This window comes from Miscanthus floridulus, chromosome 8 (assembly GCF_019320115.1).
Source record: "Miscanthus floridulus cultivar M001 chromosome 8, ASM1932011v1, whole genome shotgun sequence".
Lineage (NCBI taxonomy): Eukaryota > Viridiplantae > Streptophyta > Magnoliopsida > Poales > Poaceae > Miscanthus > Miscanthus floridulus.
Window position 1 is genome coordinate 81053430 of NC_089587.1, and position 72089 is coordinate 81125518.

At 44.4% G+C, this 72089-nt stretch overlaps 3 protein-coding genes and 1 long non-coding RNA gene across 7 annotated transcripts; 3 read left to right on the top strand and 1 right to left on the bottom strand.

The window, feature by feature from the left end:
• Positions 1-10471: 10471 nt before the first annotated feature.
• Positions 10472-11001, top strand: LOC136474130 (uncharacterized). The gene is made up of 3 exons (XR_010762848.1): positions 10472-10540; positions 10623-10721; positions 10810-11001. It is a non-coding gene; the product is annotated as an uncharacterized lncRNA (long non-coding RNA).
• Positions 11002-34208: 23207 nt separating this feature from the next.
• On the bottom strand, positions 34209-35050 carry LOC136472744 (protein PHOTOSYSTEM I ASSEMBLY 2, chloroplastic-like). Of its 4 annotated transcripts, none has more exons than XM_066470457.1 (3): positions 34798-35050; positions 34573-34697; positions 34209-34497 (listed from the first exon to the last, which is right to left on the bottom strand). In XM_066470457.1, the coding sequence occupies exons 1-3, from the start codon at positions 34952-34954 to the stop codon at positions 34426-34428; spliced, it is 354 nt and encodes a 117-aa protein (XP_066326554.1). In that variant the 5' UTR covers positions 34955-35050; the 3' UTR covers positions 34209-34425. The 4 variants fall into 4 exon arrangements, with proteins under 4 accessions (XP_066326554.1, XP_066326553.1, XP_066326552.1 ...); XM_066470456.1 differs by having other exon boundaries at positions 34558-34697; XM_066470455.1 differs by having other exon boundaries at positions 34573-34701.
• A 2857-nt stretch (positions 35051-37907) lies between these two features.
• LOC136469478 (glycosyltransferase family protein 64 C3-like) lies at positions 37908-38981 on the top strand. Its single transcript, XM_066467661.1, has one exon. The coding sequence runs from the start codon at positions 37908-37910 to the stop codon at positions 38934-38936; it is 1029 nt and encodes a 342-aa protein (XP_066323758.1). The 3' UTR covers positions 38937-38981.
• Positions 38982-43854: 4873 nt separating this feature from the next.
• Positions 43855-45889, top strand: LOC136472745 (probable transcription factor MYB58). The gene is made up of 3 exons (XM_066470459.1): positions 43855-44171; positions 44385-44643; positions 44994-45889. The coding sequence occupies exons 1-3, from the start codon at positions 43966-43968 to the stop codon at positions 45546-45548; spliced, it is 1020 nt and encodes a 339-aa protein (XP_066326556.1). The 5' UTR covers positions 43855-43965; the 3' UTR covers positions 45549-45889.
• Positions 45890-72089: the final 26200 nt, after the last annotated feature.

Below are 72089 nucleotides of genomic sequence, written 5' to 3' on the forward strand. Positions count from 1 at the left end.
CACTCATCTACCACTAGGCTACTAAGGTGTGTTCGACATTAAGCTGCCTTTATATTACTTGTTTACATGATGAAGATGGCTAATTCACTTCATATGTCAATAAGGACGATAACCATCCGCATCTTCCGTGACAATTTCAGAAAACAAAAAAATTGTCCAGCTTGCTGATATTTGTGCTTATGATAGAAAACAAACATAAGTATAACAGTTTAAAGACCAACTGCAGCTATTCATTATCCTGGACAATGAGATTATTTAAAAAAAATCCAGAAAAAACATCACTATTGTACAAAGGATAAGTATTTAAACAAAGAAATCATCTTCTATGCTTTCTACCGCAACTAGTGCAACAACTCCATCGTCAATGTTGGTGTCATCTTCGGCATCCTCATCCTCATCAAGTAAGACTGCATCATCTGGTTTGAGAATTGCTTCGCCACGCACCTGATTAATAACAGAGGCATCACCAGTTGTGCCTTCCTTGTCTGGTCTTGTCCAATTTGACAAATCCTCATTTAGGCCTAATAGATTCATGTCTTGGATTTCCACATCAAGTAGATTGACTTCCATGTCACCCTCATTTTCTGCTTTTGGCATGGCAAACAAATTTCGTGGTCTAACCGCAACAACACTAGACCATCCTGTGATCCTGGCTTGTTCACGTGGTTGACAAAAAACACTAGTTTGGCCTATGTTGCTAGAATGTAAGGTTCATTTGAATATCTAAACCTAGAAGTATCAATGTCGATAACACCATATTTATCCCTACTATATCTTCTACTTCTGCTGGTACTGACAGCCGGCACATCATACCAATCACACTGAAACAATAGAACTTCTTTTTGTGCAGGGAACTCGAGTGAGATCATTCTTCTAATCACTCCATACTAGGTCATGATGCCAGTAGTACCATCACCCCTCATAAGCACACCACTGTTTTGTGTGACGAGGTTTCTCTCAATGGTAGTCGTTCAAAATAGCCAGTTATTGATGTAGCATCTATTGAACACACAAGCTCGATGGTCCTGTCCTTGAGAAAGGGCATACATAAGTTCACTTGCTTCACCTTTCTCGTATAGTTTGGTGATCTACAAACATAGTTTGAAAACAAATGCCAGTTAATAAGTACATTGTTCTAACCATCACATCGAATAAAAAAATAAAAATAGAACTAACCTTGCCCTCGAACCACCTTACAAAGTGCTCCGCGTGTCGTTTATTAAGATTCCTTAGTTCTTCCATGTGCTCGCTGCATTGAAATAGCCAATTAATTAATTAGTTGATGCCAGAAACAAAAAGTAGATTAATTAATGATGGTATATTGCAACTTACTTGACCCATGGTCTGGCTTCATCGCAGTTACTAATTATGTGGTGCCTCATCTTCTGAACCTCATCCGCACCAAATATCTTGGTAGTCTATCCTCTCCTCTTGTAATCCATTTCTCCAAATACGCTCAGACCAGATGGCGGCTCATTCACTATTGTACTTTCATGATGATCAGCGCGATTCAGCTTGGTGTCGACGTCCAAGAATCTAGAGCAAAATGTAAGGCACTCCTCGGCTATGTATCCCTCGGCTATTGAACCTTCTGGGTGCGCCTTGTTTCTCACATAGCCTTTAACAGTACGTAGATACCTCTCAACTAGATACATCCATCTATAACACACGGGCCCTCCAAGTTTAGCCTCTTCAGCTAGATGAACCAGCAAATGAATCATGATATCAAAAAATGCTGGTGGGAATACCATCTCAAGCCGGCAAAGAGTCTCTTTAATTGAACTGCTAAGTTTGTCAAGATCTTCTTCCACCAGCTCCTTCGAACAAAGTGCACTGAAGAACCTACTAAGCTAAATCAATGGCATGACAACTTGTTCGGGCAAAATCTTTCTGACGACTAAGGGTAACAATTTCTATAGAATAATATGGTAGTCATGTGTTTTCAGTCTAGACACCTTACATGCATTTGCATCAACACATCTCCTTATATTGGAGCTAAACCCATCAGGCATCTTTGCTCCAAGTAGAAATTGGCATAAACTTTTCTTGTTAGCCTTATCTAAAAGTACAAGGCTAGTGGCAAGGTATAATTATCATTGTTAATGACAGCGTGCTGATCTTGCCTTATCCCTAGCTGTTCCATGTCAAGTCGGGTCTTCTCGTTGTCCTTACATTTACCTTCAATTTCAAGCAAAGTACCCAATATGCTCTCGCATATGTTTTTCTCAATGTGCATCACGTCCAAATTATGCCTTATGAGCAAAGAAGACCAGTAAGGGAGCTCAAAAAAATACTCTTCTTCCTCTAATTATGCCATCTTTTATCTTCATCATGCTTCCTCATTTTTGATGTCGCCTTTCTGAATATCACTTGATCAAAAGTTTCATACTGGTCCAATACCTATTGACCAGACAGTGGTACTAGAGCCTCTCTGGTTTCCACCTCATTGTTGAAGCTCATCTTGTTCATGCACCAAGGATGGTCCGACAGCAAAAAACGACGATGTCCCATGTAGCAGTGCTTTTTTCCAAATCTCAACCGCAAATAATCTGTATCCTTGTGGCAGTATGGACATGCAAATTTACCTTTTATGCTCCAACCAGAAAGCATCACATATGCAGGAAAGTCATTAATTGTCCAAAGCAGAATAGCATGTAGTTTAAAATTCTTCTTTACCTTGTCATCCCATGTATCAATTCCCTTTTCCCAAAGATCCTTCAGCTCATCAATGATTGGCCTCAAAAGACATCAATATTCATTCCAGGAGATTTTGGACCAGGAATCAACATCGACATAATCCAATAAGGCTGTTTCTCAAACAACCAAGGAGGTAAATTGTAAGGGATGAGTATAACAGGCCATGTGGTGTATGTAACATTTTGCATGCCAAAGGGGTTGAAGCCATCAGAAGCAAGACCTAGCCTAATATTATGAGCTTCCTTTGCAAACCAACCATACTTGTTATCCACATGCTTCCATGCTTTCGAGTCAGCAGGGTGACGCATTTTGCCATCATCGACCAATTCTTCCTTATGCCATCGCATTTGTGATGATGTGCTCTCTGTCATATATAATCTTCGTAGTCGAGGAGTAAGAGGAAAGTACCATAGAATTTTACATGGGACACGTTTCTTGTTTGTTGTATCAGCATCACCATCTGTAGCATCCTTGTGAGCACTGTCGTCGATCATTTTCCACCTAGACTCGCCACATTTGGGACATGTATCTAGATTTGAGTTTTCCTTCCAAAATAACACACAATCCTTCTCACAGGCGTGTATCTTTACATAGTCCAAGCCTAGATCTTGAACCACCCTTTGCACTTTCTCCATTGTGTTCGAGACACAGTGGCCTTTAGGAAAAAACCTTATGAATAGATTAAGTACCCCCTCCAATGCTCTGTTACTAACACCGTACAAGCACTTAACCTAAAAAAGTTCCACAATAAAAGAGACCTTAGTAGCATCCTCACAACCTAGATATAATTTCTTTTTTGCCTCCTGTAATAATTTGAAGAATATCTTCGCATGTTCATTCGCTTGTTCATTGTCATCAGTATCTCTGATCTCTCCATGTATAGCACCTCTGATTAAGGATCTAACCAAATTAGTGACACCAGAGTCGTCATCACTCGGTGCGCCTTCTTCATTGTCTACTCCAACTTCATGTGGTGCGGATTCGTTGTCTACTTCTACATCAGCTGGTGGTGGTGCATCTTCATTGTGCAATCCCACATCTGAACCTTCCCCTTCCCTGATAAAGCTTTCATCAAACCCTCTATGAAGCAAATGAAGATGAACCAGAGGCCGCGGTCTGTATGCCATGCATACACATCTAGGACATGGACACGCAGTAGTTCCACCTCTTGATGTGCCACCAAATGTGATGTCCAGAAAATTTTGGAGATTCTCCTGCCACTCAATTGAAGAACGAGGCAAGCGCATCCAACTCCTATCATCACCTGACATTATTCTGCAATGACGAGATGCACCAACCGCGATGGACGGGCGGTGGAGTAGTCGAATGGGCGGAGGAGTCGGACGAGCACTGGATCGACGGCGATGCTTGGCACCAAACGTCGTGAGAGGAGGCGGCGTCGATGATGCAAGGGTTTCAACCGAACTAGAACAGGAGAACTCTGTGTCACAGATAAAAAATTGCGTCCATGTGCTACGTTGCTTGTAGGGCCCATGTTGCTCTCATGGATGGCCCCTCTGGCATAGGCACGCTATGTACGAGAAGTTGTGATCCAAAGCCTAATTTTTTGGGTAAATTTTAGTTGGCAACAGGCGTTAAAAAAAAGATCACCTGCCTAGCATCTCACAACCTCTATGAAGGATGGAGCGTCACCCATGCCACTCCTCACCTCCGCCATTGTTAATCTTTCATAATTTAACTCAACGACCAAGGGTTTGTAACGCAAGAGCTAACGCAGACGTGATAAAAACCTGCACCAACACACACATTTGTAGGTTACCTAGGAGCTAACACTTGCATGACACGACGAAATCTCGCCCACTTCCACAAATCCAAAGCAACATCATAGCGCGGCCGGTGCCTTGGGAACTACCGAAGAACAAGCGGAGGAGACGAGGAGACAGGGAGATGTATGTGTACATGCATTCGTAGGCATACATGCACATGCATTCAAAGGGGTAGATGGTGGACATGATAGAACAGTCTAAATTCCCCGCTGCCAGTGCCTTGGGAACTACTGAAGAACAAGCGGAGGAGACGAGGAGACGGGGAGATGTATGTGTAACCACATTGACATATAGGCATACATGTACATGCATTCAAAGGGGTAGATGATGGACATGACAGATCAGCCTTAATTATGAAGATAGCTTTCGCATGCCATATTATGAAGGACAATGAGTTTGATGTTATATTTTAGGAGCCCACTGAGTTGCCTCCTCCTCGCTCATGTGATCACTCTATTCCAATTATTGAAGGTGCCAACCAGTCTTCATAAGGCCGTATCGCTATGCTCCAATATTGAAAACTGAGATTGAGCGATTGAGCGTCAAGTGACAGACATGCTGCAACACAGTATTATCTAGAAGTGCAACAGTCCTGTTGGCCCCTCGATCTCCGGCACATAGCATATCATCCAATATGTAAGCAAATAAAACGAGGTCATGCAATGCAAGTATCAACCCAAGGTGACGATGATCAAACAAAGGATTCGACGACACAGTTTTTTCAGCACCAGTAAATTATTACATCGACCTAAGACATAGATTAATCATGTTTTTTCAACCCTACTGCCAGTGCTCCTCTTCATGCTTCTTCCGCTCAGCCCTACGCCAGCGTCGTTCCGTGTCCATCACGAGATGCCACTCCGTCTCCTCCTCCTAGCAGCGGCGCTCCTCCTCCTCATGATGGCGATCCTCCTCCTAGTGGCGCGCTCCTCCTCCTCCTAGCGGCGGCGCTCCTCCTCCTTCTAGCAGCGGCGCTCCTCCTCCTTGGAGATCTCAACGATGCGCTTCAAGATGTAGTCGTCGGTCTCCTTTTGCGTGATGGCACGGAGGCGCCGGTCCTCCTCCACCTTTCGAGCCATCTCCAATGAGTTTAAGATGACCTCCTCCACTGGAAGAGGCTTCGGTTCCTCCTTTGATGTAGTCTCACGGTCCGGATCGTCCTCGAGGTTCGATTCGAACGATGGCATCAGCAGAGGAGTCGGGGGGCAACATGAGGACGATGGGTTCAGCATCACCCATGTTGTCTTCAAGTGGTGAGGCATTGTGGTGGCGGGTCAAGGGCCGGGGCGAGGTGTGCGTGGGAAGGGTGCTTCGCTTTCTTGATGCGCGGTGGTGCAATGGCGGCCGACTGTGCATGGGGGCCAGGCTTATATAGGCATGATGGTGGGTGGAACTGACGGTGCAATAACTCGCACCCCTCGGAAGACGGAGCACGCCTGCATTGGGAACCGGCGCGAGTAGCCGATGGAGTCCTAGGTAAACACGGTGTCTCTTCATGGGGAACTGAAGGGCCACGACCAGTCCAAGGATCGGGTAAAACAACATCTCTTCATGGAACTGCGCGACCAGCGTGGTCGGGGAGTTGAAGGGCCTATGCGCAAAGCAGGGACATATGATCACTCAAAGGAATAAATTCCTTCAAACTTACCAAAATTAGGTGATAGCTCAATGGTTTGTTCGCTGCTCTGGAACTTGTAGGCTTCGGTTCGATTTAGGGATGCAACACACTTTTTTGCATTTTCTTTCAATTTATATTCCTTCATTTTTAATTTACAAGTTTTTTAGTCCTAATTTTTTGCCAATTTAGGTTTATACAATTCCAATATATATTTTCTTAAGTCCTAACACAATGTGCATGAGGGAGTGGATGCTATCACAAATACAAAGGTAAGTGTATATCACTAACTTGGTTTATCACAAATACAAATACAAAGATAAGTGTATCTTGGTGTCATGAACCCAAACCTAGGTAAAGATGTCACACTACACAAAGATGGTTTGTGCGATAAATCCTGTCCTTAAGGACATCAATTACCAATTTGCACTGAAACATTGTCTTAGCTCCCACATGAAATCACCTCAAGGCAAAGAAGGTGACATTAACATGATACACCTATATGATATGCCATATATATGATACACCTAACACATTTTTTTTGCATTTTCTTTCAATTTATATTCCTTCATTTTTAATTTACAAGTTTTATAGTACTAATTTTTTTGCCAATTTAGGTTTATACAATTCCAATATATATTTTCTTAAGTCCTAACACAATGTGCATGAGGAAGTGGATGCTATCACAAATACAAAGGTAAGTGTGTATCACTAACTTGGTTTATCACAAGTACAAATACAAAGATAAGTGTATCTTGGTGTCACGAACCCAAACCTAGGTAAAGATGTCACGCTGCAAAAAGATGGTTTGTGCGATAAATCCTATCCTTGAGGACATCGATTACCAATTTGCACTGAAACATTGTCTTAGCTCCCACATGAAATCACCTCAAGGCAAAGAAGGTGACATTGAACATGATACACCTATGATATGCCATATATATGATACACCTATATGATACACATTTGATCAAACAAGATTCCAACTTGCCTATTCATAAGCCCCTGGTACCTTGGACACATTAGAAAAGGTCTATTCATTAATATTGTAGAGTACATAAATAGTAAAGCAAATGACAAAATGTTAATACAAGGGGTTGAGTAACACAATGCAAATAAAACCACGTGAAAGGAAAAAGTTTTCCGAGAAATTGGAAAAAAGATTCACCTGATTTGGACAACAAATGCAAAGTCTAAACACGTTTAATATTTTTATAATGAATCAAAATAAAAAAAGATGAACACCATGAACCCGGCGCCGATAAGTGGGTCTCTCATGTCAGTGGCACACCCTTTTCCCACTTATTTTTTTTGTTTTTTTTGCTGAAAATTGGCTTGGCGCCCGCATGCAGCCATTTATCGCCTAATACCCCGCCCATTATGTGAACAAAGTGAATCTTAACCTCCCCACTTCCTCATTATCCTCCCCATCTCCTCCAATTCTTTCCTTTCCCTCCTCCAACTCGGTTCCGATCTACACCCGCCGCCGCCACTTGTCTTTGTTGTCGCGTCGTCATTGGAGGGGCGCCGGTGCAGGACATGCCGCACCCGGAGGCCACCGCAATGTGCCTCCCCACCGCTGATGCTCAAACCTCAAGGACTCCCGGACTTCCTCTTCATCAGAGTTACGGTAACCCTAAAGCCATTGATCTATTCACTTTTCACTTACGAAAGAGTAATGCATGTACCTGTGTGTCTATGTAGTTTACTTGTTCAATGTAGCTGGACTACAGATTGCATCAATGGAGACTCAATCGACATCATCTGCATTCAACACACCAACACCTACTTCACTGTCCAGACCTAGGGTGACGATGTTGCTTTTTCAAACACCTTCGTCTAGGACGGCGACACCTCCTGCCGATGAAGATGGAGGTGATGGCAGCCAATCATAAGAAAACCTCCAGCATTCCACTCAGGACGATGACAGGTAACAGCACAATGTCTATCTTAGAATTTGACAAAATACTTCAATAATAGTGAGATCCTTCAATAAACGGTAGTGAGATGCTTCAATAATATGAAGGACACATTATTGTTTGCCATTCTCAAGTTGTTCCTTCTTTAAATATTGTTTAGGGTGTGCTTATGTTTCTCATTACATTCTGTGACAGCTCAGAACAAACATGGACTGTTTCTTTCACTTGCAAGGGGGCACTGGGGGGACAACAATTTGCTCAGTATACAATAGCCAGGGATGACCTCACGTTTGGTAACTTAATAACAATGAAATCAAATTTGGGGTATGGTACCAGGGACTACTTGTACTACAAGAGGAGAAGTGGTAACTCTGTAGCAACACTAAACGAGATCAAATATGATGTCGATGCAAATGCAATTATATCAAGTAATGCAGAGGAGAGGGAGGTCAGATTAGTATTGTCAAGGGATCAAATAACAGAGTGAACTATGGACATAACACCCATTAAATTGCCAAGAACTGTGGCATCAAATAGTGAACATTCCATAGATGAGTCACTTGATGATTACAAGGTGTGTCTTAAAAATATGCATAGACAAGGCCAAGGCATGGGTAAGTTATGTTGCTGCCCTATTATGAATTGCTATATTATATTATATTGCAATGGCCAGATCACTAATAGCAGCATGGCTTTCATAGATTTTGAAGATATATATAGGGATGACACAGTCAAGACTTACAAAGAATGGTTAAGGGTGCAAGGACAACTAGATCAAATTAGTAATATATACCTTCTTTTCCCAAAATGTCAACCAACTTATTATTAGTCCTTCGCAATACATTTATAGTTTACACTTATGACCTATTGTCTACAGGTGCATATGACAACCATACAAATCAGATAGTTTTACTAAATTCAAGTCAAGATAGCAATCCAACACCACCTCTGAACCAGCCATCACATGCTCGGCGTGAGAAAACACATGGAGATAGTAAGTGATGCTTATTGTGATTTTATTTTGATGTTTAGTTCAGTTTTCCCTATGTAAATGATTTTGTTTAATCTCTTGCAATGTATATTGTTTCGATGGACAAGGCTCCCAAAAGAGGAAGGCATGAGGTACTATGAAAGGATTGGCAGCCAGCCACAAGAGATCCAAGCAGGGCAGTCAGAAGCTTAAAGTCCAATTCTCTACACATGGAGGAGCTATAGGTGAGAACGCACGCACATTTACTGATGAAATAGTAGTGTACACAAGGAAAAAAGCACCACTCATTGGGGTAAGAACATGGAAGGATATCAACTAAGATGTCAAATATTCAATAGTATCTGATATGATGGTAAGTTTTTGATTTGTTTTTTCTAGCATACACAGTTTTGTTACCAAATTAGTTAAGAAGTGACCTAGAATTTATGTTTTATATGTTGAACATCATAAGTGGGACATTGAGAATAACAAAGAAAACATGAAAAAATATGGACTATCACTAATGAGCGTTACAAAGGATGGTGAGCAACATTAAGTGCTACGTACAGGGCATACACCACCTATGAGGAGAGAATGAGACATAAGCCAGAAGAGTTGGACATTGTTGAATGGCACTATCTGGTTTTGTATTTTGGCAAGACACGTTTTCAGGTTTGATGACCTTTACTATATTCTTGCCATTTGCACTTGATGAAATAAAGGCTATGTTTCGGTACATTGTAATATTTTTTTATAATCAATTTCTTGTGTAGAGGGTTAGTTGCAAGAATTCTTGGAATCGGCAGAATGTAAAGGTACACCATCGGGCAGGATCAAAGACTTTTTCTTAGTGTGGCTTTGAGAAGGTAATAGCTTCAGAAGCACATGACCATGCTTCCTTACCTTTTGACATATCGCTAATTTGATACATTCTTGCCTAATTAGAGGGACCCAATAACTGGTGATGAGCCAAATGATTTGGAGCTTTTCATGATCACTCACAGTAAGAATGGGCAATGGACAAGCCAAGAATCTAGGGATGTCTATGTGAGTATATAATAGTTTGTACAAACCTTATTAACTGATGCAAAGTGACCGCCTACAAAATCATTTTCAATTAACTACTTCAACTATCGTCCTTTGTTAGGATAATGCATGCAGCAAAATTTCGGAGAGGGAAACAGATGGAGAAGCACTCATCATCTCAGACGTGGAGCAAAATAAGATTTTCCAGTCAGCCTACCAGGAAACAAGAAACTGCAAATCAACCAAGATCTATGCTAATGGATACTTGACAAAATACCCAACCAAAAGGCAACTACTGTCTAAGGATTACTAGTACCAAGTGTGTTAGGAATCGGCACTAGCCGAAGCATTTTCAAAGCTACAAGAGAGATTAGTATCTCAAGAGGCTAAAAGGGAAGCCAAAAGGGAAGAACATAGGCGTTAGATGGAACAAATGATGAAGGCAAGGGAGGCCGATAGAGAAGCTCTTAGGCAAGAGTTTATGGCAATGATGCAAGCAACACATGTACAAGCATCAATACAACAGGTAATAGTCGGCTACAAACCATGCATCATTTTTGTAGTTTCAAACTCCACTCATGATTTTTCTGACCAAAATTGAAATGCAGGCTAACAAAGATGGGGGACAAAATGCAGAGGTTGCTGCTACAACAAACATGGATGAAGAAAATGTAAATACAGAAAGTGAAGAAATATCACATCAGCATGTAGTTTGAGAACTGAAGAGTGTTTAATGTTGTCATGTGATAGTCCTTAGTATGAGGCATAATTTTCCCTCCATCTATTGATTTGCAGGAAAACCAAGATAGCATCCCACCACAAACACAACTCAAAGCTACAACAGCGGCATGTACAAGTAATGGTCGCACAACTAGAAATAGTGCTACGAATAAGACTCAAACTAGCCAAAACAAAGGAGGGGATACAACAGTTAGTTTTACTACTACTAAAGCACTGAGGGATGCTGCGGCTAAGAAATGAGCATTATCCAAAAGGAATCAACAAGCTGGCAAAGCACAGGTAATTTTTGACTCCACTACCTGTGAATATTTTTGATTTAGATTCAGTTGCCTAGTTCCTGTTACTGTAAAGTGAAATGATACTTAGCTAAATACTAAGTTTCTATTTGCTGAATATACCAATGTTAATGATTGTTTCAGGAGCAAGATAGAGTTTGAGTGGAGCGCACAACTGATGATGGACGGTCAATGTCAAGCCAACCTTTGCTACAGTGCTACACATAGCTTATTACATTTTGAATTGTTCAAAGTAGCTACTGTGCGTCAGATACCTTATGTGTTTCAGTTGTTGTGCGTGTGTTATCAACTAAGTTAGACATTGGATGTGGTTTCATTAATGAGTTGTACGAACAAAGCATATTTTGGTTTAATGGATGTCTAAATGCTTCTTTCATCATATATTGTTCGGCATGCAATTATTGTTTGAAGCAAACAGAGCGTTGCAATATGGACTATCGACAAAATAATTTGGCGTTGCAATATATGATATAGCAACAAACAAACGGTGTTGCAAAAAACATCGTACCAACGAAATAGTGGGCGTTGCAATAGAGTCTCCAAACTGTAGCAACACAATAGTTAGCGTGGCAATAGAGGGTCCAACAATAGCAACCAGTATTGATCGTTGCAATAGAGAGGCAACCTCTAGCAACCAAACATTTACCGTGGCAATAGACGGAGGCACCTATAGCAACCACAATGTTTAGTGTTGCAATAGAGAGGCTACCTCTAGCAACCAAATATTTACTGTGGCAATAGACAGTTCCACCTATAGCAACCAGTATTGATCGTTGCAATAGAGCGGCTACCTCTAGCAACCAAATATTTATTGTGGCAATAGACGGTTCCACCTATAGCAACCACCGAGATAGCAGGGCAATAGAGGGTCCATCTATTGCAATGCTATTGATGCGTGGCAATAAGGTCTATTGCAACACCCAATATCGTTGCTAGTGCACCTATTGCCATGCTTTGGGTACGTGGCAATAGGTATTTCTGGCAACATCGGGTGTGTTGCAATAGTAACTATTGCAACATCCACCATGGTTGCCTATACTATGGGTTGCAACACTATATGGCGTTGCAACAACACTCCTTGGTGTAGCAATAGGGCAAAACCTATTGCAACACCAAAATGAGTTGTTGGGCAAACCTTTTGCCACAGTTACTATGGCAACGCCTGCCAACAAAAAAAAAAGTGTTGCAATTTTGCCTATCGCAACTATTTTTGGTATATTGCAACGCTTTTAGGCCGTTGCATCAGGGGTAAAACCTTGTAGTGTTGGCTACAAGTTTGGTTGCGTTTTCTGACCCTCGAACAACCCAAACTTGCTCTTTTCTTCTCCTTTTATTCTCCAACTTCATCCAAAACAACTCCAACAACTTCTCCTTTGCAAATATGCCAACACCACCGAGTGTTCACCATCTTGTGCATGTGTGTTAGCTTTTTACAAACATTTCCCAAAAGATGAGTCACTCAATTCACCATGCCACTCGATCCTAGTAATGATGAAAAGTTAGATCACTCGAGGCCATCTATCCTAAACCTGGTCATAAACTTCTCTACACACATATGACTGGTGAAATGAAATGCCCTATAGGTTATACCTTTACCTTGCGCATTCCATTCCATCTCCTCCAATGTTGATGCAACACATGCACCAACCTTGATCAACAAATGATATGATCCACTTCATATCATCACGTGACCTTGTTGGCTCATCGATCTTGACCTCATTTGCTTTTCACCGTTGCCTTCGTCCATCGGCGCCAAGTCTTACTCAAGCTTCACTGCCATGCGGTCCATCACTCCAAAGACTCCAACTTGCCCTTCATGCTTGCAACTGCCAAGTCTTGTTTTGATCTTCTCCTCCTTAGTCACATGACTCAATGTCATGTCTCATATGCAATGAGCTCCTTCATCACATGTGTGAGCTTTGCAACATATCCAAGCCATTTCACCTCTATGGCATGAGATTCTCACATAAGTGTACCTGTGGACTAATCACCTATGTATCTCACATTTAAACACATTAGTCCACCTAGGTTGTCACTCAATTAAAAAAACCAAACAAGGACCTTTCAATCTCTCCCTTTTTGGTAATTGATGATAACTCTACAAAGATATGGAAATTAAGCTCAAATAGATTTGAGTTGCTTGCCCAAGCAATTTTACATTGTGTAAATGATTTTGGACAAGTACCACAAACCCGAATTCATAGTATTAGCTTCCCCTATATATGTGCTAGAGTGTTTGGTTTGAAGCTTGCACATATGCATAGATTGGAATTTTGGGAGAGTAATTACTACCAAATGATACTAAGTGTAAAGAATTAACCTTTGAAGTGTGATACCAATTGAAGTTGCACCTTTAAGTTCATCCTCAGCACCATAGTTAGATAGATACCACCTAGAAACAAAAGTACTAGATACCCTATGAGATCAACATTAGAAGCAAGGTACTAGTAATACTTTGAAAACAAACCAAGTGTCTAGCTATAATCCTATGCATGCTAGTTTTTATTTCATCAATTAAATTCTACAACTAGCATATACCACACAAGCATGCATATCAAATTTAGAACTTATGCAATGCAAGCAAGCACATGAATATGCACATATCAAATGCAACCAATCAAGTTCATGAGCTTACTCCCCTACTTGTGTGCTCCCTCTTTATCCATGTCCAACTTCTACTTTTCCCCATGATGCATTTACATATCTTTGTTCCAACTTCTCCCCCTTTGTCATCAATTTTCATAAAAGGTGTGCTTCTTATTGATACAAAGGATTGCATTAGGGTAGATGGCTGATACTTGAATCTTGCATTTTTATGGACACTTCTAAATATTGGAATGACACCACTAGTAGTACCTCATATAGGATCTTTGACCTTGATACCAATTGGTGGGACACCTCCCCCTATGTCATAGCTTGGGTCATCCACTTGATAATCTTGAGCTCCTGTATGTGAGGGAACTTTTCTCTCTTGATGATCACTTAAAGTTGAGGATCACTTATGGAACCACCATTTGATGTGCTAGATACCACTTATATGAATATTATTTGTAACAAAGTGATAACTAGATATACCACGTGTAAGAACAATCATGGAACCACTAGTAGGATTTATCAATTATAACCATTTCTTGAACATTTGTCATCTTCATGAGCTTCTATGTTTGACTTGAACTATATTGATTTGTCTAAGCTTCCAAGCCCAGTTTGAACTCTCTCTAAGCTTCTTCACACATTAAGCGGTTATCTTATCAAGGTTATACTTGTCACTTGTTGGCAATCCAAATTAAATCAAGTACTTGGGGTTCACTAGCTCATGAACAAACTCATACACTACTACTAGATTCAACTAATCATTCAAGCAATAGTGATAGGCTATGAATTTAAAGTTTTTCATTTGCCAGGCATGATCCTAATAGGCATGTACTATATGCACTAACCGCATACTAGTAAGCGATGAAAAATAATCATGTACATTACAATGATACCTTATCTTGGAGTAGATGATAGTCATTAGTTTCCAATAAGTTTCTCTAATAGCAATGTGAAGTCCAATTTATAACTTGGTGAAGACCAATATCAATATTTGAAATCCATTCTTCACTCATATGTAATGAGAACCACTTATGATCAAGTGCACTAACTTTTGTTATGGTTGGCTTGCTTCTTTATTTCTTCATTGCTTGCATGAGAGCGCTCAATGTGAGAAACTACTTAAATTCCAATGATTAGCTCTCTTTTGGGTGTTGCTTGCTTTCTTGATCAATCCTTTTGATTGCTTCAACTAAGCATCTCAAATGTCCCTTAGATTACCACTTTCATGTTAGCCTTCTAAGTACCACACTTGGTTTACCTACAAAAGACGGCAAGCCCCTACACATAGGGAGAAGTAATCTCTCTTCAAAGAATCATTCTTAACACTCACTTGAAAAGACTTTGATTGATTGATCGAAGTGATGGACTTAACTTGATGAATAACTTTGAATCCTTCTTCTTTAAGTCTGTTTCTTTCTACTTGTTTAAGTCATTTTCTTTCTATCAAATGATTTTCCAATTGTCACTAGAATTTAAACCTCATCTTCATCTTGAGTTTGATCTTGATCTTTCCATTTTAGTACTAAATGTGTGCCAAGTACACTCCATGATCAAATAGCCTTGTACTCTTTGCTTGTCATCCTTCTAGATCAATCCAAAACCAAACTTAGGTACCTCAACCATTTATAATCATGTTTCCAACTTGAGGACCTTTCAATCAAAGTGACTCTCGATCAATCCAATAATTCTCACTTTTCTAGCAGATTTTGTACCCTTCAATGAAAAATCTATATCTCCCAATGTTCAAATCCAAATACCACAAAATTTTGGTGGATATGTACTTCACTAAGTGATATATAAGCTGTAAAAATTTAGGCTTTATTTGACTTCTAGATTGCTATCAGATTTCACATCTTCCAACACTGCTACATGCTAAAAACTACTACAGTATAGCTAACAAGATCTACTCCAAAATCAAAGAATTTATTATCCAATTCTTATGAAATTTATACAAAACTTACTACAATAAGCTTAGAGCATTCATACCAAATTTTAAGCCAATCCAAATAGATTTGATCACTCAAACTCAGACTTGATCTCAGCTAGCTCAGATTTTTAACAAATGACATATTTTAATCATTTGATCTATACTTCAATAAATATGAATCAACCTTGAAATAAACTTATTTAAATACTTTCACAAGACATATATCCATTCAATCTACTTACTAAAAGTCATCTCATAAACTTATCCAACTCAAATCACTCAAACTTGATTACTAAGCATTTAATCCATTCAAACATCTCATAGCAAGCAACATATGCATATTTATCTAATTCAATCAACTCATATGCACCCAAATAAATTTGATCAATAAGAAATATACCTTGGTAGTCCATGATCATCCAATAGCAAGCTTCAACTCCAATATTTACAAGCCACCAATTATAGCGAAAAAAGTCTACTTAACCCCCCAACCTTTCATACTTGGTCTACTTCACCTCCAACTATGAAACCGCCTGTTTTACCCCCCTGAACTTTCTAAAACCGTCTATTTTACCCCCTGGGCCGCTGACTTTCTAAAACCGTCTATTTTACCCCCTGGGCGGTTTTCAGCAGCGGTTTGCTACAGTAATGGTGGTTTGAATTTTCTTTTTTTTATTTATTTTCGGTGAATTTTTGAAAAATCATAGAAAAATAATAAAATGAAAAATCTAATTTTATTGGACTCCACATGAGTAGATCTACACAGTGAATATATAATACGGTATGCTTTAGTACAATTTTTTTTTGTACCTTTAGATTAATTGAAAAATCTAATTTTGTCTATAATTAATTGGAATAATTCACAGCTGCAGCTTCTATGGTCCAATTGTGGTGAAATTTTTATGGTACGCTAATTATTGTATGCTTGAACTATAGTAAAAATTTCATACTCATTGGACTATGTATAACTTAGTTATAGATAAATTTCGTACTCGTACTGTAGCAAAACCGCCGCTGAAAACCGCCCAGGGGGTAAAATAGACGGTTTTAGAAAGTTCAGGGGGTAAAACAGACGGTTTCATAGTTGGGGGGTGAAGTAGACCAAGTATGAAAGGTGGGGGGGGTTAAGTAGACTTTTTTCCAATTATAGACAATAAATCATTCATAACTTGACAATATGCACTTGTATGTTGTAGCACTTGGACTTTACTCAATTTAACTTGCCATTGGGATAGGAATAGCGCTAAGCTTCAATACTTGACTCAACATATGATAAACAATAAGAATTTCATTGAATCAAGCCTCTAATGTCGTGGTACCTACACACATTTATCCATTTTTTGATGGTACCCAAACAAGTTTGGGTCCTCCCAAGTTAGGTGCAACATACTTAGGTATAGCCTTAGTATGAGTAGCGGAATGTTTTGCAATAGCAATCATAGAGGTACCATCACCATCCTTCCTAAGCATAGAATCATTATCAATTGAAATGGGCTTAGGAGTGTTACCTAGAGGATATGAATTAGCCATGTGTCCCCTTTTTCGGCATGAATAGCAAACTCTATGATTGACCATTTTCTTTCTTACTCATATGTTGCTTCTCATTGTTTTTTTTCTCTTTATTTGCTTGAGCCTTCTTCTCAAGCTTGTTTGGACAACCCGAAGCTAGGTGGCTCAATTCTTCACATGCATGGCACTTGATGTGAGCTAAATCTCTCTTCTCTTTTTGATTCTTGCTCATCATCTTGGTATCTTCAATAAGCATTGAATGCCTTGCTCTTCCACCCCTTCTTGTCTTCTTCTTCTTTATTCCCGAATCACCACCATCTTTATGGTTGGACTTGTCATGCACTTGGGGCTTCTTTTCTTGCTCAACTAGTGGCTTTGGTTAAGACTTCACGTGTTGCTTCACCAATTGCTTGGTTGGACATATAGAGGTGAGATGACCCTATGTGCGGCACTTGAAGCATTTGGCATGCTTTAGCCTCTCTTCTTCTTTCTTCAACTTGAGCTTTTTTTCATTGGAACAACCATTTACAAGATGTCTCATTTCATGGCATTTGAAGCACATGAAATGAAATAGCTTCTCTTTCTTTTGCTTCTTCATCTTTCTTTCTCTTTTTCTTTCCTCCTTCGTCTTGCTCTTGTTGAATCCAAGGCCACTTTTGTCACCATACTTTCTTTGATTTGTCAATATATGCTCTCTAATTTGTTGCTCAATTTCTTTATTTTTCTTTTGAGCTCATTGTTCTCCTTCAAAAGGTTAGTCTCACAAGACATAGATGTAGAACAAGCATCTGTATGTGAAGAGCATGTCATTTCTAATAAATCATCACAAGAGGTGCATATATGCTTCTTCCCTACATCATAAGAGTTAGTCACATGTTGCAATTCATTATTTGACCCATGTGATGAGCTCTCATTATTTTTAAGTTTCTTTGAAAACACTTTAATGAGGGTAGCATGTTGTTCCAATAATTCTGCATGAGACACAAGAAGTCCCTCGTGAGTTAATTTTATCTCATCATATAAAGCTTTAAGAACATCGAGTAAGTATTTATATTCTTCACATGAATTCTTTAGAAATCTCTACATAGGAATGCTGCTTTCGAAAGACGGGCAGTGGATCGGGCCACGTCGCCCGATAACCGTTGGATCTAACCAGAACGCGAGCTGAACCGTTCGATCTGGGTCAAAGCGGCTCCATACCTGTTAAGCCGCGAACCCAATCAGTCGCGAAACGTCGCGAGCCCGCTCGTCCTCTTGCTCTCCGCTTTCGCTTGCTGTCCACCGCTGTCTACCGCCCCTTCCTTCGTACGCTGGCCTGCCCACGCGCCGCAGCTCTCGGCGCCCTCACGGTCGCCTCCTCGGCCGCGGCGCATGGGCCATGGCAAGCGGCAGCTCGTCATACTCCTCGCATCCCCAGATCGAGATCGCCGCTCCCCACTCCTCGCAGTCGCAGCCGCGGCGGTGTCGCAGTCGCCTTGCAAGTCGCGAGCAACGAGAATGTTCCGGTCTCCAGCTAGTCGTCCCCTCCGCCCTCCGCTTTCTGTGCTGCCAATGTCTCTCTCCGCGCACCTCCCTCGGCCGACGGCCCCTCCTTCTTCCTCAGCCACGGCTTGCGACGTCGGCCCTTACCACACCGCCTACAGACCCCTGCTCATGGAAGAGTTCGCGTCGGAGTGGTGTCTAGCTCCTCAGCGGCCAGAGTGGTGTCCATGGACGATGGCCAACTGCTGCTCGATGAAATTCCTCCAAGGTAATCATTTTTGGAAGGGAGCAGCTTGATGAGCCAGTACCTCCAGCCATGATGCCCTACTAAGAGTATATCAGCAAACTATTAACGATGACTCTTTAGATGTGGGATCCAATAGTGTGATTGTGAGGCGGATTCTTGCACCAAGTGAACAAGCAGCAAGTGTTATTGGCGAGCATGGTGTGATGATTAATTCAATCATGAAAGCTTCTCAAACCGACATCCATGTCCTTGGTAACTTAATTTGAAGTAACCTCTCAGCTCAATTTTTGTCAACTACTATTTCCTTCTGCTCAGTGCTTGTGTGTCTTTAGATTGTTGCACTGACGTAATTGCAATATGAGTAATCTGCCAGGAAGCAACAGATTTTGTGTTTTACTGAAGTATAGTTAGTCCTGTTGCTACACAACTTTGCTCTAGTAAATCTGATGTTTGAAAGCATAAAGTATGTTTTGCTACCATCACAGAGGTGCAACTCACATAATGCATCATCTGTTGATTAGACGGAGCATGATTCTTACCTTATCTGTATCTAATTTGTTACATTGATTGTTTAGATGGTGATCTGCCTCCTGTTGCACTGGAAGAAGATAGGCCATTGAGCCACTGAATAATTAGCGTTTCTGATATTATTTGATCAGCAACCCATGAGCTTAAACATGAATATTCTGTTGTCTTTCTATCATGCAGGATTGCATCGATCGAGATAATAATCACAATGCAGATAAGTGCCAGTATTTACTGAAATAGTCGTATCCCATGTGTACTAACTATACATGTACATATATGGCAATTTAAAATTCATATCACTGGTAGAAGTTCGAAGATGTGCAGTGGCTTACTTCATTTCATCAAACTGGAATGACATGTCTTGTATTTATCGCCTGCTCTGATTAAAAATTTTATAGAATGGCATTTTTCAAATATTAGAGCATGGCATTTCAGTATGTCATCAAATTAGCAAAACCATCCAACTACTACTTCATTCAGGATCCTTACACATCACAGATTAGTTGGGCCCATACCGCCAGAACTTGGAAGATCAAATCAGTTAGAAACGAAATTATTTAAGTGCGACTATTGTTCTTCCGATGTGTGATGACTTGCAGGTATCTACAACAAAATTATTTAAGTGGATACGTCCTTTTTAGAATTTAGTGATTTGGTATGTAAGTTCCTAACAGGAATTGGTAGTTGTTCACAATCAGGTATGCCACTGGAACAAGACAATAGTTGTTTCAGTCTCAATGCGTGTGGTTCTTTTTTTATATGTCAAATTTAGTTCTTTTCCCCGAACTGAGTAGTTATGTATGAATATGAAAGATTAACTAATGGTGTTTAGTAAACTCCTCTTTATTATCTTTAATGATAAATGTGTTTATCAATGATTTTTTTCATAGTAACGACTTGCCACTGATACTAGATTTTGATATTTGAGGAGAGTTATGTCCTTCACTATGTTCCTTTAATAAGTATCTAGTATTAAGATAAATAAAAATTCCAGACTTCGGAGCTACATTTGGCAGATAGATGGGGGAGAAAGCATGTTCTCTTTGTAAAATAGAAATGTGTTGAAGCGAAGGAGCACACACGATCTTACTCTATTTCTCTAATCATTTTGGTTTCTATGGGCAGAGCACAAATATTTTCTCCAATGCATAATTATCCTTCCATCCATGTACATTTAAATAGTATCAATTTGTTTTTGTTTTCCCTCTTTCCAGGCTGCTGCTGCAGCCTATGGATCTCATCATTCATTAAACGTTATACAAGACATTTTTGTGCTGGGTCACTGAAAGAAACTTAGCGATGCATACTTATACATGGCCTCAGCTTTTATGACAATATCTGTGAGATATGCTTAGTTTCAGAAAATATTGTTCTCCTGTAAAACTACAAACTTACAAAACTTCTATATGACCATTAGCACTTAAAAGTATTGATGCATTGCTATATTGAATTGTATCCCATAGATGGAGTTGCTACTGGGAACATTTATATGATAACATTGCTGCATATCAACGTATATATGTGCATGCAAATTTAGGTACAACACACTTGGATCAAGCAAGGCACAGAGTCATATTTTGAGGAAATATCTGAACTCCTAATTGTGCTATTGCTGTAAATATTAACCATGACTCCACTACAACTTAGCTCAACATCAAAATCCTCATATATTACTAATGGGTGATCTCGTAGCTAACCTTTTGCAATAATAATGGTATAAAAAAAACTACGCCGGTAAACTCCAAGGATGGCGCGGCAAAGCCGCGCTGAGTTTTCTAGTGAGTTTTCATTTTTCAATTTTAATGTTTTAGCTTTCTCATTTTCTAAAGACATGGTCATGCTAGCAAGTCTACTAACAAATTCATCATATGAATCAACATGATCAGCCACATTAGCATTGGATACCTTGGTGTCATCTTGTGACATGGAGCAACATGGTGTAGTGGATGGGCTTGTTGTAGCATCACAATCATGGCCCGAGGATGAACCATCATCATCATCACCATCACCAAGTGTGATTGAGGTAGAATCAACATTTGTATCACTTAGGGCATCACCATCCATCTTGTCAAGTGAACTTGTGGTAGATCGATCGTCGTTGTCATCGTCACTTGACCATAAGGTGAAGCAATCTTCCACAATCACCAAATTGTGGTCATGCTCAACACACTCATGTGTCTCCTCCTTGGTATCATCCTCCTTTACTTGGTCATCATTACTTGAGGAGTCACCATAGAGTCGGTTGATTGCTTCCCACAACTCATGTGCGGTTCCTTTGCAATCCACCCTATAAAACACCTTCAAACTCAAAGCATCCATTATAAAGCAATAAGCATGTGCATCGAGTTCAAAGCAAACCATTTGAGGTTTGGTGATATTTTTATGATCTAGCACATGAGAAATGCCATTCATAACCATCCATCAAAATTTAGGTCCCTTTGCATGAAAATGATCAGTCATATGGTTTTTCACCGTGCAAAGTGTGTGCCATCAAAAATGTGTGAGTCACAATTATCTAGCCCACTAGACGCCATCCTCTCAGGTTAGTGAAGACCACAAATGAGACACCTAGCTTTGATACTATGTGTAGGGTCGAGATGGCAGACTAGAGGGGGGTGAATAGCCCTTACTAAAACTTAAACTCACCGGCTAACCGAAACAAATGCAGAATCAAAACTATCGGTCTAGCTAAGACTACACCTCTCTATCTCAGTTCTCAAGCACCTTAAAAAGATCCTAATTAGGCAACAAAGATGTCAGACTAGTTAGAGTTCACCTAACCAATTCTAGAAGCAAGGTCACACAAACCTATGCAACTAGTACTTTAAACAATGGGGGAGCTCTGACACAATTCTAGTAAGCAAAAGCACAAAGCTCCTAAGCTCATTAGCAATGCTCAATAACAAGGCTACACAAGCCAAATTAGAGAGCGCAAAATTACTTAGCTACACAAACTAAGCAAGGCAATTAACAAGGTCACTCAAGCCAAATTAGTTGCGCAAGGGAGCTACTTCTATGCTACACAAGGAAGAAGGTAACTAGCAAGCTACACAAACTAGCTAATTATAAGAGCAACTACACAAGCATAATGTAAATGAAAGTAAATACAAGCTTGTGTAATAAGGATGCAAACCAACAGGAAGACAAGGATGACACGATGATTTTTATCCCGAGATTCACATGCTTGCCAACACGCTAGTCCCCGTTGTGTCGACCGTTCACTTGGTGATTCGGCGGCTAATTGGCACCACTCCAAGCCCACACGTTGGGCACCGCAAGAACCTCACAGACCAAGTGAGGGTAACTCCATGACACGCTCAACTAAAGTTGCTCTTCGTGGCTCCCGCGGGGTGAGCACAATACCCCTCACAATCACTTCTCCAGAGCACCACACAAGCTTCTTGCGTGCTTCGACATAGACCACCACCAAGCCATCTAGGAGGTGGCAACCTGTGGTAGAACCGCATGAAATAACATGCTTTTGGAGGCGCTCGTCTTCCACTAGACACTAAGCACCCCAAAAGTTAGCTACATCGGATAGGAGCACACCCCACGGGAGAACTCGAATCAATCCATGTTTTACCTCCAGAATCCAATAATGAGTACGAGCTTACAATACTTAGTCCATTTCATACAACATAGAGTATTGAAAATAATTTATTACAGTACCAGAGTTCAGAATGTGAAATTAAACAACGGAAAAATGTAATAATCATCTAGTGGAAACGATACAAGGATCCGTTTGTGCCCACCAGAAGAATCCTTCACACAAGAGCTACTCCTTAAGCTGCACCTGTAATAGGGTAAAATAAACCCTGAGTACACAATATACTCGCAAGACTTACCCGACTAGTGGGAATAGTTTTCTGACTTCAAGGGGTATGATATGCAATATGGGTTTGCTGTTTTATTTTTGTTTACGAAAAGCATTACTAGAAGTAAGTCCTTAAGATCAAGTTTAATTAGCAGTCATGATTACTTTATTAGCTAACCATTCTAGGTAAGCACATGTTCTACTTTCAAGCAAGGATTGAGCAATCAGAACCAATTTACCATCTTTCATATTCCAGTTCTTACTACGGTACTAGACCATAGCCAAGTCGTACCGTCTCATGGAAACGACGATTCATGAACCAATGTATCCTAGCTGGGTACTCCAAACACACGCTCAATTTGTACCCTAGGCACAAACAAGACCAACCTATTCCATTCCTGTCACGGGGTCCAGGTCCCTGTCTAAACTTGGACTCCAAGCCTCCACACTTGAGACCCGGTCTCAATATGGTGCTTAGACCTTCAGCTTTCCCCGCCTCTAATCAGTCGGTCTAAAAAGAGCCGGAACCCACGACAAGAGCGTAACGAGCCTTCCCGCTCCCATAAGCAAGTATATGCTTAGGATAATAAGTCTATGACCAGACTACCATCCACAGCAACGAATAGTCTTTAATCGACACGGATAGGGAAAATAGTATACCAAAGCTAAGCCCCATGGCCGTGGGACTCGTTACACCCACCAATACCCATACCATATCCCTGTCTGGTCTTCATTTTTATTTTATAATTTTTATCATGAGAGTAATTATAATAATCATGTATTGTGAGTAACGGCAGGTTACTCACGCTACCAAAACCTAAGCATATGTAACACCCTCAGTGTTACACTGCAACTCATTTGCTAAAACATGTCATGAGCATCATGTTTATATGTTAATGTATGTGTAAATCATTTCCGTGTGTAGATCAATTTTCATAACTTAAAACGACCAACGGAAATGCATAACGTAAGGTTGTTCTTGACTTATGAAATTATCAAGTAAGGATGTTCGCGAATTTTTATTGAACGAAAACACTATAGAACGTATATACGGAACTTTAATAAAGTTAGAAGTATAAACTTTGTAGATGACGATGAAATACCTGCGGTCAAAAAATGAATTCACTAGCTAACTGGTCTAATAGCTTGGAAATCGAATTTGACGCAAATCCGATCAAGACTTGGTCAAATTTATAAGACTGAAAAAAGGTTTGACAAAGCAATGTTTGGCAATTTTTGTAGAGTAATTGGGTTGAGTGGTGTGGTATTAGGGCTTGTTTTAGTAGCCCAACATGCCCTATTAAGTATAGCATAGGTGGTTTGGCGATTGAATCAATGATTTGGATTTTTAGGACACTTTAAAAAGCGTGCATGGCACGTTCCCGGCCGATTTCATCGTGTGGGCGCAGTCACCGTGCCTTGGGCATTCGACGTCGCAGCATTAGCAGTCTAACGCACGCACGCAGACACGTGCACCGCCACGCTCGGTAGGACGCTGGGGGCCATTTGGCCTGGCCGCTCTACCCTGCCGCGTCCCTATCGTTGTCGTCGTGGGCCCAATGCCCTGACCGGTCCACTACCGTCTGGCCACTCTGCTTTGTCGTGTCGCTGCTTTGCGTTGCGTCATGTCGTGTCTATGTTGCGCTGCGCTATTCCTATCTGACCAGGTGGATGCCATCTGCATGGCCTTGCACGCCGTCGTGACACCATTAATGGCGCCGCAACATGCGGGCCACAGCCTGTCGCCGACGCGCTCGCTCGTCCACTACGTTTGGGGTGAGGGACCCTCGGCCACGGCACCTGCACCCCACCAAGATGCGCCCTAGTCAAAGTCTGACGAGTTCCACTGTTGTCCCATCCCCCCGCGTGCCCCTGCTTCCCAACCACCGCCGCCGTGAATGGCGTCGCGCTCGTCCGGCCGAGCCACGCCAAAGCAAATCATAGCGCCTGGCCCAATTTAGAGTAATTGTGTGCACCAGAAGCTAGAAAGGGAGCCTAGCTACGTGCCAAGCTTGCCCACTGCTGCAGCCGTGCTGTGTCGAGCCTCAATTTGAAGTTTCTCGCCGTCGGCCAACGTAAGACCGAACGACGATGCCCACCAAATTAGCCTCGCACCGTCCGCCTCTATCCAATTTCGTGGCACCGTGTCTTCGCCTTGATCCCCTCCACCCCCTGAGCACCCCACTTGAACCACCACTGCTTTCCCGGCGCCGCTGACACGATCGCGCCACCGTAGTCCGTTGTGGAGCTTGTCGTGTGCGCTTGGCCGGATGCACCCGATCCATCCCTGGCCAAACCATCACCACAACAGCAACCTGGGTATGATAGTGGTGCTTTAGAGTTAGCTAGCTCTCCCCGCGGTGGCTTAGGGTGGCCAGCGTGGTCGCACCGCCGTCGCGCATGGCCGCGCACCATGTCCGCCGCTTTCGCGAGCTCCGCTGCCCCTATAACCTTGGCTAGGGTTGTAGGTGTTGTTCGGCTCGTTATCTAGGGCAGGGCGGGTCACAGATGGCTGGTGTGGCGGTCTAGTGCCATCATCGCCGCGTCGGTGCACACGGCGGTGGTCGAAGGACCCACCCGTGGTAAAGAAGTGAATAGGGAGGGGCTTATCTATATAAGCACAGACTGTGAGAATAGTGTTGCGGACCTCAAGGGGAATCACTGGTAGCTCGAGGGCATTTTAGCAAATGATGTCAGCGCACGTGGGCCTCCCCGTCGTGGGCCGTTGCCACGCGTGAGCTGCGCCGACAAGTCGCGTGTGCACGCGCGCTGTGCGGTAGTGGGCCGCATCGCTCGCTCATGGGCCATGCAGGTTAAATTTGCTTTTCAATTTATAGAAGATAGAAATAGCTTTGTATTTTACATCCTAAGTTGAACTTTGGAAATTAATATCAATTCACATAAGTAACCAAAAATTGTGAAATAAATTATGTTGAGTTCCTAAAAATGTGGTCTACATGTAGTATGGTTAGTTTATATATGTCGCTGTTGATGCTAAGATCTATTAAATCATTTGAAAGTGTTAATATTATTTAGATTAATAATTGTAAAAAATTTTGTGGCAAATTGGTAATAGCTTTGACTGTGAAATTTTTGCAGTAGGTTCATTGTATTATTAGGTGCTCACTATAATTTTTGTAGCCTTATAATAGTTTGATAAATAGGGTAGTTAGTACTCCTTGTTTTATCATATATATAGTAAATCGATACTATGAATAAGGATGCCTTTAGTTGCTAAGATAATACATGCAATGTTTCATACCTATTTAGTGGTAATAATAGGTAACTTAGCATCTTGGTCGGTAGAACTAGCTTAGTAGCCTAATAGATGTATTCTTATTTTAAGAGTTGCTGTTGCCGTATTACTAAGTGTTGCATCATCATTTCATGCATGTAGATAAAGAGTTGGTAGAGTTCATGACTGCGGGCGAGCAGGAGTACAAGGAGATCATCGAGGAGTATGAGGAGGAGATCCTCGTCTAGGAGGGTGCCCCGAAGCCATCAGTTGCTGACTTTGCTGACACCCCACTTGCCCAAGGCAAGCCCCGGTACATAACCCTTATTTTGAATGATCACTGGATATATATATGGATGTGATATGTATTTATGTTAGAGGCATTTTATGGAAACTACATGCATAGATATACCTACCTGTGAGTCCAACTAGCATAGGTCAAGTAGCTGCTATGCTTAGGATTTTCGGTACCATGAGTAACATGTCGTTACTCACAATAGGTGATTATTATGATCACTCATGATAAAATGGTGGAAGGAAAATAGAGATCGGGCAGGGATATAGTTTGGGTATCGATGGGTGTAAGAGGTTGTGTCCTGTGGCCAATGGGGCATAGCTTGGTTACACCGTTTCCCTGTCTATGTCGGTTAAGGACCGGCCGTTGCATTAGGTTCTAGGCAAGTCATAGATTTATTATTCCAAATACATACTTGTGTATGGGCACAGGGAAGGCTTGTTGCTCTCTTGTCGTGGGTTCTGGCTCTTTTTGAACCGACTGATTGGAGGTGGGGATGGTGGAGGTCCAAGCACCGCACTGAGTTCGGGACTCAGGAGTGGGGGGCTTGGAGTCCAAGTTTAGATGGAGACCTGGACCCCATGATAGGAGAGTGGTGGGTTGGTCCTATTTGTGTCTAGGGTACAAGCGAGATGTATGTTTCAGGGTACCCAGTTGGGCATATTGATTCACAAATCGTCGGGTGATCCGGTATGGCTTGTCTACAGTCTAGCACCGTAGTAAGAACTGAACAATGAAAGGTGGTGAAATGGAACTATTTGCTCAACTCTTGCTTGAAAGTAGAATAGGTGCTTACATAGAATGGTTAGATAATGAACTAATTATGACTGCTAATAATAAGCATACATAAGGATTCACTATTAGTATTGCTTTCCGCAAAAAGGAAAACCAACAAACCATAAAGCTTATCATATCCCTTGGAGTCGGAAAATTATTCCCACTAGTCGGATAAGTCTTGCGAGTACATTGTGTACTCAGGGTTTATTTACCCCTGTTGTAGGTGCAGCTTGAGGAGTAGCCATTGTGTGAAGGATTTTTCTGGTGAGCATAGACGGATCCTTGTATATTATTGATAGATGTTTATTTTTATTCCGCTGTTTAATTTCCGCACTCTGAACTTGGTATGTAATAATGTCTTTCTAAGAACTCTGGTTGTATGAAATAGATTAAGTAATGTAAACTCATTCTCACTATTGGATCCTTGTGAAAATGTGGATTATTCGAGTTCTCCCTTGGGGTGTGCTCGACGGAATCCGCCCGATGTAGCTCGCTCTCGGGGTGCTTAGTGTCTGGTGGAAGATGAGCGCCTCTGAAGGTGTGTTATTTCAGGTGGTTCTACCACAACATTGCAGCTACTCGAACTTGCACTAGTAAGACTCATAGGACATATATATATATCCATGTGTTTTCCATAAAATTCTTGTAACGTAAATGCACATCACATATATACATATAGTGATTATCAAAAATAAGGGTTATGCATCGAGGCATGCCTTGGGCAGGCGTGGTGCCAGCCAAGTCAGTCGATGGTGGCTTTGGGACCTCCTCCCTCACGAGGACCTCCTCCTCGTATTCCTCGATGATCTCCTCGAACTCACGATCGTCGGTGGTCACTATCTTCACCAACTCGTTCTTTACATGTGTGCGATGATAATGCAACCATTTAGCATTTAGGCAACATCAACTCTTAAAATAAGAATATGCACGCCAAGCTACTAAGCTAGCTCTAATGACTAATATACTAAGCTAATTATCATCTTCATCAAGCAAAGTGTTGGGTTCAACTAACAAACCCTTAGCTCAGCAAATTAAGGATATATCTTTATTTCTACTACTGATTTAATGTGTATTAAAACCAAGAGCATTTAACTACCCTAATGCTTAGTCTATTCTAAGGCTACAAAATTACAGTGACCACATAATAATACAATGAAGCTACGGTAAAAATTTCAGGATTTAAGCTATCACCAATTTACCATAAAAATTCCTACAATAATTATCCTAATAATATTAAACACTTTCAAATGATTTAATAGCCCTTAATATCAACATAGATATGCATCATCTATATATACAACCAGATAGATCATAATTTTAGGAACCTAACAAAATTTATTTCATAATTTTTCAACACCTATATGATTTTATATTAATTACCAAAGATCAGCTCAAAAATTAAATTAAAAAACCATTACTAATTTCCTAGGAAAAAGAAAAATGAATCTCCCACGTGGCCCACCCATGCATAGCGGCCCGCTGAAGCGGCCCACGCGACGTCGGCCCACGCGCGAGACGGCCCACGGCGGGGAATCCCGCACGCGCTGGCGCTTTTACAAAATAGACCTCACACTTCTCTTGAATTACAACTAGGTCCTAACACTATTTCCCCCTCTCTCAAACCTTCTCACTTAACCCCTTGGCTTTCCTAGAATTCTCCCACGTGCACCCTCGGCGATTGAGTGCATGGTGGCACGGTGGGCGGTGACACAGCGTGGTCGCGCCAGCAACCTAGGACCTACGCCGACCCTCCTAATGGGTTGGTCACCATCTCTGACCTGAGTGGCTATGCTAAGTGGCGGTGCAGGGTGACATGACTTGCTGGGGAAAGCTACAGCGGTGCGCGGCCATCCACGACGGCGGTGCCACTGTTTCGATGAGCTGGGGCAGCTGTAGACCTAATTGGTTAGCGCACGAGCATTAGGAGGCTATCGTGGACCAGGACGAGGAGGTGGTTGGAGCAGAGGATGATGGAGAAGGGTTGGCCATGTGCGGCTGAGCCATGCGGCGGCATACCGCAGTGGCACGGTCGCGTCATCGACGACGGGGAGGCGGTAGAGGTTCAGCTATGGCGCGTAGGGCAAAGAGGGGATGGAGGCGAATCTAGTGGTGCACAGGAATTGGCTTGGGGTGAAGTGATGGAGGGTTGTCCTCGGCCATGGCCGAGCGTGGCCTTATTGGCCCGACGGTGGGGAAAGTTCCAAATTGAACCTTGGTCATGCACGGTTCAAGGCTAGGTGGGGTCAGGCAGCGAGAGGACTTGATGATGAAGCCATGGATGCGCTGAATTGAATGGAGGTGATCACTCGATGCTTAATTTGATGGCGCGGCTCAACGGCGGTAGTAGAGAGAGAGAGATGGGACGCGACAAGTGGGCTCATCTCGGGCTTGCCTTGGCGGGACACGATCGGCATGATCATGGAGGCACACGCAGACGCTACGGACAAGCGCGCGCGTCCACGACCGGCATGGCCCGCGTGGTGTAGTGCCATAAATGGCAAGGCGATGGCGAGCTCGGCCATGTGCATGCGGTAGTGGCGGCCTCGAATTGGGCCAGCAGTGGCCTAGAGGTGCAGAGAGAAGCACGGATGTGACGGTGAGGCGACGGCACCGGCAGCGGCTACGTCGCAGCACGGGGCGAGTCGACAGTGTGGCAACACGGCGGGGCCAGAAGCAGTACCGCTTGGTTGCGCAAGCAGCAGCAGTGGCTCCACGCACCAGAGGCCAGTGGTGGCTAGGCCAAAGCAGCCATGACCAGCCACGTGTGGTAGCACGCGACCAATGAGTGACGTCGTGTGGCCAAGCGTGGTGATCGAGCTCACCTAGCGAACCAGCCCAAGAACGTGTCGTGCACAAATTTTAAAGCATCTATAAAAATTAAACGGTTGTTCTAGGAATCAAACCACCTTCACCATACTCAAGAGGGCTTATCAGGCTACAAACTCGAGCTAAAACACGACACCACTTCTTAACTTTATTTCACAAAATAAATTTCCAAACGTGGCATTGTCTTGCTGTCTTAAATTTTGATTCCAAGTTCCATTTCTAGGCTATCAAAAATGTCAGCTAACGATGTTATTTTTTTACAGCAAGGATTTCATTGTCATCTACAAAGTTCATATTCCAAACTTTATTTAAATGCCACATATATATTCTATAGTATTTTTGTTCAATAAAAATTGGTTTAAACCATACTTGATATACATGGGTTATGGAATAGCCGCATTTTTATTGATCATCTTAGGTTCCAAAAATTTTATCCACACATTCCATCACATGCATTATCACATAAACATGATGCTCATGACATGGTTTAGTAATTTATTTAGGGCATAACACCGAGGGTGTTACACAACCTCCAAAAGTAACAAGCACCACTAGCTTGCAACTCGATCACCTAGTGCCACTCGATGCAACCTCACGATGCAATCGCACTAGAATCACACTCACACTCAATCGGATGATCACTATCAAGCGTATGTGAGTTAGAGGGCTCCCAAGCACACCTACACAAGCCACCAAGGTTTAAGGGTGCTCAGCAACTAGCCCAAGGCCGAGCTCCACCTTTATTTATAGCCCCCAAGCCAAATAGAGTCGTTGGAGCCTTGGAACACATTTCTGCGTGGTCACTGGATAGGTCGGTGAGGGCACCGGACAAGGGGAGGCGGTGCCCCAATGGTTGAATTGCAATGGATAATTTGAACTAGCCATTGAAAAGTTGGGCACCGAACATGTAGGGGTGGTGCACCACCCTAGGGGTGGCGGTGCCACCTGCCGGCCAAAAACCCAAACCCTAGGCTGTATAGCTATTTGTTAGCTTTCTAAAAAGTCCAAGATCATCGAAATCGGAGTTCAGAGCTAAGAGTTATGCCCAAAATACAAAAGGGTGGTGCTGCTGAAATGGTTACGTTGCAAGGGGTGGCGGTGCACCACCCTAGGGTGTCCGGTGCACATCGGAAAGGGCGGTGCCACCCCCCAGGTAGGGTTGCGTGTTGGCTACAAGTTTGGTTGTGTTTTCCGACCATCGGACAACCCAAACTTGCTCTTTTCTTCTCCTTTTCTTCTCCAACTTCATCCAAAATAACTCCAACAACTTCTCCTTTGCAAATGTGCCAATACCACCGAGTGTTCACCATCTTGTGCATGTGTGTTAGCTTTTCACAAACATTTCCCAAAGGATTAGTCACTCAATTCACCACGCCACTCGATCCTAGTAATAATGAAAAGTTAGATCACATGAGTGGCACTACATGACCGATATGCAAACAAGTTTGGGTGAAATGAACTTGGTCATCTATCCTAAACCCGGTCATAAACTTCTCTACACACCTATGACTGGTGAAATGAAATGTCCTACAGGCTATACCTTTGCCTTGCGCATTCCATTCCATCTCCTCCAATGTTGATGCAACACATGCACCAACCTTGATCAACAAATGATATGATCCACTTTCATATCATCATGTGACCTTGTTGGCTCATCGATCTTGGCCTTACTTGCTTTTTACCGTTGCCTTCGTCCATAGGTGCCAAGTCTTGCTCAAGCTTCACCGTCACGCGGTCCATCGCTCCAAAGCCTCCAACTTGCCCTTCACGCTTGCAACCACCAAGTCTTGTCTTGATCTTCTCCTCCTTAGTCACATGACTCAATGTCATGTCTCATATGCCATGAGCTCCTTCATCACATGTGTGAGCTTTGCAAAATATCCAAGCCATTTCACCTCTATGGCATGAGTTGCTCACACAAGTGTACCTATGGACTAATCACCTATGTATCTCACATTTAAACATATTAGTCCACCTAGGTTGTCACTCAATTATCAAAACCAAAGAAGGACCTTTCATGGAGGCACCATGGCCATGCGGATTAGGGGCGGCCACCACCGTCGTGGTCTCCAGATGGGCCACTGCCGTGGGCTCCTACACCCTGCTTGGGCCCACTGGTTGAAGAGGAAGGGAGAGGGAATGAGGGATGCTCCATGCGCAAACGCACACTAGAGCAATCAACAGATGGGTCTGGGCCGGCAGCTTCTAGGCACCTGGCGGCTTGAGCAAGGAGAAGGATGGGGGCGATTGAGTCGAGTTTGAGGAGTGGAAGGATCAAATATATACCTATACCGACAACTAGTGGGTTGGGCTACAATGTTTCTACTGGGCCTTTGCATGTTCTTCGGCTTCCTCGGTTATTTCGGTTAACCGAGCCCAGGAACCGAATTAACCTTCCAAATTTTGGTTCCTGGAAACTGGGAACCGAACAGGGAACCAAAGTTTTTGGTTTTGGTTATTTCGGTTTCGATTTTGGTTATTTCGGTTCGGTTTTTGGTTCTCGGTTATTTTTGCCCAAGGTTAATTAGGACCAAGGCGACACAGTCATAGGACGGCGTCAAGACCCTGGGAAAAATGCCTTAGGCCAGGCTGGTTATCGAGCTCCACGATCGGGCCCGGGCAACCTAGACCTCTGCAACAATGGTCATCACCAACCAAGGGAAGCCAGGAGCCATGCGGTCGCGCTCGATCTGTCGTCCCGACCAACCTTCCACCCGAGGCGACACAAGAAATCCCCTGGTAGGCCATGACAAAAGATCTGAAGCCTGACATGCCAACAGAGTCATAGTGCCTTGTGGTCCTATCGGGGCCCAGTTTCCTCTCGCCCACGAGGCTGTGTTGGCCACGTCCCGTCTAGGGTCATGCCTGGAGCATGACACAATGTGACAAGGGAACGTGTGCCACCTCTGCATCAAGAAGGAGATGAGAGCAAGCCCCCTAGCTAGCCACTCTTGAGAGCGGCCTCTCCCTCGATGGCGTAAAGTGGACTCCATGGGGAGGATCGACCTAGGTGAGGCACAATGGCATCTCCATGCTCTGGCGGCAGTGTTAGGGCTGGCTCGGCGTTGTCGAACACAATCACGAACGAGATGACACCAAACGCCTCGAGTCTCGAAGATTAGGATGTGAAACCCTAGAGCTCCCTTGTTTGCCAAGGGATCCACGGACAACCGAGCTGCTTGTACTCCTCTCGGTCCCAAGGTATATGGGGGGCAGAGGATCTTATAGAAGGGGATGACCGATAACACATCGGAGTCGTCAGATCTGAGCAAACCCTAGATCAGAACTAGCTTAGCACTCCTCTCTGTCTCTCTAATTGTAAGAACTTGTTTGAGCCATTCTAACACGAAGAACTCGCTGCTGGACATATGCCTTAGAGGTCCGAACCAGGATAGATCCTTTGTCTTGAGTGCTAAACCACCAAAATTCCACACATCGATCCATCGACGGATCCACTAATCACTATTGTGGTTACGAACCCACGACAGTAAGAGAGTTAGGGAGTGTCTGGTGCGGCTTCGCTCCTTGTGCTCTGGTGAGGGAGTCACATGCGAAGCCAGTGCGGGAGGCCCACTAAACATGACCTTAATTTGATATGGGTTGGGTTGGGTAAAGGGTGGGGTTTTTTTTAGAGAGAGAGGGTAAAGGGTGGGTTTAAACCTATTAACAAGGCTACTCTCGACCATGCTTTTGCTCAGCTTCTGGAAACTATAGAAACAAGCATTAGCGCGAGTGCTACTGGCCTGCTGAGCTGACTAGAGCAACGTGCTATGGTCATTACTGGCCCTCCTAACTTCATTTTGGTGTTCCTTGCGATCCATCACTGGCTAGCCGGGATCAATGACAAATCATTTAGATTGGAAGCTCACCCCATTGGTGTTTCCCAAAAACAAAGAGATAGAAAAAAGAGTACACGGATGCATGTGTAAACATTGTGGTCTTGTTAGAACCAATCTATAACAAGAGCAAGCATCTATGTGAAATTGAAACTGATAGGTACACAGACGTTCTCCTGTGAACATGATCAGAAGATAATAATTGTCCTTTAAACATGGTCAGAATATATAACAATAGTAATTCACACAGATTTCTTTTGCAGACATGATCTGCATCCCACAAGTGCGACCACCATGAGACGCTCACGATTCATTGCTCTCGGGGAAGGTGATGCACTTGTACACCCTACATCTTGGGCACAGGATGAAGCCCGCCTGCATGCATGCGACAGAGAATTTTCATCAGAATTCAGAAAGATTCTGCATGCGAGCGACCGCAAGAGAGCTGACCGCCTTGCACGTTGGGCAACGGCGGTACACCCGGGTGCCCTCCGACTTGACGTTGTTCTTCTTCCCCTTGCAGAAGTCGCAGAGCATCCACCCCATGCCGTCGCACTCTTCACACGCTACAGCTTCTTCCTTGGAACAATTCACGAGACGACACATAGCTTACGTATGCCCGTGCAGCGCCAGCAGCATCTAGAAAGAACGGTGCTGAGATCGATCATCGCTAACCTCGGTGCCCTCGACGACCACCGGCGGCAGCTCCGCCTCCGCGGCCGTGCCGAGTTCCCGTGGGACGGAGGCGCAGCCGATCCTGCCGTTCCTCTCCGCACGCCTGCGCCGTGGCAGCGGCGCCCGGAACGGTGGCAGCGGCGAGCTGCAGCGGCATGGCCCAATCCACTGGTCCGGCCTCGCGGCGACGCTGCTGCACTGCGCCATCCCGCAGGAGCTGTGCCTGTGGTGGGGCTGCGGCACCCTCGCCACCACTCCTCCTTTTGTGGATAATAAACCAGCGACAGCGAGTGGAAGGAAGCCTAACGGTGTCTGACGCCATGGCCCCACGCGAATCCACCTCGGATAACCGCTGCCACACGTTCTCCCGCATGCACGGTCAACGAGTCAACTTCAAGGCTGATAGCATCATTTTTCAGCTCAATGTAAAGCCTTTTGTGTTACATCACATACAGTAGGATAGAGATAATATCATAAGTTGCACTAACAAATATTGTGTAGCAACTGATATACGCATCTGCTGAAAACAGGGTGTGCCTGCCCTCGCCCGCGTGGATTCACGCCCGCCCGCGTCGCGCGCCCTGACTACTACGGTCGTCTCTATCTACATGCCCCCGCCCGCTCGGACGATTCACCGCCTCCACTGCGCCGCGTGGACTTGTTCCGCCCGATGTAGCCGCTCCATCTGCCTGCCACGGCCGCCTCCACTGCACCGGGGTGCCTCCATCCGCCTGCCACGACCGCCTCCACCTTGTCAGTTCGCCGCGCCAAGTTGTGCTAAAAATGTGTGTTGCAAACGTACGCTTCACATGTTTTAGAGATATATTGCAACTGTTTCACATGGTTGTTGCAAAGGTAGATCCGGATGTTGCACATGTTGCAAGGCTATACGTGTATGTTGCAAGAGTTTATTTAAAAGTTTCATCTGTTTCATACGTATGTTGCAAGTGCTTTATCTGGATGTTGCAATGGATATGTTGCAAGTGTATATTTCAAATGTTCCATTTGTATGTTGTATTTGTTTTATCTGAATGTTGCCAAAGTAGATCTGGATGTAGGGTTGTCAAGCGAGGAAGAGAGAGCTAGCGTGGGAGCCATGGCGTCGTCGACCGGTAAGCTGGCAACAGAGCTCCACCAGAGGACGCGCGGGGTCACATCTGCGCTGGTGTACGCGGCTCGTTCCCCTATGACATGTTGTCTCCACTGCCCCAACCGGAGGTCCTGGAGCATAATCTGGTGGCATAGCACGAGGAGATGTAGAAGCTGGCTGTGGAGAACGACCAGCGAGGATGGGACCCTTGGAGTGACACGGGCGTGGCGGGCAGGCTCCCCTGTTACGCGGGTGTGGCGGACACACTTTTGTTATGCAAGAGGACGGAACGGGGTGCGGCGGGTGCGTCAAACGGGAGCTTATGTTCAGACATGGACCTAGGGCCGAACGTCCCGGCGCTAGGATTGTCGTTTCCAAAAGCATTGCAATATAATAGAGATTATTTACGTTCCCTGTGAATACCAAAGAACTTGTGTTTAGGTTGCACTTCCCCTTCTTTGCCTGTAGTAAACTGGTGAGTAGAAAGTAGCTAATATGTGCCGATGAAACCTGAGAAGTTAAGATAAATGAGTTAACCTGCGTCGCGGGGTTTTGTTGTCACTTCTATTTTCACCTTGCAACTTTGATTGATAGACCTTGTTCTGGACAAAATAGATAATTAGATACAATGTTTAAATTGCGGCGTGGTAAGAATACGATGAACTTTATATTCAATGCCTTTGAAGTTATGACTTTGTTGATATTGGACGGAGTGGTGCTTTAATTTCTGAGCTTGAGAATGTACGTTTCACATTGGTTGCCGTTGATATCTGATTGTAGCCATTGTCATCCTCTGCATGTGGAATGAATCACAAAATCTTCTAGTGCAGCTCTGATTCTACCATGTTGGAGCACTGGTACCTTAAGAAAACAGAAGGGTGCGAAAAGAAAAGGGAACACAATCTGACTTGTTCGGGGGGACTTCGACCAACGGCCGATGCACGAGGCTCAGTACATCGACTGGGCGTGCCTTCGAGAGTTTTTCCAATGGTGTGGCTTCTGTGGCGCTCTTGATTTTGAGAGTACATTTAATTCTATGACTCAATTTGAGACGGTCTTATTTATTCCTCACAATACTTTTGGGTGAGTTAGAAAACTCATGATTTTGGAAAAAAAAAATCTTGGGAACTCTTGGTGATGCTCTAACAATTTTCTAAATTTTGCCAACAATTAGTTAGTAATTTGAATTTTTAGTAGAGGAAAGATACATTAGTTTCAAATCAGTTAATTATAAGTTATGAAAGTGTTTTTGTTGCATTCATGTTGGTTGCATAATTCTTATTATGTGAAAAACAAGTTACAAAAATCAATTAAGCCATGAATCGGTTTCTTTCAAAAGAATAAAGTTTCAAAAACCTTTCTTAAAATAAAGTCTCCTTTCGGTTTGCAAAATCTATTTTGGGCATCATGTTTGTAATAATTTCTAACGAGTTTGCAAAAGTTTATCTTAGGTCTCAAGAATAAATAAATTCCAAACTATATTTGAAAAATTTGTTATAAAAACAAAAGGGCCAAACATAGTTGTTTTGGCTCTAAAATTTGGTTTCAGAATAGTTCTAAAATGACCGTTTAAAAAGTAAATTTAAAGAGATTTCAGAAGAGTTTTTTTTTAAATGATTTCTCAAAATATACTGTAAAAGGGTTTCAAAATAAGTTTGGAACGGGTCAAACTTCAAATTCAAGTTTGAGAAGTTTTCGAACTTAAATAGTTTAAAAACCTTTTGAAAAAACTTGTTATAGCTTTGTTTAAAAAGAAAACCTTTTCTTTCCCCTTGTTCTCTGTGTTTCAGCTCAGCAAAGCAGCCCACTCCCTTCTCCCCCTGTGGCGAATCCACCTCGGATCGGCGCTCCAGACGTGCTCCCTCATGCACAGTCAACGGGTCAACTTCAGCGTGGCTCTGGGCCCACACAGGATTTGGCTCCGGTACTTGTCCTGCGACCTGCGAGGCACTTGGAGAGTCAACAAGCAACAGACCCAAGCTTCTAGCGGATCTCGCCGCCGCGTCGCCGTCCAACGTCCATGCCGCCGCGCTCGTACCAGCTCCTCCTCCTCCTCCTCCTCCTCCTCCTCGTGGAGCTTGCCTGCGTAGCCGTCGCCGCCAGGAGCGAGGGCGAGGAGCATGCCGCCTGCGCCGCGGCGAACCGCACGGACGCGGCCCGGCTCCGTGCGGACCGCCTGACGGTGATCCTCACGGGCTACTCGGAGCGTCGCCTCCCGCTGCTCCGCGCCATCGCGGGTGCCTACGCCGAGCACCCGCTGGTCCTGGCCGTGGTCTTGCTCTGGTGCAACCCCTCCACGCCGGACCGCCTCCTCCTCCGTGGCCGCGGCGGGATCGGGTTCCCGCCCCGCGTCGCGGTCCGCCGCGCAGCCTCGGCGTCCCTCAACTCGCGCTTCCTCCCGCGGCCCTCCGACGTGCGCACCGCCGCCGTGGCCGTGGTCGACGACGACGTGCTCCCTGACGCGGCAGCGCTGTCCTTCGCCTTCGCCACCTGGCAGCAGCACCAGCGGCCGGCGGCGGGGCCGGGGCCCCTGGTCGGTTTCTTCCCGCGGTCGCACCACCTGGACCTGGCCCGCGGGAGGTGGGCGTACACGGCGGCGCAGCCGGGGCGGTACTCCATGGTGCTGACCAAGCTCATGCTCCTCGGGACCGACCTCCTGCGGACGTACTCGTGCTCGCCGGAGCTGGCGGCCGCGCGCGCCGTGGTGGACCGGGAGCGCAACTGCGAGGACATCCTCATGAACTTCGTCGCCGCCGAGGCGTCCGGCGCCGGGCCCGTGCTCGTGGAGGCCGGCGGCGTCAGGGACTGGGGCGACCCCAGGAACGACGCCGGCGCCGGAGGGGGCCGAGGCGGGGTCAGGGACGTGGGGCTCAGCGCCACGGGCGGGCTGGGCCACTGGGAGAAGAGAGGGCGCTGCATCACCGTGTTCCACCGCCTGCTGGGGAGGATGCCGCTTCGGTACAGCTACGGCAAGGTCGTGGAGGCCACCACCGGCGAGCAGGGGCTCTGCAGCAAAGGCGGCCGCCTCGTCCGCTGCGACCACGAGTAGTAGTTTACGCCTACCGATGACGCGTAACGTTTTTGTATTGCACTGGCACTGGCGCAAGGGAGGAGCCGAAGGCTTGCGCAGGCCGTCGTCCGACAGCCACAGGTGTCATTGCAACATGTGTAATACCTGATCTACTTTTGAAATATCCAGATAAAACATTGTCAACATATATCTGAAGACAGATGGAACATTTGAAACATGTATCTGAAATAATTGCAGAAAAACCTGAAAACACTTGAAAAGTCATTGTAAAGCATATGCAACATCCAAATAAAATACTTGCAACATACGTGTGAAACATATACAACATCAAAATAAACACACTTGTAGTATGCTTCCGAAAAAAACAGAGACGCTTGCAACATACGTATATAGCCATTGCAATATGTGCAACAACCTAATCTACTTTTGCAACATCCACAAGAAACACTTGCAACATACCTATGAAACATATAAAACATACGCTTGCACCATGCGCTTTCAGCGAAACCTGGTGAGCAGGCGAACGGAACACTGCATAGCATGATCGGGCTATGCAGTCGCGGTGGAGGAGGATGGCAGCGGGCGGGCGGAGGTGCTGCCCCCAGCGAGCGGCACCCACAGTGGAGGCGGCGGCGGCGGTTGGGCAGGTGCGGCCTCGTGTGACGAGGTGGCAGCGGCTGTGCGGGCACGGGGGAGCACGGCTCGACGTTGCAGGCGTGACGACGCGGTCGTGGTGCAAGCGCGGCGGCGCGGTTGCGGTGTATGCGTTCGAGGATGGGGACGGGAGAGGAAAGAGTATCTTTTTTTCACAACTCGAGCTGTCAGAACGTGGGTCATTTGGGGAATTTTTTTTAATTTTAACACTTTTTGATAACTAATTTTAAATCTAACACTGCAAGTTTTTTTTAAAACTAACACTTTTGACCGCGCCTATTGCCCTGGCGCGACCAAATGCCTGTGCCGCGCCATGCATGGTGGAGCGGCAGAGGTCTAACGTGGCGACGACCGGTTTCGGTGACAGGTGACGTGGCAGCTCTTGCCGCGCCACCGCCCTTGGCACGGCAGTGACGCGCCCTAATTCGTGGCGCGGCAGTGCCACGCCCTGACCCGTGGCGCGGCAGAGCCGAATAAATACCACGTCCAGTCCCGCCTGCCCGAGCAGCAATCCCGCCTGGCCGCCACGCCGCCACCCGGCCGGCGGTACCTGAACGGTTTAATCCGAACGCGTCGCGCCGATAGTGAGAGTTATTCTAAGTATTACTTGACGTAAAATCAATAGTAGATTTGTTTCTGTCTTTTGTTTATTTTTTTTTCACGGCCGACGGGTGAATTTGATAAGCCAATGATTTGTTTTCCGTCTTTCATAATACGGTTAACCACCAATTTAACTAATCGATTATGAAAAATTACCACCGGCGTCGAGATACGCCGGGACTGCCGTTTCCCGAAGTAGTTGGTACATAATCTCGCCGGCAGTGCTGCCGCGACGCAAAGAAATGAATACGAAACAGATAAATAAAGTACGTGCGCAAGTTGACAAGCTGCCACATAACATTTTCATTGTTTTGACATAAGTTTGACATAACATAACCAAATAACCCCGCAAATTTCAGACGCCAATATTCGTTTGACTTAACAAACTAAGACCCAGGAGTGTAAGGATCCCTCGGACGTCTCTGTCTCTTCGGATTTATTGGCTACATATTGGGAGTGTAGCCAACGTCGGTATGGTAACGTCGTACACATCTTCGATGACATCTTCCTCCGAGTCCTCGTCAATCGCCACGTCAGTGTATGGAGGCTTGATGTGTCCTCGTAGACCTATGAAGCCACCGCAGGTACTCGTCGAAGGTGTGCTGGTCGTGTGGAGGACCCGCATGGACCGGATGTCGTACCCTGTTCTGCCACAAATGGATGCGTGAGCTGTGTGTCACACGCCAATCCTTGGTCTTGTACCTCTTCCTACGGTCATACCTGCAACAAAATAATGTTAGTTGTATCACACACCTCTGGATTGTAGCATTGTTATTAATCGATAACGCACCCGTGTAATTCTTGGTTGGTGGAGTAAAGCGGTGGTGGGCAGCCTGTCATTCTCCCAAACTATCTACAGACCCGGATGGGCAAGTAAATCTCAACCACATGGAAGAAAATAAGAGGGACGTCGCAGCGATACTCGTCTGACTCGTCCCTAGTGACAAGACTGGGATAGTACTAGAGCTCTAGAGCATCCCAAGGACACCAATGCACCTGAATTTTGTAATTGAGTTAGGTTATGATATAGTGTACATCGAACAAAACACAGGTATGATAGTAAAGAGAGCGTAACCTGGTGCTGTGTCAGGATATCGAGACTGTCCGTGTACTCCCTGTACTTGCGCCTCGCATTTCCTCTAACTAACTTTGCTTCCGTCCAGATATACAGAGCTGTAGGGAGTGTATCCTACTCGTTCCATTGCTGCATTGAACACGATAATGAATTAGCCATTAATAATGAATTCATATGTAACTACCTCCAAAAATATAGTGAACCAAAGTACTTACCGGTAAACCATTATTAAGGGGCCTCCCAATGGGCCATCGTTCCCAACACCACACCTGGAGTAGGTACGAGCAACCTCTAAGGTTCGCATATCCTGAGGTGCGACGGCAGGCAACGCATAGCTGTCGATACGTCTATGCCAGGACTGCGCTGCCCCAGCTGTACGCCGCTATGTTCTCCCACGACTGTTGTAGTATGTCAAGGAACATCCAGCTGATCGTGTTGCCCGAGGCGTCTGGGAAGAGGAAAGCACCAAGAAAGTGCCAGAGCCACACACGAGCGAACCTATCGATCAGAGCCTCCTCAGCCTGTGGGTCCAAGTAATCAAAACGCTCCGTGATCTAGGACGACGAAACCCCGGAACTTTTTCCTGAAATTGACCAAAGAAAATGAGACCACATGGCTGCAGGAAAGCAATGCAAGTATTAAAAAGGCTTGAATTACTCACTTATTTTTCTTGGAAGCATCGTCGTCCGGTGAAAGAAAGCTAGTAAACTGAGCCAACAGCTTCCTCCAGTGATCATTGTCAACTATCCCTGTCACTGGAAGTCCCCCCAACCGAAGGCCTAACATAGCCTTCACGTCTTGCAACATCAAGGTCATCTCGCCACAAGGTAGGTGGAACGTGTGAGTCTCATGCCTCCACCTGTTATAAGAATAGAACGACTGTTAGTTGCCTCAAATTTGTTAGAAGAAAGTTTACGTACAAAGAATGCACTCGCACCTGTCTACAGCTGCAGTAAGTAGTGCTGGGTCAAGGGACGGAAAACCATGGTTGACAACACGGACAAGCTCGAGGAAGCCGGCACGCTGTATGTACGGCGCATAACGCTCGTCCCACTGGTGCGCCCTGGTGTGCGTTCGGGGCCTCAAAAGAACAAAAATACCTCTGCGTCATTGTCACTCAAGATGTGTGCTCGGTGCTGGTCGTCATACTCTACCTCAAGAATGGGTACAACAGGTGCTGCGTGGGAGGAGCCATCCTGTTACAAATTGATAAACAAAACGTTAGAGTATTCAAATTAATAAAATTTAAATTAACATTAGTAAGTTCACAAACAAATCACTAACCTAACTATCCTAAATCCCTAAACCCAAAATCCTAACTATACTAGATAATAAATACATAATCAATCCCTAAAATACCTAAACCCTTTTGGGTTTAGAGTAAACTAGTATCTATACCCAAAATCCCTAACTAAATAACTAACTATAAACTAAATAATAAATACATAAACAATCCCTAAACCCAAAATCCTAACTAAACTAGAACACACAACATCAAACCTACGTAAATCACAAACAAATTCACTAACCTAACTATCCTAAATCACTAACTATCATAAATCAATACCAATCATAAAAACCTAACTATCCTAAATTACTAACTATCCTAAATCACTAACTATCCTAAATCAATAATAATAAAAAAAATATATGAAATCAACCCTAACTATCCTAAATTACTAACTATCCTAAATCACTAATTATCCTAAATCAATAATAAGAAAAAAATATGAAATCGAGAGGAGGTACCTTAGAAGCGGGCGGTCTTGACGCGCCGGCGTTCGTGACGTGGCAGGCGTAGGCGCTGCGCGGCGGGAGTGGCCGGGCGCGGCGTGGTCGGGCGGGCGAGGCCGGGCGTGGCGTGGCTGGGCGGGCGCTGCGCGGCGGCTGGCGGCTGACGGGTGACTGCAGGCGCTGGCGACGGGCCGATAGGTGCGTGTGGGCGGGCGGTATTTATTTGGCTTTGCTGCGCCAAGGGCGGTGGCGTGGCAAGAGCTGCCACGTCACCGGTCACCGCCACGTCAGACCTGTGCCGTGTCACCATACATGGCGCGGCACAGGCATTTGGCCGCGCCAGGGCAATAGGCGCGGCCAAAAGTGTTAGTTTTTTTTAAAAAAACTTACAGTGTTAGATTTAAAATTAGTTATCAAAAAATGTTAAAATTAAAAAAAAATCTTATTTGGGCGGGCGTCGTGGCCAAGGAAAGCATATGGACGGACGGACGTATGCTTCCCAGCGTTATCGTTTATTTAAATCAGTTTTAAGGCAATGCTGAAACAATACTGTTCTTCCGATCTGTAAGGAGAATTTTCACCTGAATTTCTTCCAACTGAATTGCGTATTGGCGTTTGAACATATAGCGTGACCGGGGCGTGGACTAGGACTAGGAGCGGTTACAGTGTCCCGAGGGTGCTGCACACGGGCAGAGAAGAGCGGAACCGGCGGCATTCGCGAGTTCAAATCAACGCTCTGATCGAAATCCGACGGCTGATATGAAGACAGGCGGCCTCCGGGCCCACGAATCCACGTACTCCTGCTGAACACAAGATCATTTCCCACTACTCCCTCTATTGTCGGAAGCGTGGGCGTTCGTGTTCGTGGGCACCGGCCGAAGCCTGACGCGCGGGAGAGAGGGCACTGGTGGGCAACTACAGGGCAAGACAGGGAGACTAGGAGAGAGACCGAGCCCCCTGCCCGGCGGCGAGCGAGCGAGGACGATGAAGCCCGGCGGCGGTGGTCGTGAGTTGTCGGCATGGGTGAGGAAGGGCCCGTGGACGGCGGAGGAGGACGAGGTGCTGCGGCGGCACGTCCGCGAGAACGGGCCCCGGGAATGGAGCTCCATTCGATCCAAATGCCTGCTCCCGCGCACCGGCAAGTCCTGCCGCCTCCGCTGGTTCAACAAGCTCCGCCCGGACATCAAGAAGTAATGCACGCATGCTCACCCTGCTCCTCCTTCGCTTCCTTCTCCCTCTCTTTTCTTCCCAACCCGGCAAGCATGTTGGTTACGCCGCCGCTCTTCTTCGTTCTTCCTCATGCATTGCCCTGTTGACGGTTCTGCATGGACGACGGGTGAAGAACTGCTGTTCAGATACATACCCAAAACTGATGAAGAACTGATGCCGTTTCCTGTGTGAAGGGGCTGCAAGTTCTCGGCGGAGGAGGAGCGCGTGGTGATCGACCTGCAGGCTCAGTTCGGCAACAAGTGGGCCAGGATCGCCACGTACCTGTCCGGCCGCACGGACAACGACGTCAAGAACTTCTGGAGCACGCGGCAGAAGCGGCTGGCCAGGCTCCTGCGCGCGCCGGCGCCCCGTCGGAGGCCCGGCGGCGGCAGCGGCAGGCAGAGCTGCGGCGGCGCCTCGTCCTCGCACGCCCGTGCCTCGACCGCTCAGAAGGTGACTTTGATTACTGCCTGCATTATTATCTGTTTGTCTCTCTGAATTCTGAATTCTGATTATTCTGAAGTGGAGTAGCAGACTTGTACGTGTCTGATTGATTTGCAGCATTGCATTTCTGAAACAAATGGCTTCTTCTGAACTAGTACGACTATAGCCAACAAGCAGTTGTCTTTCTAACAAATTTATTCTAGTATATGATTTTCTGAAAAATGTTTTTGTTCATGTTTCCTTTGATCAGCTTCTAGTACGGTACCATTTTCTGAAAAATGTTGCGTTTATGTTTGTCAACTCAAGTCTCGACTATGACACATCTGACAACTGAAAGTCTGAAACCTTGCGCATTGCAGTTGCAGCTTCTCTGTCAGATCCCGTGCCAGGACATGATCCCCATCCAGGAGACGAAGCCGCTGCTCCACACCGGCGGCCAGAGTAGCAGCAGGCGGGAGGACCAGGAGCCACGCCCACGCACGGTGGCTCTCGCCATCTCGCTGCCCACGCACTCCGACAGCGCATCAGAGTTCGGTTCGTCCGGTACCACCCCGACGGCGGCCACTCGTCTGCTCTCATGCGGCGGCGGCGGGAGCCCGGCCTCCGGCGTCGACCCGCTGGTGTTCGTCGACCCCGACGACGACGATGCCTTCTGCCCGGAGCCGCTGGCGGTGGTGCCGCCGAGCCCGTTCTTCGGCATGGACGAGGAGTACGTGGACTTCGGGTCGTCGATGCACCAGGGCGTGCGCTTCGACGACCTCACGCCGGAGACGCTCGACTTCTTCGGCCTCCCTCCGTCGGCTCAACCGTACAGTGACTGGTGGTACTTGCAAAGAGTGACTGGTGGTACTTGCTCTCAGTTTTTGCGGAGAGTACTACCCCCCAATGTACGTCTTGTTCTGCCTGATTTGTAGCGTTGTCCTCTGACCTGCACGAACCATGCTAATGGTCAGTGTTTCAGTCCGATGTAGTATGAACTAGAGTGCCAGATGTTTTATGAACTAGAGTGCCAGACTGTTGTTCAAGTGTCCAACAAGCTTTTGCGTTTTTGAAATTGTGTTCAGTCCTTCCTGTTAATCTGTGAGCTGTGCTTCAGCATTTCTTAGGGGCCGTTTGGTATGGATTCTTCGACGGCTCCTGGAGCTGTTTTTCGGCTCTCTCTACCAAACGGCAAAAATGAAAGCGCTCTTGCGTGAAGCTCCGGAAATCGCGCTCAGACAGACGGCAGGCGCGAGGTGAAGCTGGAAATAGGCAGCTTCCGCCGGCTCCCTCTGACACCACGCGGGCCCGGACTCTTCTGCCCCGGTGCGGGGAGGCGAGGCTGCACCGGCGATGGTGAGGCAAAGCGCAGATGCGACGTCGAGGTGAAGGCAGAGCGTGTGTGCGCTGGCGCGTCGGTGAGGCCGTGCAAGTGCACGCCGGCGAGGAGTGCGGGCCGCGCGAGCGTGCCGAAGAGGAGGGGCCCGGCAGCCGGCGCAGCTTGGGAGGAGCCATGGAGGAGGAGGGCCGACGACAGCCAGCGCAGGTGCTGAGCTTGCATACGTGCTTTCCGGTTCCGGCGATGGAAAATCGAGAGGATAAGGAAGATTGGAAGAGTGCAGAGGATGGAAAGCGAGAGGATAAGAACGACGCCACGCTTCTGTTGGGTGGAGAGAGAAATACTAATACGTGATATAAGGGAAGAGAAAATAAAATAAAGGAAGAAACAAAAGAAAAGAAAAAAGAAATAAGGGTATAATGGATATTTTTCCTTTTTGATCGCCGAGTGAAGTAGCTTTGCCAAATGGTCAACAAACCTGTTTCAGCTCTCCAAATGAATCTGCTCTACAGGTGAAGTCACAACTAAAGCTGTTTTGGTTAGAGCCGGAGCTCTACAAAAAGGCCCTTAAGAGTATCATTTATTGAGCAGTGAGCACAACGCCACTCATTATGCATGTCTTCATCCAAAACCAACAGGTTGTTTTTTTGAAAGACAACGGGGGATAATCTATCCCCACCTGATTCATTACCACAGATCCCAGGGAAACCTGGTGGGTGGAGGGCAGAGCTCGAGTTCGGTGTGGTGCCACAATTACAGAGGTACATAGCGAAGGAGAAAAGGCAAGATTACATGCTACTAATAGAACTCCAGAAGTTAGATAAGATGGGCGAGCTTCTCGGCATCCGACATTCCCATAGGGCCGCGGTGTTCGTGCAGGTGGCAATTAGTCTCTCGACGATTGGCGCCATCCCCCTGAAGACCACATCGTGACGGTGCTTCCACAATTCCCAACAGCATAGGAGGAGGAAGGCAGGAGCAACCTCTCGGGGAGCCCTGTGAGGCGTTTTTGTTTCCGAGAGTCTCTGTATTTCTCTAGGTTGCCAGCCTATTCTTCTCTAGAAGGAGCGAGCGAAGGAGCAGCCCGACACTATGTGATTTGCATCTTCATCTTGGCTCTTGCAAAGGTCATAGGTTGCATCAGACAGTAGGCCTTTTTTTCTCCAGGTTAGCCTTGCACTGGATTCTGTCTTGGACCAACAGCCAGGCGAAGAACTTCACGCGTGGGGGAGCAAAGTTACGCCAGATGAAGTCAAAGGAGGGCAGCTTCTGATCTCCTCTGACTGAGGTTTTGTAGATCATCCCAGCAGCCAGCTTCCCATCCTATCTGGCGAAGACACAGACCCTATCGTCCAGGGTATCGTCAAGGCCCACACTCAGTAGGAGACACTACAACCGCTCCATTTCATCCTCAGCCTGCCTGGACAGCTGAGGTTGGAGCATTGTGTCCAAATCCCCACTGAGGACATCGCGCACCAAAGCATCTCCTTTGATGAAATGGCTGTGCAGCGAGGGAAAGGCCTCAAATAGAGTTTGATTCCCTAGGCATCTGTCATGCCAGAAGGTGTATTCTCCATTGCCAGCCCTGACATGCAATATGCTTCTGTATGCTGGTAACAGCTCCCTCATCGCCTCCTAGTGCGGCCCGGTCATGTCTCCATGGAGGTCCACGAGGCTGACCTGTGTTCTTGCCCAAGCTGCCCATGACAAGTCCCCTGGATGGTATAGCCTGTGTATAAGCTTGAGCAGAAGGCAAGCGTTTTGAGTGTCGAGACGTTTGATCCCTAGGTCTCCATCCTCCTTTGTTTTGCAAACATTTCCCACGTGATAAGGCATTTGGCACTCGTGGTCTTGTCTGATACATTCCAGAGGAAAGCTCACCTCTTAGCATCCAAAGCCTCTTTGACCCCAACTGGCAATACCAGGGCACCCATGGCATATGTTGGCATGCCGTCGAGAACTGCATTGATCAGGACAACCCGGTCAGCAGGACTGAGGAGGGTTGCTTTTCATCCTGCTAGATACTTGTCCACTTTGGCAATCAGAGGGGCAAACGCGGAGAGCCTGAGTTTGGTGTTGGAGAGGGAGAGACCCAGATATGTTTGTGGGAACGTCCCCACCTAGCGTTGGAGAGCAGCCACCTCGTCTCCATCAACGTCGGCGGTACGTGGATGGGCACCACTGTGCTTTCATGGAAGTTGATTTTGAGTCCCATTGCTTGGGCAAACTGATCCAGACAGGTCTTTAGGTGTTGGACATCATTAATGTCGGCCCTCAACATGAGGAGGGTGTCGTCGGCATACTGCAGGACAAGGCAAGCTTATGAAGTCAGCGGGTGTCAGATCCTTGCACCGGCATGCTTGATGGCCGACTGAAGAACATCACCAACAAGCAAAAATAGGTAGGGCGATAGGGGGTCCCTTGACTTTGCCCTCGCTTGCACTGGATCCATGGCCCCGGGCAACCATTCACCAAGACAGCCGACTTAGAAGTCTGTAGTAATTCCTTCATCCATCTACACCAGAGAGGGGGAAAGCCCCTGATTGTGAGCACATCCAGCAGGCATTTCCAATCAACTGAGTCGAAGGCTTTGGCGAAGTCTAGTTTGAGCACCAGTGTGGGGGCTTTCCTCTGGAAGCAGCACTGGACCAATTCCGTGGCATAGACAAAGTTCTCTGATATTGATCGCCCCTTCAGGAACCCTGTCTGGTCCACATCGACTAGCTTCTGAACTTCTTGTTGTAGCCTTGTCGTAAGGATTTTGGTGAGGATTTTCACAGGGCAGTTTTGCAACGACACCACCCGGAAAGAGGAGGGTGTCGTTGCCCCTTCGGCAATTAACTTCTTAATACTTGAAATTTCTAAAACATCTTGCCATTGCTCTATAATAATTTACTCAAGTAAATCCGAGACTAGAGCAATATGAGCGAGCACCTCAGCATGGTTGAGGAAAAAATGTGCTTCTTCAACTTATACGACTTCCGGCTCAAAGCATCAGCTACCACATTAGCTTTTTCAGGATAGTAATGAACCTCCAAATTATAATCCTTGATTAGCTCCAGCCATCTCTGTTGCCTCATGTTTAACTTGGACTGAGTGAAAATATATATAAGACTCTTGTGATCCATATAAATATGCATCTTATTTCCCAATAAATAATGCCTCCAAATTTTTAGAGCGTGCACCACAACAGCCAGCTCTAAAGCATGGGTGTGATAATTCACCTCGTGCTTTTTCAGCTGGCGTGAAGCATAAGCTATCACATGTCCATCCTGCATAAGCACGCATCCCAATCCAGTCCTTGAGGCATTACAATATACATCAAATGGCTTGTCAATATCTGGTTGGACAAGGACTGGAGCAGAGGTAAGAAACTTCTTTAGGGCTTGGAAAGATTCTTCACAAGCCGGACTCCATACAAACTTGACATCTTTTTGGACCAACTTGGTCAATAGTTGGGCTATTTTGAAGAAGTCAAGGATGAAGCGCCGATAATAACCAGCAAGACCAAGGAACTAACGAATCTGATGCACTGACTTTGGAGATTTCTAATTTAGAACATCTTGCATCCTGATTGGATCTTCAAAATCTTTACCGAAAATTCCTCATATGTGAGATCTTCCTTAACTGTAAGCTCCTCTAACGGTATCTTCTCCTCCAGTACATGCAAACACTTCTTTAATTGAGACACATGAAACACATCATGTACACCTGACAATCTCTCGGGCAATTCCAACTGATAAGCCACTTCACCACGTCTCTCTAAAATCTTGAAAGTCCCAATATACCTTGATGCTAATTTTTCTTTCATGTTAAACCTTCTCACACTTCTCATTACTGACACTTTTAGGTAAACATAATCCCCTATTTTGAAAATCAATTCTCTTCTCTGAGTGTCAGCATAACTCTTCTGTCGAGACTATGTCACTCTCAAGTTATCCCTAATCATCCTTACTTGCTCATCTGCGTCTCTTAAAACATCTGGTCCAAACACTTGAGTTTCTCCCATTTGATTCCAAAACAACAGGGTTCTACACTTTTGTCCATACAATGCTTCGAAAGGTGCCATATTGAGACTCTTTTGATAACTGTTGTTATACGAGAACTCTACATAAGGCAAACTCTTGTCCCAACTTGTACCGTACTGCAACGCACAAACTCTCAACATGTCCTCTAAAATCTTATTAGTTCTCTCAGTTTGTCCATTTGATTGAGGGTGATATGCTGTACTAAAATTCAACTTTGTTCTCAATGAGATATGTACTTGTTGCAAAAAATGAGACGTAAATTGAGTACCTCGATCAGACACATTTTTTTTGGGAACTCCATGTAGACACACTATCTTCTCCATATATAATTGGGTCAACTTCAGTCCTTTATAATAAGTCTTGATCGATATAAAGTGAGCAATCTTAGTTAACCGATCCACTATCACCCATATTGAATCATAACCTCTCTGAGTGTGTGATAACCCAACAATAAAATCCATACCAACTTCTTCCCACTTCCATTCTGGTATCTTCATTGGTTGCAATAATTCTACAGGTCATTGATGTTCCGCTTTAACTCTCTGACATGTATCACATATAGCAACATATTCAGCCACATCCCTCTTAAGTCCATACCACGAATACTTCTCTTTCATATCCAAATACATCTTGGTACTCCCGGGATGAATAGACTAGGCAGACTCATGTGCCTCACGAAGAATTGCATCTTGTATAGCTTTATTCTCAGGCATACACAGTCTTTTCCCAAACCACAGAGTTCCATTATCATCCATACGAAAACCTGGTGCCTTACCAATCACTATGTTCTCCGTGATTTTCTTTAACCTCTTATCTAGTAACTGACCCTTGCGTATCTCTAGCTCTAATGTAGGCTCTATCACTAACTCTACTGCATTAGTAACAAAACCCAAGTTTAGTTGCTTAAGTTCAGCACACAACTCACTTGACATAGATGCCACTTGCACCTCATTGACATAACTCTTCCCGCTAAGAGTATCGGCAACAACGTTTGCCTTTCTAGGATGATAGTGTACTACTAGATCGTAATCCTTAATCAACTCCAACCATCGACGTTGTCTCAAGTTCAGATCTATCTGAGTGAAAGTGTACTTCAAACTCTTGTGATTAGTATAGATATCACTCTTATGTCCGATAAGATAATGCCTCCATATTTTAAAGTATGAACCACTGTTGCTAATTCTAAATCATGAGTAGGATAGTTTAGCTCATACTTTCTCAACTGTCAGGATGCATAAGGTCACTACTCTTCCTTCTTGCATAAGATCACATCCAAGACCCAGACGAGATGCATCACAATAGATAGAGAAATTCTTGCTCAAATCTAGCAAAACCAATACTAGGGCTATAGTCAATCTTTTCTTCAATTCCTTAAAGTTAGCCTAGCACTTCTCGGACCACACAAACTTAACATTTTTCTCCAACAGAGCTGTCATAGGCTTGGCAAGTTTAGAAAACCATTCTATGAACCTTCTGTAGTATCTAGCCAATCCCTAGAAACTACGAATCTCTCCCACATCAGTTGATGGTTTCCAATTCAACACATCTCTCACCTTACTTGGATCTACTATTATTCCACCATTAGAGACAACATGGTCTAGGAAAGAAACTTCATTTAACCAAAACTCACACTTGCTTTGCTTAGCATACAACTTGTGTTCCCTGAGCTTCTGCAAGACCAACCTTAGATGTTCAGCGTGCTCTTCTTCCGTTTTGGAGAATACCAATATATCATCGATAAATACCACCACAAACTTATCCAAAAACTCCATGAAGACCTTATTCATTAAGTACATAAAGTATGCAAGTGCATTGGTCAAACCAAAGGACATACGGTGTACTCATACAAACCATACCTCGTAGTAAAAGTTGTCTTGGGTATGTCAGTTGCATGAATCTTCAGCTGATGATAACCAGAACAAAGATCAATCTTAGAGAAAACATAAGCACCTCTCAACTGATCAAGCAAGTCATCAATTCTAGGTAGCGGGTACTTGTTCTTTATAGTAACCTTATTTAGGGATCGATAATCAACACACATCCTCTGGGTACCATCCTTCTTGTCAACAAATATAACAGATGCTCCCCAAGGTGACAAACTAGGATGAATGAAACATTTCTCCTATAATTCCTTTATTTGTTTCTTAAGTTCCTCTAGTTCATTAACCCCATTCTATATAGACGCTTAGCTATAGGTGCAGTTTCAGGTAATAATTCAATAATAAACTCAATGTCACGGTCAGGTGGCATACCTGGCAAGTCATCGGGAAACACATCTGGAAACTCATCCACTACTAAGTCCTCCTTATTGATGTGATCATCAAGCTGGTTGAAAGGTCCTAATGGCTAGAGGGGGGGTGAATAGCCTAATAAAAATTTCTACAACGACACTTAACCAAATGGTTAGACAATTATGAGGCGAAGCGAGTGTTGCGCTAGCCTACTCAAAATGCAAGCCACCTACCACAATTCTAGTTTAGATAGTGTCAATTCACACAAGAGCAATGACACTACCCTATGTTAGTGTGCTCTCAAAGGCTAACTAAAGAGCCACACCAACCAAGCATGCAAGCTCTCACAACTAGCTACACTAAAGAGCTTGTCAACTAGTTTGCGGTAAAGTAAAGAGAGTGATCAAGAGGGTTATACCGCTGTGTAGATGAATGAACCAATCAATCACGAAGATAAATAACAATGATGACCAATCACCTCGGAATCAATGATGAACACAATAATTTTTACCGAGGTTCACTTGCTTGCCGGCAAGCTAGTCCTCGTTGTGGCGATTCACTCACTTGGAGGTTCACGCGCTAATTGGCTTCACACGCCAAACCCTCAATAGGGTGCCGCACAACCAACATAAGATGAGGATCACACAAGCCACGAGCAATCCACTAGAGTACCTTTTGGCGCTCCGCCGGGGAAAGGTCAAGAACCCCTCACAATCACCACGATAGGAGCCGAAGACAATCACCACCTCCGCTCGACGATCCTCGCTGCTCCAAGCCATCTAGGTGGCGGCAACCACCAAGAGTAACAAGCGAAATTCGCAGCGAAACACGATCACTAAGTGCCTCTAGATGCAATCACTCAAGCAATGCACTTGGATCACTCCCAATCTCACTATGATGATGAATCAATGATGTAGATGAGTGGGAGGGCTTTGGCTTAGCTCACAAGGTTGCTATGTCAATGAAAATGGCCAAAGATGTTTCCCTTGAGCCGGCCATGGGGCTATAAATAGAGCCCCCATCAAATAGAGCCGTTATACCCCTTCACTGGGCAAAACGCGCTCTGACCGGACGCTCCGGTCAAACTGACCGGATGCTAGCCCTCAGCGTCCGGTCGCCCGATGGACGCCACGTGTCATCGCCTTCAAACGCTATTCGTCAGATCCCAACGGTTATGACGCTGACTGGACGCTCTGGTCAAAACTGACCGAACGCTGAAGGCCCAGCGTCCGGTCGTTTCCAGTAAGCTCCCCGAGGCATGTTTTTTCGACCGGACACGTCCGGTCCACCTTGACCGGACGCAGCCAGCGTCCGATGCTCAACCCTAGCCTACTGTGCCGTCTGACAGCTCGACCGGACGCAGCCTTTCAGCGTCCGGTCGCTGAGTGACCCAGCGTCCGGTTAGTAGACCGACACCAACATCATTTCGACCAACTCCATTTCAACTCTAACTTCTTCACCCTTGCTCAAATGTGCCAATCACCAAGAATTTTGCATCCGGCGCAATAGAAAATAGACATTTCATTTTCCTGAAAGCGTCGAATCCCACCGAGCTTGCTCGGCGGGAGGGAGAGAGGGACCCAAACCCATCTCAACCCTACAACCACCTTGTGCACATGTGTTAGCATATTTTCACAAATATTATCAAGGGTGTTAGCACTCCACTAGATCCTAAATGCATATGCAATAAGTTAGAGCATCTAGTGGCACTTTGATATCCGCATTCCGATACGAGTTTCACCCCTCTTAATAGTACGGCTATCAAACCTAAATGTGATCACACTCTCTAAGTGTCTTGATCACCAAAACAAAATAGCTCCTATGGTTTATACCTTTGCCTTGAGCTTTTTGTTTTTCTCTTTCTTCATTTCAAGTTTAAGCCCTTGATCATCGCCATACCATCATCATTGTCATGCTATGATCTTCATTTGCTTCTCTACTTGAAGTGTGCTACCTATGTCATGATCACTTGATAAACTAGGTTAGCACTTAGGGTTTCATCAATTCACCAAAACCAAACTAGAGCTTTCACCGGTTCACTGTGGCTGTCGGCTGTGCTTGTACTACAACATTGACACTGATTCTATCCCCTTTCGGTGTGGTTACAACAACTACCTTCTCCTGACACTAAATTACTGACCGATTTTGCTTCATCCAATCCATACCCAAAATCACAACAATGCCAGATGTTCTCAACACAATGGGGCTCACTTTGAACTCTACCCCCTTAAAGATAGACTAGTTGGAAGACAACGATAAGAAGCTTGCATACTACCTCCTGATGAGTTTACTAGTACATGATTTTTATGGCATATATGGGTATGCTATGCGTTCTAACAAATGCTTGTGATATGAAAGAATGCGAAGCTCCAGAATAAAAAAGAACAGTGACACGAGTGGAATTGATATCAAACGTACCGAGCATGACTTCTGGTTACGCAAGCGTTGTCTCTGTAGACACATGATTCACCTTTTCCGTGTTGGGTGTTGGCTTCTAAGGCGTTCCTTTTGGATTACTGTGTTGACCCTGGGGTGTTAGCTGATTCTGCTTTCTAGGGCAATGATTGGCATAATGCCCAACTTCTCCACAACTATAGCATACATTGGGGGTGCTAGGTGCACTGGTCTTCATGGGAGCATTGTTAGGTTAATAAAAAATAGGACACAACCGAAACTGTTAGGTTAATCAAAAATAGGGAGTGGGTTGTATAGTGAGAAAATTGCTTAAGAGATGTAGATGTAGTTGATACTGCATTAGGAATTGTGGAACGTGCATTTCGAGAGTTAACGAGTAAAGGAATAAATACATAGAGTCCAGTCAAAAAAGATTGTGTAGCTGTATTATAACTGCTTCATGCTTAACAAGGGATTATTGCCTAGCGGTTGCACCAGAGATTAACATATTGGGCGCTTGTAACTACTCTCTATTGTTTTTTATGAAGTAACTAGGTAGCGTGTTCGTGCGTTGCTACGGGATAACCAATAATTTATACTAAAAACACACGGATCGCACGATAAGATAACAATACTGTGATATTAAGTACCCACATTAAAATGACATCAATCCAAAAAGCAAAGTTCATAAAATTAACACGGTAACTAAGAGCACGGCGTCGCAAGCTCACCGACTCTACTATATAGACCTTTCCAAATTTTTGTTAACTCAGATAATTAACAAATAAGCAATGGCTGCCACATTTTTGTTGACTATTCATTGTGTTTTTAAGAAAATATGTGATGGAGAGACATTGTTGGTTTTTAACTTTTTTTTACATCATCACTAATCCAATTGAAGAGAGAGGACCATAATATTTTTAAGAAAACAATGTCTATGAATTGTCATATTCTCAGAAAACTGAATTGGTTGTCATCTTCCTATTTTTGCTAGTAAAATTATCTAAGCTTTATATGTATAACCTGAAAACTGAACTTCTTGTCATCTTTCTATTTTTGCCAGTAAAATTATCTGAGCTTCATATTTATAACCTGGACTCAACATGGCCATGCCAAGACATAAAAAGTTACCTTAGTTACAATATCATTATATTAAGCTCAATAACATGGCAGTTGATTATGCTCTGCATCAAGCATCAGTGTATTAATGGCAACCATTGACTCATCCTCTAGAGTTTATAAATATAAGCTATGGCAATAAATTTCAACAAGGGCAAGTTCAGTGAGAAATCCCTCTTTTTTAAGGTTTAACTTCAGAGAGAAATCATCATTCTTTTTCTTGTCTGCCTACATCAGATTGTTCAAAAATAAACAAAGATCAATCCACAGACATTTTGCAGTGCAGAGATAACTTTGTGACATGGCTTGGTGTTGCTGTTACAGGAACACCAATTCAGCGAGCGGGGTCTAGAGGTGCAAAGGCCTGATGCCAAACATCTTAATACCATCCAGTGTAATAAAAAATTAGCAAGCCAAAAATTCAATGGCCATAAAAAAAGTTGACAAGAGAAAAGTATCTTATATGTTTTACCAGTAAAGTATCTAACATTGGTTCACCAAGCTCATGAATTGAGACTATCAGTAAATAAATAAGGCTTGAGCTACTTGAAACGAGATTGGTACAGACAAAGGGCTAACTATGCTAAAAACAATGGCATCCAAATGTGCAGGCACACAATATCGAAAAAATAGATGATTAACTATATAACAAGAACGTCTGCAGCATAATGAACTGTGGTTGTGTAACATCATGAACGGCGAGCGATGGAGGACGGACAACGTCAATCGGTCTACATATGTGAAGACGACGGCTCGGGTGCATGACTCAGATGGCGTCAAGGTAGTGGCACGGTGTAACAGAACCGACCAAATCATAAGAACGTAAGTACAAAAACAATCACCGAAGCGATCAAATTCCTGTACTTAAGCTCCCATAATCCCGGTAGTTCGGAAATCACGAAGGATTTCAACCAACTCTCGACATACAAACCAAGATCGTAGTGATTCAACACAACACATCATCCGTTACAACATTTCATAATAAACATTTGGATTACATCCATCAGAGTTTAAATAGAATATTACAAACCAAGTTGAGTGTGCGGAAGCAACATAGTTTAGTACAAAACATCATAGTTTTCAATTACATTGCCAAGTCTGAGTCATGTCCCATAAAAGCATTATCAGGTACGAGAACTAGTAGAGACCGTGCCCAACGGTCTAGTCTTCATCCCCAGCTGGGAGAAGGCAGTACTTGCAGCAACCAAAGTAGAACTGGTCATCTGCAACAGGTGGGAGATAAACCCTGAGTACGAGAAGGTACTCAGCTAGACTTACCCGTCAAAACTAGAAATAAAAGACACCAAGGATCATGCAAGGCTTTTCAGGTGGACTAGCTTGACACCATTGCAAAAAGAGCTTATGATTATAGGACACTTATCGGCTCCCTTCCGAGGCCTACTTTATACTTATCGACTCCTGGCCTGAGTTGAGCTACTCGGCTTCGTGGTCGGTCATCGGACACGGCCAACTAAGAGAGAGGCATGCGTTCAACATGAACAGGAAAGGCTCCGAATTAGTCCTTAAGCGACATAGACGGAGTCACCGCAAACCGGCAAGCCTCCGTCCGATCTTCATTTCAAATTAAGACTGGTTCTTTTCCATGATAGCAAATATAGCCAACCGTGCCACATGTATCTTCCTATATCTCGCAGGTGATAGGAAATCACCTGACTTCTACCATGTTTAAGCAGGGCTAAGCACTACACGAGCCTGAGCTACATAGGATTCAGGGTAACAATATCTAGACAAGGATTGGGTAACCAATGCAGCAAGTGTTTGCACCCAACACCTAAACTTAATGCAACAATATATGTAATAATAATACTGTAACTGCATTTTGAAAATTAGGAGGCTTAATATGCTTCGGGGCTTGCCTTTCACAAAGTTGCAAGGACGGTGATCCGGGCACTCAACGGCGACCTCGTCTGCCACTTCTCCTGAAGGCTGCTCCTCCTGAATCTCTAGTGTCGGTTGCTGCTGCTCGCTCGGTTCCTCGAATTCTAGCAGTGTTACTCCCTCCGGTATACCTATTGCATGCCGATGCACGAGATAAATATCATGGATGCATAAGGAATGACATGATGCTCATGATCAATGAATTACAGTAAGTGTTTACGAAAGCATCACTGGACACTCGTTTACCGAGTAAAATAGCTCTATTCAAATCACTTTAAGCATGTATCTAACTTAACTTAAAGAACAAGATCAACTTACCTAACTTACATAACCTAAGATAAAGATACTCATCTTCAGTTAAAGGCCTAACACCTAGGAACATTACCACAAACTTAGAAATAGTAAAGGTATACATAATTTAACATTTAAAGTTTTATATGCATACTAGTAGTCCCTTACTTCAATCACAACTAGAGTCCTACAATTCCAAATGACTTGTATGAGGACATTCTAGAAAGCTTATGAAATTCTCTACAAATCAATGGTAAATAGCAAAGCATGATTCTTACGTTAACCAAATCAATTTCCAGTAAACCTAGAATCTATCCAGAAATGACAGGGCTACTAGCTTAATTATTTAATGATGATGCAAAAGCCTAATTTGATCAAACCAAGTTTACCAACTTGTTTTTCATACCTAAGAAACATCAGAAAGTATAGTGCCAACTTCTAAATAAATTATTTAATATCCTTTTCCAATTTATTTAGTTAATTAGGTGATTTAAGCAATATATAGTAAAACTACTCATAAAAATCTACAAAAATTACAGTAGCTATGTCATGCTTCACATAGACTACCATAAAAATTTCAAAGCCATTGAGCAAGCAGAACTTGCTGTATCCAAAATAACAGGTGGCATGCCTATTTTTAGCATAATTAGGAAACTCTAATGAAAAGTGTCAAGCAACAGATTTCACATTTTTTCTAGCATCATTCTAGCATAAGAACCTTACTCACCAAATTTTACCAATACTGGATCTATAGAAAAAATATGAAAATTCACACAAGATCCATCCATTGATAAAAAGAAATTCTATAATTCAAAAACTATACATTCACTAGCTCTGAAATTTTAACCAGAGCTTCTATTAAGCAATAATAGATTACCCACAAAATTTCATAATTTTTGGACCACAGAAACTCAAGATAAAATTCAAACAAATTTGCATGCATTTAAAAACACATTTCAAAGTCCTATTTCATTCATCCAAAATTTCTAAAATAGGTGCTCATATAATATTTTTATTAAATACTAGACATTACTAGGAACTCAACAAAATTGGAACCATAACATTTGGATCTACCAAACTGGAGTTACACATTTTTGAAATTGTACACAATTCTGTGAAATAATAAAACAAACAAAAACAAGAAAATCGATTCACTGTTGTTGGGCCGGCCCGAGGAAACGGCGGCCCACGAACACGCGCTGGCGCGGCCCAGACAATGGCGCGGCCCATGCTGGGCTCCCGCCTCAGCCGCGGCGACTGATGAGAGGGGCCCGCGCGCTAGTGAGAGAAACAGGGGAAAAGAATAGGGCGGCGGCGAAGCTCATCACCAGTGACCTCTCCGGTGAAACCATCGACGCTACTGTGTTTGCCTTACTCGTGCGCACCTAGTGGAACCGTCTATTGAAGCCATCGTCGCCCGTAAGGGTAATGGCGACAGCCATGGTGGCGCACGGCCGTGGCTTGACCGGCTCCGACAAAACTACGGCGTCGTAGCCCGATAAGGCGACCCTACGAGCTACGGCAACATTCCTAGACCCTAGCGCGAGATAGAGGAGGAATGGCAAGGACGCGAGGAGAGCTGGCCACGTGGAGCGCTAACTCCGGCGAGGTCCGACAAGGCGGTGGTGGGGAAAAACGGCGATTTCATCCTTACCAAGGCAAAATTGGCACGACGGTGGGGTGGAGGAGGTAGAGGGAAACACGGTGAGGCTCTGGGTGAGCTGGGCGACGCATTTTTGCCAGGACGCGGGAGCTAGGCGAGGGCGAATGTCTAGCTGGAAATGGCGGACGGCTTCGGTGCTGCGCGCGGTGGGAGGCGAGAGATGAGAAAGGGAGCGGGCGACTCGGTTGGGTAGGCGCTGGGGTGCTGCATGACGCGGTTGGCCATGCCAGGGCGTCCACGGCGTGTGGCCTGCGTGCTCAGGTGATCGGCGATGGGTGGCGCCACGTGGCATCATCTTTCTAAACCGGTCGGCCATGTTCACTGAATGTTTTCTGAAAACGCGATTCAGTGTTGATGACCATGACTGACAGCGCCATTTCATCGTGTCAACACGGCTCAACCAATGATCCTTTGCAGAAATGGTGTTCATGAAAAATGTAGAGGTACCATCCAGCTACATTTTCTTTTCAAGGACCATGATCAAATTCGCCAAGGATCAGAAGTTAAATGAAGCCCAAGTTGGCCTGATCCAACTAAAAATGCAGTTTAAGACTTAGACAAATTTTTCAGTGAAATCAGCATGGACATCTGACTTGTGGGCCTTGTTTGAACATGTTCCACACATTTTCATGAGTTGGTCATAAAACAACTTTTGTTCCTTAATAAATTAGCTACAACTTTTGTAAAGAGTGTAAGGCCATGCAAGGTTTCTAAGTTGGTCTTTTAAATCAGTCAAACCGTGACACTCCAAGGGTCAATTCTAGTCAAACCTTCACTTGAGGGCATTTTGGTAATTTTGATCTACATGAACAATGTTCCAACAAGTAACCTAAGTGTAGTTAAGGTGTAATAGACCATGATCAACCACTTTACAAAATTGTTATACCACTTCTAAAGATCACATGTGATAAAGCAATTAAAACAAGCAATTCATTCATATGTTTCAATTCCATGTTTCACATGTTTCATGACCTTGTGGTTATTTTAGACTTGTCATATTACTACCATGTTGCCATGTTTCAAGGTATGAGAAACTCAGGTTGCATTCACATGTTACACCATTACTATTCACAACACTCAAGTATGAAACATACATAATTGGAGAATATTGCATATGCATGTTTCAGTAACAAAGGCATGATGAGATAGATGATGCACATGTTTATGAGATGAAATGCAATTAGTAGAAGCCAAACACCTCGGGTGTTATAGCCCTCCCCCCTTAGAAAAATCTCGTCCTGAGATTTGGAAAGCGTACCAATCAGTATAGAAAGCCGGATAGTTTTCCTTTAAATAATCTTCCCGCTCCCAAGCTGCATCCCGTTCGCTATAATTACTCCAAACTATCTTGTATAATTTAACTACTCGTGTACAAGTCACTCTTTCTTGAGTATCCAGGACTTGCACGGGCTTCTCTTCATAAGAAAGATCAGATTTCATGTTGACTTTCCTTGTTGCTATTCTTTCCTCGGGAATACGAAGACACTTCTTCAGCTGGGACACATGGAATACCGGGAATATAGCTCCCATCTCACGTGGTAGATCGAGCTTATATGCTACTCTTCCACTTTTCTTGATAATGCGGTAGGGTCCAACATATCGAGGCTCAAGCTTCCTTTTAATTTCAAAACGCTTGACTCCTTTTATAGGGGATACCTTCAGATAAACATGATCACCTACTTCAAACTCAATAGGTTTTCTTCTCTTGTCAGCATAGCTCTTTTGTCTAGCCTGTGCGGCAGTCATATTCTTCTGTATAGTTCGGACTTGCTCTTCGGCTTCTTTTACAAAATCAATACCATAGAATCTTCTTTCTCCGGGTTCTACCCAGTTCAAAGGAGTTCTACACTTACGGCCATAAAGAGCTTCAAAAGGAGCCATTTTGATACTCTCTTGATAACTGTTGTTATAAGAAAATTCAGCGAGAGGTAACCAGTCTTCCCAAGAGCCTTTGCAAGAGATAAGACAAGCCCTAAGCATGTCTTCAAGAATTTGATTAACACGCTCAGTCTGTCCTGATGTTTGCGGATGATAGGTAGAACTACGGATTAGATGAGTGCGAAGATTCTGATGTAAGCACTCCCAAAAGTGAGCCATGAATTGCGGTCCTCTATCAGAAACAATGGATTTGGGGACACAATGGAGACATACTACTTGTTGAAAATAAATCTCAGCATAATTGTACGGGTGATAGGTAGACTTGACCAGAATAAAGTGAGTGGATTTAGTTAGACGATCTATGATAACCCAGATGGAATCACAACCCTTTTTGGTAGTGGATAATCCAACAAAGAAATCCATGCTAATTTCTTCCCACTTCCAGCCAGGAATAGAGAGCGGCTGCAATAATTCGGGCCTTATGTGAATAGCCTTGACTCTACAACAGTTATCACACCTTGCCACGTAAGCTGTGATTTCTTTCTTCATCTTGGTCCACTAATAGTACAGCTTGAGATCTTGATACATTTTACTGCTACCAGGATGGATGGACAATTTAGAAGAATGGGCTTCAGCCATAATTTGATTTCTAAGTTCTTTGTCTTTGGGTACCACAAGCCTATCATTAAACCAGAGAATTCCCTTGTCATCGACCCTAAAGTGCTTGGTTTCTTTCTCTTTCATCTTTCGCTTGATGTGAAACACACCCACATCAGTCTTCTGGAGTTTGATAATTCGACTTCTAAGAGAGTAATCCACAGTGATGCTGTGGAGCACTACAGGTTGAAGGAGGTGTGCCAGATGAAAGTCTTCACTAACTAAGGAATTGCAATGGGCCTTTCTGCTTAAGGCATCAGCAACCACATTTGCCTTACCAAGATGGTAGTGCACTTGAAGGTTGTAGTCTTTGATTAATTCTAACCATCGTCGTTGACGCATGTTCAACTCAGGTTGAGTAAAGATGTACTTGAGGCTTTTATGGTCAGTATAGATGTTGCACACATTACCCAGCAAGTAATGTCTCCAAATCTTCAGGGCATGAACAACTGCGGCTAGCTCTAAGTCATGGGTAGGATAGTTGACTTCATGCTTTCGAAGCTGGCGCGAAGCATAAGCAATTACCCGGCCCTCCTGCATAAGAACACACCCCAAACCGGTGCCACATGCGTCACAGTAGACATCAAAAGGCTTCTCGATGTCAGGTTGTGCCAATACAGGAGCAGAGGTTAGTAAGGTCCGCAAAGTGTGGAAAGCCTCTTCACACTTCGAAGTCCACACAAACTTCTCATCTTTTTGAAGCAATCGAGTCATGGGCTTGGCGATTTCTGAAAAATTTGGGATAAAGCGACGATAGTAGCCAGCCAAACCCAAGAAACTTCGGACTTCAGTGACCGTAGTAGGTGCCTTCCACTCAAGGACTTCTTGCACCTTAGTAGGGTCAACCGAAATTCCATCACCAGATAACACATGACCTAGAAAAGGTATCTTGTTCAACCAGAATTCGCACTTGCTGAACTTAGCATAAAGCTGGTTGTCACGCAACCGAGTTAAAACAATTCTCAAATGTTCAGCATGCTCTTTTACATTCTGAGAATATACCAGGATATCATCAATGAACACAACGACAAATTTGTCCAATTCCGGCATGAATACAGAATTCATCAGGTACATAAAGTGTGCCGGAGCATTTGTCAGTCCAAATGACATGACGAGGTATTCGAACAAGCCATAACGAGTAGAGAAAGCTGTCTTTGGTATATCTTCAGGACAAATTTTGATCTGATGGTAGCCAGACCTCAAATCGATCTTGGAGAATACCTTAGCTTTGGAGAGCTGATCAAACAGAATATCGATGCGAGGAAGAGGGTATTTGTTCTTGATAGTCACAACATTAAGGGGGCGATAATCCATGCACATGCGTAGAGACTCGTCCTTCTTCTTCACAAATATAGCTAGACAACCCCAAGGAGAAGAACTAGGCGGAATCAAACCTTTCTTCAATAGCTCATTCAACTGACTCTTCAGCTCAGCCAACTCATTGGGCGGCATTCTATATGGCCTTCGAGAAATAGGAGCCGTACCCAGAATGAGTTCTATCTTGAATTCTACATCACGGTCCGGAGGTAATCCAGGCAAGTCATTAGGGAAGACATCTAGAAACTCATAGACAACCGGTAGATCCTCAATGGCTTTGGCTAGGGTAGCATTGGCCGTATTGTGGATAGAGATATCATGAGGTAACTGCACTAGAAAACCCTTCTTATCCACAGGATCCCTCAACATTACCACACGGGTTGAGGTATCGATCAACACTCTATTCCCGCTCATCCACTTCATTCCTAGGATTATATCAATTCCTACCCCCGGTAGAACTACAAGATCCATACGGAACTCTCGATCCCCAATCTCAATCTTTACATCTTTAACTACTTGGTTAGTCAGGATATTATTTCCAGCAGCACTAATACAATAACCACCCTTGACAATTGTAATCACATTCATATTATGCTCAGATGCAAAAGTAGAACTCATAAAGGAGTGCGAAGCACCCAAATCAGAGAGCACAACTGCAGGGTGATCATTAACAAGGAACTTACCAGCGGTGACCACTTCACCAGCAGGAATTTCCTCCACTGTAGTGTAGTGAACACGCCCCTGATGGACGTTTCCTTGAGCATTCTTGGGAGGATAGGGACACTTATTAGCCCAATGACCAGGCTGGTTACAGTTCCAGCACGGCCTGTTTGCTGGTGGTGCATTGGAGCTACCCTGCCCAGAGGTATTCTTTGGTAAGGAAATTGTGTACCCCTTGCGGAAACCAGTTTTAGCTTAATTCTTTTTCTGAGGTGGGCGGTACCGGACATTAGCATTGGGTGGACGGTACTAGGTCTTGGATACCATTGGAGCCTTAGACTGAGAAGCACCAGCCTCAAAGTTTCTTTTACGGTTCTTGGAAGCAGCATAAATCTTGTCATTATTCTCCTGAGTCAGGGTGTCACTGATAAACTCATTGAAGGTGACACACTTATAGTTGCCCATTGACTTCATCAGTTTAGGGGAAAGTCTCCTCTTGAAGCTAGCTATTTTCTTGGCATTCGTATCCACGAACTCGGGAGCATACCTTGCCAGGTTGTTGAATACCTGGAGGTATTCATTAAGACTCTTGTTGCCTTGGGTTAGCTTCATAAACTCGGTATGCTTAATGGCCATGAGACCAGGAGGGATAAAGTGTCCCCTGAAAGCTGTCTGGAACTGGTCCCAAACTATCTCAATGTTAGCAGGGAAGGTGGTCCTATGATGGGTCCACCAGATGCCTGCAGGGCCTTGGAGCTGGTGTCCTGCATACGAAGCCTTCATGCCTTCAGTCAAACGGAGCAATCCAAACCTTTGCTCTATCGTGCTCAACCATTCATCCACTTGTAAGGGTTCTTCTGCCTCACGAAAGATAGGAGGCTTTGTGTCCATGAAGTCCTTAAAGCTGCTGTACTGGTTCGGCTCGGGTCCCTGCGGACATGCCGATCCTCACGGTTAGCCATCTGGCGCATAGCCTCAGCTAGCATGCGCTAACTTTCCACGACCATCTGCATTAGCTCAGCTGGTGTGGGCGGTGGAGGAGGTGGTTGTTCCTCATCTCCCATGCTACAACCGCGACGAAGGTTATAAGCCATCTGCAAAAGGTATAGCCAATGAGCACTGATGATGTGGAAACTTTTGTAGATGAATTGTATAATTATGCCAAACTGATTCCATTGGAGAGAATGCATTTATATAATCAACAGAGGCACAATCATTCATCACAATCACATAACTCATCAAGCACATCAATTGACACATAATGAGATGAACTTAACCAACAATCGAGATCCATAGACCACAAAGACGAATTTCATCAAAAGCTCACATACGTGGAGCATAATACATCCGATAGGTTACGTCCCAGCCATAGTGGTTCCAAACTTACATCAAGGGTAACATAGGGTTCGATATTACATCCCAATGATTAACTTGATACAAAGCTACTCATTCATGCATGAGGATCAACAAAAGACTAGCTCTAGCGCATTAGCTAAGTAGTAAGCTAAACTACGCACCATCCTCGGAGTCAGTGTCGAAGATCTCTCCTCCATCTTCATCACTAGCAGGCTCTAACTTCTCATCTTCCTCCTCATCAGGTGGGACGTCCTCGGGTCCATTGACCTCCATGTCATCATCACCTTCAGCCATGATGACACCAGAACCCATCTCATCCTCATCATTAGGTGGCAGGAGAGGGTGAAGTTGATTGTGTAACAGGTGAACCTCCTCATGGAGATGGTCATTGTACTCTTCAGCAACTGCCACTTGTTGCTCTAACTCCACCTGTCGCGCCCTCAACACATTCTCTTCGTGCTAGGCTTCATTCCGTTGGTTCATCACGTGAATCAGCATACGTTTATAGTTGTGGTGAGCAACTGTCAACCTCTGAACCTCAAGGGTCTCTTGGTCCCGTTCCTATGTTACCTACTCCAAATGGTGCTGAGCCGCATTCCTCTCAGCGGTCACCCGAGCCAGCTCTGTCCTCAGCCTTTCCACCTCAGTAGGCTCAGGACGGGGCTCACGAGGAGCTAAACGGTGACGAGGCGCCCTGCCTCTAGCAGACTTGTGAGCAGTGAGTTTCGTGCATGCCATCTGTAGCAAAAAGTTGCAACATAAGGGAAGAATCATTTAAGGGATACGAAATTTAATTAGTCAGGACAATCAAATTTTAAGGGAGGGAATAATGCAAGAAATGCCATGTATGCTTGAATATGATGCATGCACGATCCGTACGTCCTCACAAACCTAGAAAAATTTAAAGGCTAGCAAAATATATGGTGGCATACATACGTTCTCTCGTATACGGTAGCTAGTCGATCTACAACGATACGTTGTTAGTGTACCTACAGAAAATTTTCATTTCAGCCCAATAATTTCCCAAAAAGCATAGAAAACAAGCAGTAAACTAAATACTTTCATACATGCATCCCCTGATGCATATACTCTAGTATCACAGCTACCCGTCAGAGATACCCACATTTAAGTACTCTCATAGATACATGATTGAACATGTAAGTATGCGAGCAGCCACAACTACTCTCCCCTAGACCAACAGTTGGACGGTCATGCTCTCACAACTCTCCACTTACCAGAGCGTAGAGGTATTTTGAACCATACATTACCACCCAAGCGGATGGCATCCATACAATAGCACACCGTATGGACGATGAAACAGAAACAAGCAGGAACCCCCAAGTTAGTACTTTAATAAGCCACCTAAGAGTCCTTATTTGGGCATAAGGGATATGACCACTGGCAATACTTAGTATTTAATTTAGGATTTTCACAAATACTTTTATTTTAAATACACAAATGACATGTTTAGTGTCGAATCTTGCTCTGATGCCAGCTGTAACAGAACTGACCAAATCATAAGAACGTAAGTACAAAAACAATCACCGAAGCGATCAAATTCCTGTACTTAAGCTCCCATAATCCCGGTAGTCTGGAAATCATGAAGGATTTCAACCAACTCTTGACATACAAACCAAGATCATAGTGATTCAATACAACACATCATCCGTTACAACATTTCATAATAAACATTCGGATTACATCCATCAGAGTTTAAATAGAATATTACAAACCAAGTTGAGTGTGCGGAAGCAACATAGTTTAGTATAAAACATCATAGTTTTCAATTACATTGCCAAGTCTGAGTCATGTCCCATAAAAGCATTATCAGGTACGAGAACTAGTAGAGACCACGCCCAACGGTCTAGTCTTCATCCCCAGCTAGGAGAAGGCAGTACTTGCAGCAACCAAAGTAGAACTGGTCATCTACAAAAGGTGGGAGATAAACCCTGAGTACGAAAAGGTACTCAGCTAGACTTACCCGTCAAAACTAGAAATAAAAGACACCAAGGATCATGCAAGGCTTTTCAGGTGGACTAGCTTGACACCATTGCAAAAAGAGCTTATGATTATAGTAACCAATGTAACCTTAGCATCAAGCTTAACCTCATTTACCTGTCCACTAGATTAGCACCTATACTAGAGCACTCACTTATTAGGAGCAAACAATATTAACCATAGCAGGTATAATAAGGCTGTCATCATCATATCATCATTTCTGAACCATTAGGTTATTTAGTGTATCTACATTGGAGATAAGCCTATCAAGTTCTCACTAACCGGGAGAGACGGCGACTCAAATCGAATTACAACTCAGCTAAGGGGGTATTCCTAACTCTCATCCTGGCATACTTAGCAAGGGTAGCCGTGGGTTACCTTTGGTACAACTCAGGAACCAAATTCACGGGTTCGATCAGCGCCAGTGCTCTCAGGGATTACCCTTCTGCCAGGACGATCAGGACTTTTAAATCACCTGCCCTTGGACTCACGCCTATGGCTCCCTTCCGAGGCGTACTTTATACTTATCGACTCCCGGCCTGAGTTGAGCTACTCGGCTTCGTGGTCGGTCATTAGACACGGCCAACTAAGAGAGAGGCATGCGTTCAACATGAACAGGAAAGGCTCCAAGAATCAGTCCTTAAGCGACACAGACGGAGTCACTGCAAATCAGCAAGCCTCCATCCGGTCTTCATTTCAAATTAAGACTGGTTCTTTTCCATGATAACAAATATAGCCAACCGTGCCACATGTATCTTTCTATATCTCGCAGGTGACAGGAAATCACCTGACTTCTACCGTGTTTAAGCAGGGCTAAGTACTACACGAGCCTGAGCTACATAGGATTCAGGGTAACAATATCTGGACAAGGATTGGGTAACCAATACAGCAAGTGTTTGCATCCAACACCTAAACTTAATGCAACAATATATGTAATAATAATACTATAACTGCATTTTGGAAATTAGGAGGCTTAATATGCTCCGGGGCTTGCCTTTCACAAAGTTGCAAGGACAGTGATCCAGGCACTCAACGGCGACCTCGTCTGGCACTTCTCCTGAATGCTGCTCCTCCTGAATCTCCGGTGTCGGCTGCTGCTGCTCGCTCGGTTCCTCGAATTCTAGCAGTGTTACTCCCTCCGGTACACCTATTGCATGCCGATGCACAAGATAAATATCGTGGATACATAAGGAATGACATGATGCTCATGATGAATGAATTACAGTAAGTGTTTACGAAAGCATCACTGGACACTCGTTTACCGAGTAAAATAGCTCTATTCAAATCACTTTAAGCATGTATCTAACTTAACTTAAAGAACAAGATCAACTTACCTAACTTGTATAACCTAAGATAAAGATGCTCATCTTTAGTTAAAGGCCTAACACCTAGGAACATTACAACAACTTAGAAATAGTAAAGGTATACATAATTTAACATTTAAAGTTTCATATGCATACTAGTAGTCCCTTACTTCAATCACAACTAGAGTCCCACAATTCCAAATGACTTGTATGAGGACATTCTGGAAAGCTTATGAAATTCTCTACAAATCAATGGTAAATAGCAAAGCATGATTCTTATGTTAACCAAATCAATTTCCAGTAAACCTAGAATCTATCCAGAAATGATAGGGCTACTAACTTAATTATTTAATGATGATGCAAAAGCCTAATTTGATCAAACCAAGTTTACCAACTTGTTTTTCATACCTAAGAAACATCAGAAAGTATAGTGCCAACTTCTAAATAAATTATTCAATATCCTTTTCCAATTTATTTAGTTAATTAGGTGATTTAAGCAATATATAGTAAAACTACTCATAAAAATCTACAAAAATTACAGTAGCTATCTCATACTTCACATAGACTACCATAAAAATTTCAAAGCCATTGAGCAAGCAGAACTTGCTGTATCCAAAACAACAGGTGGCATGCTTATTTTTAGCATAATTAGGAAACCCTAATGAAAAGTGTCAAGCAACAGATTTCACATTTTTCCTAGCATCATTCTAGCATAAGAACCTTACTCACCAAATTTTACCTATACTGGATCTATAGAAAAAATATGAAAATTCACACAAGATCCATCCATTGATAAAAAGAAATTCTATAACTCAAAAACTATACGTGCACTAGCTCTGAAATTTTAACCAGAGCTTCTATTAAGCAATAATAGATTACCCACAAAATTTCATAATTTTTGGACCACAGAAACTCACGATAAAATTCAAACAAGTTTGCATGCATTTAAAAACACATTTCAAAGTCCTATTTCATTCATCCAAAATTTCTAATACAGGTGCTCATATAATATTTTTATTAAATACTAGACATTACTAGGAACTCAACAAAATTAGAACCATAACATTTGGATCTACCAAACTGGAGGTACACATTTTTGAAATTGTACACAATTCTGTGAAATAATAAAACAAACAAAAACAAGAAAATCGATTCACTGCTGTTGGGCCGGCCCGAGGAAACGGCGGCCCATGAACACGCGCTGGCGCGGCCCAGACAACGGCGCGGCCCACGCTGGGCTCCCGCCTCAGCCGCGGCGACTGACAAGAGGGGCCCACGCGCTAGTGAGAGAAACAGGGGAGAAGAACAGGACGGCGGCGAAGCTCATCGCCGTTGACCTCTCTGATGAAACCATCGACGCTACTGTGTTCGCCTTACTCATGCGCACCTAGTGGAACCATCTATTGAAGCCATCATCACCGGTAAGGGTAATGGCGATAGCCATGGCGGTGCACGGCCGTGGCTTGACCGGCTCCGACGAAACTACGGCGTCGCAGCCCGATAAGGCGACCCTACGAGCTACGGCAACATTCCTAGACCCTAGCGTGAGACAGAGGAGGGATGGCAAGGACGCGAGGAGAGCTGGCCGCGTGGAGCGCTAACTCCGGCGAGGTCCGACAAGGTGGTGGTGGGGAAAAACGGCGATTTCATCCTTACCAAGGCAAAATTGGCACGACGGTGGGGTGGAGGAGGTAGAGGGAAACACGGCGAGGCTCTGGGTGAGCTGGGCGACGCGTTTTTGCCAGGACGCGGGAGCTAGGCGAGGGCGAAGGTCCGGCTGGCAATGGCGGACAGCTTCGGTGCTGCGCGCGGTAGGAGGCGAGAGATGAGAAAGGGAGCGGGCGACTCGGTCGGGCAGGCGCTGGGGTGCTTCATGACGCGGCTGGCTGTGCCAGGGCGTCCACGGCGCGTGGCCTGCGCGCTCAGGCGATCGGCGACGGGTGTTGCCACGTGGCATCGTCTTTCTGAACCGGTCGGCCATGTTCACTGAACGTTTTCTGAAAACGCGATTCAGTGTTGATGACCATGACTGACAGCGCCATTTCATCGTGTCAACATGGCTCAACCAATGATCCTTTGTAGAAACGGTGTTCATGAAAAATGTAGAGGTACCATCCAGCTACATTTTCTTTTCAAGGACCATGATTAAATTCGCCAAGGATCAGAAGTTAAATGAAGCCCAAGTTGGCCTAATCCAACTGAAAATGCAGTTTAAGACTTAGACAAATTTTTCAGTGAAATCAGCATGGACATCTGACTTGTGGGCCTTGTTTGAACATGTTCCACACATTTTCATGAGTTGGTCATAAAACAACTTTTGTTCCTTAATAAATTAGCTACAACTTTTGTAAAGAGTGTAAAGCCATGCAAGGTTTCTAAGTTGGTCTTTTAAATCAGTCAAACCGTGACACTCTAAGGGTCAATTCTAGTCAAACCTTCACTTGAGGGCATTTTGGTAATTTTGATCTACATGAACAATGTTCCAACAAGTAACCTAAGTGTAGTTAAGGTGTAATAGACCATGATCAACCACTTTACAAAATTGTTATACCACTTCTAAAGATCACATGTGATAAAGCAATTAAAACAAGCAATTCATTCATATGTTTCAATTCCATGTTTCACATGTTTCATGACCTTGTGGTTATTTTAGACTTGTCATATTACTACCATGTTGCCATGTTTCAAGGTATGAGAAACTCAGGTTGCATTCACATGTTACACCATTACTATTCACAACACTCAAGTATGAAACATACACAATTGGAAAATGTTGCATATGCATGTTTCAGTAACAAAGGCATGATGAGATAGATGATGCACATGTTTATGAGATGAAATGCAATTAGTAGAAGCCAAACACCTCGGGTGTTACACACGGTAGCCGAGGACGACGGCTCGGGTGCATGGCGTGGACGAACGGTGAGGACTACGGCGCGGACGTCGTGGAGGCGGCGGTGTTTCCAGGTGCACGATGTGGGCGAATGACGAGGACGACGGCACGACATCGTGGAGGCGGTAGTGTGGTGCATGGGGAGGATGACGGCGCGGGCGCACAGACCAGACGATGGAGCAGGTCGTGGAGGGGAGATCGCACGGGGAGGTGATCTTGCGGTGACCTTACGGCGATCGATGATGTAGCCATAGGTGCATCCACCGGTAGGCACAGTGGATGATCCATTGTTGTTGCTTCTCTACTACACGACGAGGAAGAAGTAGGGGCGGCTCGATCGTGTAGGGGCTTGAGGAATAGGGTGCGACGATCGTCTCTATGCAGCGACCAGTGACGCGCTTGAGTCCTACCAAGAAGACACGTTCGATCGTGCAGCGACGAGCGACGAT

Bases quoted from the DNA above. Each gene is read 5' to 3' on its own strand.
- LOC136472744 (XM_066470454.1), bottom strand. From the start codon at position 35,004: ATGGCGCAGTGCAGCAGCGTCGCCGCGAGGCCGGACCAGTGGATTGGG. The intron at 34,702-34,797 runs GTTAGCGATGAT...AATTGTTCCAAG, and splicing joins TGGTCGTCGAGGGCACCGAG to GAAGAAGCTGTAGCGTGTGA. The intron at 34,498-34,557 runs GTCGCTCGCATG...GCATGCATGCAG, and splicing joins AGGCGGTCAGCTCTCTTGCG to GCGGGCTTCATCCTGTGCCC.
- LOC136472745 (XM_066470459.1), top strand. From the start codon at position 43,966: ATGAAGCCCGGCGGCGGTGGTCGTGAGTTGTCGGCATGGGTGAGGAAG. The intron at 44,172-44,384 runs GTAATGCACGCA...TCCTGTGTGAAG, and splicing joins CTCCGCCCGGACATCAAGAA to GGGCTGCAAGTTCTCGGCGG. The intron at 44,644-44,993 runs GTGACTTTGATT...TGCGCATTGCAG, and splicing joins GTGCCTCGACCGCTCAGAAG to TTGCAGCTTCTCTGTCAGAT.
- LOC136469478 (XM_066467661.1), top strand. From the start codon at position 37,908: ATGCCGCCGCGCTCGTACCAGCTCCTCCTCCTCCTCCTCCTCCTCCTC.